The sequence below is a fragment of the Bos indicus genome, chromosome 18, assembly GCF_029378745.1.
Source record: "Bos indicus isolate NIAB-ARS_2022 breed Sahiwal x Tharparkar chromosome 18, NIAB-ARS_B.indTharparkar_mat_pri_1.0, whole genome shotgun sequence".
Lineage (NCBI taxonomy): Eukaryota > Metazoa > Chordata > Mammalia > Artiodactyla > Bovidae > Bos > Bos indicus.
In genome coordinates this window covers 59,053,225-59,112,517 of record NC_091777.1, presented here as the reverse complement: position 1 = coordinate 59,112,517, position 59,293 = coordinate 59,053,225, and the positions used below count along the sequence as shown (strand labels likewise).

Below are 59,293 nucleotides of genomic sequence, written 5' to 3'. Positions count from 1 at the left end.
CAGAAACTCTTGTGACCGGGATGGACTGAGTCGTTCTCTGTGCCACCTTGGTATCTACCAAGTATGCTGCACTGTAGCTATCAGAAGGTCAGCCAGCTTGTCCCCACTGTCACAGGTACCCGGGGCTCCTGGGGCATCATCAGAGTGTTCATCTCTTTCTACTGCAACGACAGGCTCCTGTCTGTTACTGTTTTCCTTCTCACTCCTTAGCCAAGGACAGTCTGTTTTCCAGTGCCCTCCTTACACTAAGCGTGTAGTTCCCTCCCCGGTGGTGGCTCACCTCTCCTCAGGTTACTCGTGCCCTGGGAGTCCACTGCTGCCACCAGGTAATGTGGCTTTCAGTCCTGCATCTTCTTGCTTCGTTTGCTGTTCCCTGTTGTTGAACACTTTTAAAGCAACATCTGCCAGTTGAGAAGGGGTCATTCCAAGTGGACCATCTGATTTTCCTGAGTTTCTTATGTCTAGGGAGCTTTGTCCAATAAAGGTTATGTTTACCATTCTCATTATTTTCAGAGGCCTCAGGGTTTGCATCAGAGTAGTGCCTATAAGTATGATAAACTCTTTCTAGAAACTCTGATGGATCCTCATTGGGTGTTTGGTGTATCTCTTGAATTTATCTAAGCTCTTTTGCCTGGGTACTCCTTTTCAATGTCCTGCTCAGATACACTTACTGTAATGCTCAGTTCAGTTCAGTCGCTCAGTCATGTCCAAATGTCTGAGACCCCATGAACTGCAGCATGCCAAGGCTTCCTGGTCTATCACCAACTCCAGGAGCTTACTCAAACTCATGTCTATTGAGTCAGTGATGCCATCCAACTATCTCATCCTCTGTCGTCCCCTTCTCCTCCCACCTTCAATCTTTCCCAGCATCAGGGTCTTTCCCAAGAAGTCAGTTCTTTGCATCAGGTGGCCAAAGTATTGGAGTTTCAGCTTCAGCAGCAGTCCTTCCAATGAACACCCAAGACTGATTTCCTTTAGGATGGATTGGTTGGATCTCCTTGCAGCCCAAGGGACTCTCAAGAGTCTTCTCCAACATCACAGTTCAAAAGCATCAATTCTTCAGCACTCAGCTTTCTTTATAGTCCAACTCTCACATCCATACATGACTACTGGAAAAACCATAGCCTTGACTAGATGGACCTTTGTCGGCAAAGTAATGTCTCTGGTTTTTAATATGTTGTCTAGGTTGGTCAAAGCTTTTCTTCCAAGGAGCAAGTGTCTTTTAATTTCATGGCTGCAGTCACCATCTTCAGTGATTTTGGAGCCAAAAAAATAGTGTCTCACTGTTTCCATTGTTTCCCCAACTATTTGCCATGAAGTGATGGGACAGAATGCCATGATCTTAGTTTTCTGAATGTTGATCTTTAAGCCAGCTTTTTCACTCTCCACTTTCACTTTCATCAAGAGGCTTTTGAGTTCCTCTTCACTTTCTGCCATAGGAGTGGTGTCATCTCCATATCTGAGGTTATTGATATTTCTCCTGGCAATCTTGATTCCAGCTTGTGTTTCATCCAGCCCAGCATTTTGAATGATGTACTCTGCATATAAGTTAGATAAGCGGGGTAACAATATACAGCCTTGACGTACTCCTTTTCCTATTTAGAACCAGTCTGTTGTTCCATGTCCAGTTCTAACTGTTGTTTCCTGACTTACATATAGATTTCTCAGGAGACATGTCAGGTGGTCTGGTATTCCTGTCTCTTGAAGACTTTTTCATAGTTTGTTGTGATCCACACAGTCAAAGAGTATTCAATGAAGCAGAATGGGAGGAATAGATGGGAGGAATATTCTTTTTAAGGAAGGGGCAGGGTTTCTGGGAATTGGGCCTCTGCCTACTTTTTGATCTTTTATGGTTATCCTGTGAACTATCATTGTGCCTGTGGGTGTGTCGTTTAGGTGATGTGTTAGAGTGAGAGTGTAATGAGGCTTAAGGTCAACTGGAAGTAGACTCTTCCGACATCTTGGGCCTCGTTGGGGTTCTAACTGGTTTTTGTCAGGTGCGTTATTTCTCAATGACTGTGTCATCCCGTCCCCTCACTTCTTTGAATGGTTGTGCCCTGCCCTCTTCCTTCTGTATCATTGTGATCCTTTAGAATATTGAGAATATTGTCTTCTAAGGAGTGATGTGGCTTGGTGCCAGAGGAAGAAAAATTGATTTTTATGTTTGAGCAGGTTCTTCCATCGAGGTCTGGGTAACAGAGGGCTCACAGGAGAGGAGGGAGGGGGCCAAAATGGGCAGAGGGAAAGTTTGCATTTAATTTTCCTGTCTTGCCTTAAACTGTTGAGTTTTGATTTCATCAGTGCTCTCTCACGGAGCAGACATCTTACTGCATCCCACCTACTCTGAATGTGTGGGCAAGAGGGGTCAGGAGACAGGGTGACTGAGAGGAATAGAAACGTGAGGAGAACAGAAGAGTGCATGAGATCAGAGGACAGTGTGGAGGATGGGCGTTTTGCAAAGAGATGGTAAGAATGAAAGAATAAACAGTGAAAGTAGCAGTTGGTAAAAAACAAAGTGAAAGAAAGTTGGGATCTCTTGGGACATGAAGGAGTAAAGACAGAATAGGAGAGGAGCCCCTGATCAGTATGAAAAGGGAAGGTTAGTCACTTAGTCGTGTCTGACGTTTTGTGATTCCCATGGACTGTAGTCCACTAGGCTCCTCTGTCCATGGAATTCTCCAGGCGAGAATACTGGAGTGGGTTGCCATTTCCTGCTCCAGGGCTGATCAGTATTGTGAGGGTATAAAAGGGTGGAAGACATGACCTAGGGAGAGACTTGATGCTGGGAGAAAAGTGCTGGAGTGGGGACAAAGTGAGCAGAGGAAGAGAGGATGGAAAGGTAGTTCAGCCACCAGAGGCTGGGCAGAGTGGAGATGAAGGGCATATCACGGATTCAATGGTGGTAACCTGGAGGACTGAAAGAGAGGGACACAAGGAAACAGGTCAGAAAGGTTGAGGGGGAACAATGTGCAGAGAGTCAGGACAGCAGAGGGGAACAGAGAGACAAACCAAATGAAAGGGAAACACGTAGAAGTGAGGGGGTGGAGATCTGGACACAGATGAGTGCTGAGCTGTTTGCTTATGCATGATTAAGTTGTGATGTATTTGATTCGTGGCTTTGGACTCCAAAAAATACCTTTTAAAATTATTCTGATAAGGATGAGAATTGAAAATTTCCTGTCTGTATGTGTGCATCTTCTAATTATTTGTATCACAGTAGAGCTTCCATTTGCCATCCTGTTCAGCCCAGGGGACAGTGACTTGACTCAGACAGCTGTGGGTCACCTCTTCTGTTTCCTGGTGTGGAGTAGAGAACCGGGAGACTGGTGGAGCCAGAAATGACATCTGTCACCATGCGGTGTCTGAAGGAATGTTAAAGGTGCTTTTATTCCTTCTGGTGATGGTTTTGCTTTTTGCTTTACATTGAATTGTTTTCTACAAAGAATTCTTCTGAAATGTACTTTGAAGGCTTCCTATAATCCACTCATATTCTTATGCTATATTCTAAAAGCTTTTTAAATATTTGGCTATGCTGGGTCTTAGTTGTAGCATGTGGGATCTTAACCACTGAACCACTAGGGTAGAAGGACCGTGACACCAGATTTTTTTTTTTAATTAAAAAAAACTTTATAGTTTTTTTTTTTTTTTCACTCATTTCAAGTTTAGATCAAGACTTGTATGCTTTCTCCTCTTTATGTTACATGTTGAAAAAGTTCGTTGGTAATAACTTAATAATTTTACACTTTTGATGAGTACTTGGTAAGAAGTATTACCAAGTATTAGCAAGTACTTGGACTGTAGTCTGCCAGGCTCCTCAATCCATGGGATTTCCCAGGCAAGAATACTGGAGTGGGGTACCATGCCCTCCTCCAGGAGATCTTCTGGACACAGGGATAGAACAGGGGCCTCAGAATTGCAGACAGACTCTTTACCATCTGAGCCACCAGGAAAGACCTGTAAAGAAAGTTGATGATCATTTAACAGTCTGTTTTCTTCCCTTTTTTATAATGTAAAACAGTGAGCTGTGAGGTACTAAATAGACATTCACCTAAGTCCATTCTCTGTAAATGAGAATCTGTCTCTTCACGATGAGATAAATAGACATGTCTGTTCAGCATATTTCTAACTTAACTCCATTTCAGTGTTTTCCTGAGGAGTAGCTATTTTTTTGCAACTCAGTACTTTTTTTACGTATTTTATTTAGATTTTTCTGGCAAAGAGGAATTACATGGTTGTTATCTGTGTGACTAGGGATTCCTTGCTTGCTCAGTGGTAAAGAGTCCACCTGTCATGCAGGAGGTGTGGAAAGACCCTCTAGAGAAGGAAATGGCAACTCACTCCAGTGTTCTTGCCTGGAGAATTCCATGCACAGAGGAGCCTGGCAGGCTATATAGTCCATGGGGTTGCAAAGTTGGACACTGAGCAATTAAACCACCACCAATGTGATCAGATCTTGAAAGAGAGCTTTCCTTTGTGCTCATGGACACAGAAGATGGTCCCATTGTTTTAAAGTGGGATGAACACTAAGGACAAACTGTCCACTGGCTAGCCCATCATGTGACCTCTCCAGAATTCAGTTATACCTGGTTCTTTCACTCAACTCAAGACAGTTTCAGAAATGTCTCCCTGGTGGGCTTGAGGGAGATTGAGAGACCCCTGAAGTGATTGGCTCAGTTGGGTGTGTGTCTGTGTGTTCACAGGGGTTAGGGTTAGTAGCCTACTTGTAATTCAAATTTTGAATGGATTCCAGCAAATTCTCTGGCAGTCCAGTGGTTAGGACTCAGTATTTTCACTGCCTCCGGCAGGGACTTGAGGAACTAAGATGCACAAATCGTGTGGAATGCCAGTCCTTTCAGAATGAAAAACAAAAAATGCCAGAGTGCAGGCTGGTGGAGTCATATGTCTTTCTCTGCATTAGGTTAAACGTGAAAAATTATGTGCTCCACGGGCTTCTAGTTGTCTGTCTTCTGGACATGTAGTCACAACCCCACCCTAGGCACAGACCTATTTCTCATGGTTCACTCTGCTCTGGTCACTTTCACCTTTTCTTTCTCAAAGTTGAGGTTCCTGTTCCTCTCCTTTGTCTCTCAGATCTTCAGGTCTAGGCTCAAAGATATCTTCCCATCCATCATGTACTTTTACCATGGTTTGATGGCCTCCCTATCAACAACCACATCAGAACTTCCCATCTCCTTTGATTGAGTTTTCCTTCTTTTCTCTTCATTGACAGGCACACAAGGTTTATTTTCTTCCCTGAATGCCTGCAATATGTCACTCTGGGGATGCGTGTAGGGATGTGTGTAGGGGTTGAGATTGAGTAATCCTTTGGAAAGACCAAGGGATCAGGGCAGGTCTGGATGGTTCCATCTTTGTTCTGCAAAGTTCAAGTGAACAACCAGTGTCCTTGGATTTGCAGCTTGTGTGCATTCCTGTTGTGACACCAGTGCCTGGAGGGAGGAGAGTGTGGAGCTCTAGAGGAACCCAGTGAATGGTGTGCATCGAAGGTGATTATGGGATCAAGCAGTGTGTGGAACTGCTGGATGTCTCAGGTCTGATTGGAAGCCTGAGGCTGAGTTTGTGGGTAGTTTCAGGATCAAGGAATTGGTGTGAGATGCCACAGTGGGTGGTGAAACTCAGATTTGCATGCCTGGGGTTTTAACTGGGTAATTAATAATCATATCTGGCACGGAAATGAAGGAAGTGGAATTAAGCAGAGAGAATATTATTAGAAACCAGCCTTGAGCTGAGCTCACATGTAGTGTGCTCAGTGAAGAACAGAGACTTTGGCCCTGCGGTATTTATTCTTTTTGATATGGCAGACTGGGAGTTAAGGAAAACTCCCATTTGCCTGCCATGCCTTAATTTCTCTTTCTGACTCTTAACATATAGAAAATGCAACAGATTTCTGTATGTTTAATATCCTGCAACTTTTATAAATTTGGTGGGCTATAATTTTTGTTTTGGTGATATATACTTATAATGTCCCCAAACAGTGACAGTTTCACTTGAATGCAAGCGGTATTTGGCATCTTTGCCTTAGTTTTTGATCTTAGAATGTTTTCAGCTTTTCACTCTCAACTGTGATGTAACATGTGAATTTTATGAAAAGGTCTTTTTTTGCATCTAACATTTACTTGACTGGAGTCTTTTCTTACGAATGCCACAGGTGTTACTTAGTTTCTGCAAAAATCCCACAATCAAAATGTTAATATGGTCTGGTATCACATGGATGAATTTACAATTATTGAATGTCTCCTTGTGCCCATGGGAGATCCACTTGATCATGGTGCTGATTCCATTTAACCATTTCTTTTACCAGGGTGTTTGGTGGAGGCCTTGTTGAATAAGTCTTGGAAGCATCCTTCTCTCTAATTTTTTGGAGTAGCTTGAGAAGAATCAGTGAAGTCTGATTTAGAAATCACCCTGTAAGCCAATCTGGTATTTTCTTTGTGGTTCACATTTGTCCATTTCATTGGCCTAGAGTTTTTTTTTTTTTTCTTATGTATTTTGTGGTGTTGATTGTAATTTCTTTTTCATTTTATTGATTTTGGCCCTCTTTTTTCTGGACTTCATCGATCTTTTTTATTATCTTTTAAAATTTCATTTATGTCTGTTCTGCTCTCTTTGGGTTTTCTTCTTTTTCTAGGTACAAAAATTCTTTGAGATTTTCCTTATTTCCTGAGGTAGGTGGTAGGTATCAGTTTCCCACATGTGAATTGTGTTTTCCTTTCATTTTTGTCTAGGTAGCTTTAAAAATTTATATATCTTGTCTTTGCACTTTTCCCCCTTGTAGTTTGATTCTCCCTTTCATAGCAGTCAGAGAAGATTCTTGATATGGTTTCACTTCAATTTACCGAGACTATAATGTTCTAAGTGCAGTAATGTGTAATGAGCATTTTTAAGAACACCATGTGATGACAGAAATTCTTCCCTGTTACTGACAAATCACAAAAGCCATGTATTGTTTGGCTTTTGAGAAATCGCCTGGCTAGTCAGCTGCCAGGATGGCATGACTCTTAGATTGAAGGGCCATGGGTTAAAGGATACCAGACACAGAACACGTACAGAGTTTGATAAGGACTACAAACCTCATACTGAGCATCTCAAATATAAACCTTATTCCTTGACAAATCAGATCATGTACTTGTGGAAGCTAATTTACTTGTGTAATTTTATCTAGGTGAGTGTGGTGTATAAATTATATATTTCACATTGGGGGTAAGAGAAAGATTTCTTACAGGTGCTCCCCTACCAGAAGTCTGCTATGACTTTCATTATACTAGTAGTTAAACTTTGCGGGGAAAGCAATGCCTGGAGAAAGATTAAAAGGTAATATGTCAAAGCCAGGCATTCATGTTTAGCAAACAGGTCACACATCCCTGAGGAATTCCAGCCATGGGAGGAGCCAGATTGCCGGGGTCCAGCCCCGGCTGATCCAGGGTATTCGAAGGAGAGACAGCATCGGCGACCTATTTATTTAAATATTTATCAAAGATATAAAGAGTAATAGAATGAGGATAGTTCAGTGAGGAAATTCAGTGGAGAAAAGAGGCTCAAATAAGGATAGCTCAGTAGGAAAATTCAGTAAAGAAAAGAGGCTGAATAAAATTCCAAAGCAGGGAATTTATGTCACCTACAAAGGCCGCAGGCATCCTCCCATTCTCCCGAAGGAGAGGAGACACTAAGGCCTCCCCAGTCAGATCTTAGAAGCCCAAGCAAAATTAGTAGGCTTGATGAGCTTCCCCGCCTCAGAGGAAAAATTCAGCCAGAAGGTGATAGAAAGAATGACATGGGGAGATGAAGTTTTGGTGAACAAGGCCCGCACTTTATTTTCGAAAGTAGTTTTTATACCTTAAGTTGTGCATAGAGGATAATGGGGGAAGGGGTGGAGTCATGCAAGGACAGCAGTTCCTGATCCTAATCGAAGCCAGGCTTTCAAACTTATCATATGCAAAAGTTTAGGTGATTTACACCCTCTTCTGGCCAGGAGCCCTGTTAACATTTTAAGAAACTTATTTTTCTCTAAAGGTGATTATTCTAAAGTCAGGCTCCAGCCTCCAAAAAGCACTGGATAAAGTTGCATTCCTATAGGCTGAAGGTGAGGTGGGCTCAATCAAGAAAAGAATTAACTCAAGGATCCAAGGTTACAAACATTGAGGCTACTACTTACATTTCTATACACCCATTATATCAATCAATACACTGCCAAGGACACAGTAGGTAAGGGATATGGAGACTTGGCAGCAAACATTGGCGCAATAAGTGAAAAACCCTTCACCAATACAATGTCTAATCAATCTTTTAACTGCTCAAAGGAATCTGTGTTTAGACAGTTTAGAACATCTTCTGCCTGTCACAGTTGGGAGGCTCTGACCAATCACATGTGGCCGGAAAAATCTATTCAGGCAGGCTAGAGGACTTCCAAAGGAGTTTGTAGGGTGAAACACTGTCACACCCGGGAATTATTAACTGGAGCTGTAAGCTAACTCTTTTTTCAGAGAGAGGTAGTGGGGGACAGCCCCCCATAAAGTCAGAGGTGTAGGTAAAAGCACAAAGCAGAAAGTAGGCAGACTCTGGTTTTGGGGGTAGATGCTCAAGAATTTCCAGGGGGACTCCTGAGGCTCGATCCCGCCTTTGTGTATGCCAAGCCTCCTTCCTCATGACCTTTGCCACAGGAGGAGTTCTTCACGCTGGTTCCTGCCAGTGATAGACTTCCAGTTGAGCTATTCCAGATCCTGAAAGATGATGCTGTGGAAAGTGCTGCACTCAATATGCAATATGCAATATGCACTCAATATACAATATGCCGGCTCCCGGCACCAGATGTCTTGAGTATTCCTCTTTCGGGATTAAATGAAGGACATAGAAAATGTGGAATGAGAATATGGTAGATAGATTATGTTACATATCAATTAGGTGTTCAGTTCAGTTCAGTCGCTCAGTCATGTCTGACTCTGTGCAACCCCAAGAACTGTCTCCCTGTCCATCACCAACTCCCAGAGTCCACAAAAATCCATGTCCATTGAGTCAGTGATGCCATCCAACCATCTCATCCTCTGTCATCCCCTTCTCCCCCTGCCCTCAATTTTTCTAAGCATCAGTGTATTTTCCAGTGAGTCAGCTCTTTGCATCAGGTGGCCAAAGTATTAGACTTTCAGCTTCAACATCAGTCCTTCAAATGAACACTCAGGACTGATCTCCTTTAGGATGGACTGGTTGAACCTCCTTGCAGTCCAAGGGACTCTCAAGAGTCTTCTTCAACACCACAGTTCAAAAGCGTCAATTCTTCAGCCCTTAGCTTTCTTCACAGACCAACTCTCACATCGATACATGACCACTGGAAAAACGATAGCCTTGACTAGATGAACCTTTGTTGACAAAGTAATGTCTCGGCTTCTTAATATTCTGTCCAGGTTGGTCACAACTTTCCTTTCAAGGAGTAAGCGTTTTTTAATTTCATGGCTGGAATCACCGTCTGCAGTGATTTTCAAGCCCAGAAAAATAAAGTCAGCCACTGTTTCCACTGTTTCCCCATCTCTTTGCCATGAAGTGATGGGACCGGATGCCATGATCTTCGTTTTCTGAATGTTGAGCTTTAAGCCAACTTCTTCACTCTTCTCTTTCACTTTCATCAAGAGGCTCTTTAGTTCCTCTTCACTTTCTGCCATAAGGGTGGTGTCATCTGCATATCTGAGGTTACTGATATTTCTCCCAGCAATCTTGATTTCAGCTTGTGCTTCTCCCAGCCCAGCGTTTCTCATGATGTACTCTGCACAGAACTTAAATAAGCAGGGTGACAATATACAGCCTTGAAATACTCCTTTTCCTATTTGGAACCAGTCTGTTGTTCCATGTCAGTTCTAAGTGTTGCTTCCTGACCTGCATACAGTTTTCTCAGGAGACAGGTCAGGTGGTCTGGTATTCCCATTTCTTTCAGAATTTTCCAGTTTATTGTGATCCACACAGTCAAAGGCTTTGGCATAGTCAATAAAGTAGAAATAGATGTGTTTCTGGAACTCTGTGGTTGACTTCACAAGCTAAACAGTTTTATCACTTACTGGATCTGAAAATGCACCACACCAGTGTACCACTAACTCAGAATGCAGCTTGTTTTTTGTGGCCTTTAACAAGGATGACCAAGAGGAGGTGCCCCTCGTCCAAGGTCAGGGGCAGCAGCTGAGAGGACCTACCCCACGTCCAAGGTCAGGGGCAGCAGTGGAGAGGAGCTACCCCACGTCCAAGGTCAGGGGTGGTGGCCTAGAGGAGCTATCCCATGTCCAAGGTAAGGAGCAGTGGCTGTGCTTTGCTGGAGCAGCCATGAAGAGATGCCCCATGTCCAAGGTAAGAGAAACCCAAATAAGACGGTAGACACTGAGAGAGGGTATCAGAGGGCAGACAGACTGAAACCACAATCACAGACAGCTAAGGAGTCTGATCACACAGATACAGCCTTGTCTAACTCAGTGAAACTAAGCCATGCTGTGTGGGGCCACCCAAGACGGATGGGTCATGGTGGAGAGGTCAGACAGAATGTGGTCCGCTGGAGAAGGGAATGGCAAACCACTTCAGTATTCTTGTCTTGAGAACCCCATGAACAGTATGAAAAGGCTAAAAGATAGGACACTGAAAGATGAACTCCCCAGGTCGGTAGGTGCCCAATATGCTACTGGAGATCAGTGGAGAAATAACTCCAGAAAGAATGAAAGGACGGAGCCAAAGTGAAAACAACACCCAGTTGTGGATGCGACTGGTGATAGAAGCAAGGTTCAATGCTGTAAAGAGCAATATTGCTAAGGAACCTCGAATGTCAGGTCCATGAATCAAGGCAAATTGAATGTGGTCAAACAGGAGACGGCAAAAGTGAACATTGACATTTTACGAAACAGCAAACTAAGATGGACTGGAATGGGTGAATTTAACTTTGACTATTATATCTACTACTGTGGGCAGGAATCCCTTAGAAGAAATGGAGTAGCCATCATAGTCAACAAGAGTCCAAAATGCAGTACTTGGATGCAATCTCAAAAACGACAGAATGATCTCTGTTCATTTCCAAGGCAAACCATTCAATATCACGGTAATCCAACCAGTAACACTGAAGAAGCTGAAGTTGAACAGTTTTATGAAGACCTACAAGACCTTCTAGAAGTAACACCCCAAAAAAGATGTCCTTTTCATTATAGGGAACTGGAATGCAAAAGTAGGAAGTCAAGAAACACCTGAAGTAACAGGCAAATTTGGGTTTGGAGTACAGAATGAAGCAGGGCAAAGGCTAATAGAGCTCTGTCAAGAGTTTCTTTTTTAGTCCTCCATTAATTATGATATGATTTCTAATAGATAATAAATTATTGTTACTCTAAAGGGTTTTATCTCTTCCTCATGATTCTCTTCTAAACCTCAGCAACCACAATCTTGTCCAATTACTTCAGTAGTTGGCACCAATTTAGGCTTGTTCTTGGCTAAAAGGAAATGTGTCTTCTTTATCAGAATGAACCTCTCTTGCCTAAACAAATACAACTTCACCTTGGATAATCCCTCTTCTAGGATTATACGGTAATCAGTGTACGTACATCTTATTTAAACATTCATTGGCAACACTGACTGATGAAACGTAACTAAAGACATGGTCTGGAGATATTGTGGGTTCGTTTCCGGACTACCACAACAAGGCACTTATCACTGGGTCATGGTGGCATAGTGGTAAAGAAGAGTTTGATCCCTAGGTCAGCAACATACCCTGGAGGAGAGCATGGCAATCCATCCACTCCAGTATTTTTGCCTGGAGAATCCCATGGACAGAGGAGTCTGGGGGGCTACAGTCCATAGGGTCACAAAGAGTCAGGCATGACTAAAGCGCCTTAGCACACACACATGGTGCATATAAAAGTTACATTTTCACTATTCTACAGACTATACTATGCAACAGAATTAGGTCTTAAAAAAAACAGTCTAAATACATTAATAAAATGTTTATGCCTTGTCTTTTTCTTCTGGGAGCTGGCCCACTGGACACAGATATTTACTGGATTGGCCAAACAGTTTTGTGCAGGTTTTTCTGTTAAGTTCTTCCAACAGATCTTTGTAAATACACTGAGATCATCCTAACTGACCAGCAGCATTTGATTTTTGTGGGCACAGAGCTGCTGGATGGCCCTACTCTCTTAGAATTCCTATATGCAGACCGCACCTGCACTTGGTCTGCTGCCTGAGGTGCCACCTCAGGGAGCCTCCCCTCAGCAGTTTCCCCAGAAATACAACTGGGACAAGGTGACTCGTCCCACGCTTTGTGTCTGCCTGCACCTCGGCCCTGTCAACTGCAACAAGAATTACTGTAGCCATGCCAACAACCAAGGCCTCAGTGTAGCAACATGGTGAAGAGATCTTTGAGGTGAGACAACGTGGATTCAAGCTCCGATTTAGTCACTTCCTGGGATGGGGTGCTTTTGTTCCATTCAAGTTCCTTCATATAGGAAACGAGAAACAACATCAGTACTTATTTTAGAGTTCAAATTCAAAAAGATAGCATGTATAAAGCATTAAAACAGGGATTCTCAAACTGTGATATAAAAGTGAATTTGAGTCCAATTTAACATCAGTTATCAAGGAAAGTATTTTCGGTTGGGAACAAAGAACATATCTCACTTTCTCTGCAAGATCTTCGGGCTCTAAATATGAACACAACACTGAGAAACGGGAGGATGGCTTGCAGGCATTTGGCCCTGGAGACTAGTTTCCTGTCACAAAATACAGTTGGAATCCATAGTCATTCCCTTCACTGTGTGCTTGTGCAAGTCTACTCACTTGACTTTCAAGCACCTGATCACAGCCAACTCCCAAATAAAACATTTCATTTCACCATTTTGCCATTTCAGGTTTTTTCATGGAAGTTAACCCCACCCCTAAAGAAACTCAGCTTCTTCGCTGCACCTACTTTGTTCATGTCATGGCAGTTATGAGCATATTCAGGTTACAAAAGCTTGAAAACAACCCACAGGTTCATATATACCTTGGTGTTAAGAGGACAAACAGTTTCTGGGAGCACCTGTTATTTACCAGGTGGGATGCTGACCAACCCATGAATCAATGAATAAGGCCATAGAGATCTTTATTTACTTTTGAAGACCAGTGTGCCCTGACTATAGGGGACCCACAGGAATGGGGAAAACAGAGACTTCACTCTTAACAGGTGCAGACGAAGCTTCATGCACACTGAGGCAAAGCTGAGATGAAGGGCAAAACACAATCGTTTTCTACGATCCTGGATGGTGAGACCTGCCTGCTGGTCTTGAAGGGTCTCCGGGGGGTAAGGGGTGGGCTGTGCTGTGGGGACACAGATCCTGAGGGCAGAACTATGAGAGAGCACTCCTCTGAGTGAGGTCTCCATCTTGGCCCAACACTGGCTCCACTCAGAACCTGTAGGCTACAGTAATGGGGCCACTAAGGCCAAAGGATGAAAGGGCCAGTATGCAGCCATAACCATCAGCAGACAGGCTGTCCAAAGGCTTCCTGTACACATGACTTTTGATGTAACTCTACCCACAAAAGGGTCAAGACCCAGTTCTAACCACCACTGTGCAGGCACAAGCCTCCGGACCAGCCTCACACAGCAGGGCTGTTGGTCAGCCGGTCAGTCGTGTCCGACTCTTTGCGACCCCATGGCCTGCAGCATGCCAGGCTTCCCTGTCCTTCACCATCTCCTGGAGTTTGCTCAAACTCATATCCATTGAATCGGTGATGCCATTCAACCCTCTAGTCCTCTGTCGCCCCTTTCTCCTCCTGTTCTCAATCTTTCCCAGCATCAGGGTCTTTTCCAATGAGTTGGCTCTTCACATCAGGGGGCAGACACCAAAAGCAAGAAAAGTCGAGCCCCACAGCTTGCAAACCAAGTCCACAAATACACGTAGGACACCACCCTGGGATCATATGTCCTCTGGCTCTTGGATTGGGAGAAGGATGCCTGGGATATCTTCTGTAGAGGGCCACTTCCCCAGGTCAAGAAACATAACTATGCTACCAGAGAGATTAAAATACAAAGAGAAATTTACACAAAACGAGGTGACAGAGGAATATGTCTCAGAGGGAGGAACAAGACAAAACCCTAGAAGAACTAAATAACGTGGAGATAGACAATCTACCTGAAAGAATTCAAAGTAATGATAGTAAACATGATGAAAAAACTTGGGAGAAGAATGCATGACCTGAGAAATGAGAAGAATTTAATGAAGACTTAGAAAATAAAACAACCAAGCAAACAGAACTGAAGAATATAGTAAATGAAATGAAAAACAAAACAAAACCAGAAAGTAAAATGAATCAGAACAGGCTAAATGAGGCAGAAAACACATCAGTGAGCAGAAGAAAGAGCACTGAAAATCACCACTACTGAACAGAATAAAAAAGAATAAAAGGAGGACATTTTAAGAGACCTCTGGGACAACAAGCCACTAATATTTGCCCTGTAGGGTCCCAGAAGAAGACAGGAAAGATCTTAGGAGGAGAAAACAGCTGAAACCACTCTAATCTTCGAAAGGAAACAGTCACCCAAGTCTAAGAAACACCAAGAGCCCATATCTAAATAAAAACTTCATAGTAACAACAAGCCAAAAATCTGTGATAGATAGACAATCAAAATGCACATGAAAATACCCTCAACATCCTGATTCTGTCCACTGTGTCAGGGTCCTTGGTGCACCCATTTATCAGGTTGAATTCTGCCCAATGCATCAATCATTGAATAAAGCTAATCAGGGACTTTCCCAATGTTTTCCAGAAACTGATAAGGAACAGAGAGTCTTGAGAAATGGCACACAAAGGAAGAAAATGCAACATATTGGATCCCTTAAAGTTGAATGTCCCCTGACAATTCCCCCCTTTTTTATTTTTTCATAATTGGGGGGGTGACTGTAGATACTTTTTGTGAAAAAGGCCCTGACCAATTGAGTTTGTTTAGTTTGAACAATTTTAGTTGAAAAGCATCAGTATACTACAAATATAATCACCAGGATAATTATCAGCATTATAGCTCCAGATCCAACAGTACGTGTAATTCTTTGAAACCATCCTTGAGGGTCTAGCCCAGAAAATTGATCAGCTAGCTGTTCCGCTAAGGTTTCCAAATTGTTGGAAGAGGGTAGACTCTTAGAGAAGGTTTCAAAGATTTCCTTTTGTAATAATTGTACATTTAAGGAAGCATTATCATGTATGTCTTGCAAATGAAATTTGATTTGTTCCCAATAGTAGGCACTATAGTTGAACCAAACAGGGGTAATAAAAAATTGAGTAGAATTCCAGTCACATTTTAGTGTCACTTGTTTTTGTAAATCTATTAATTGATCGCCGACCCATTGGATGGCTTTTTTTATTTCCTGTATTTCATCTTGAACTTCCTCGTTTATCTGAGCCTGAGTGCCAGAGTCCAGCCCCGGTTGGATTCCCTCAGGATTACGGTGTCAGCGATTAAGGGATAGCAAAGGCTGAGAGATTTATTAGATGCTCAATAATAACTGGTTTACACAGGAAATCAATAAAGTTCATGACACCAAACTTGCTCTGACCACGGAGGCCGCAGGCGACCTCTCGAATAGCGGAAGGTGCCCCACCTTAGGCACCTTCTCGAGTGGGTCTTAGAAGCCCAGGCAAATAAGTGGTCGCAGAGGACCCCCGCACTCCAAATTATTTTGGCATGAAGGAAAAACAGAAGAGAAAAGAAGGAAAAGGAAACAAGAAAGAATGACACGGGGAGACCAAGCTTCAGTGAGCAAGGCCCGTAGCTTTATATTCAACAGGGGCTTTTATACCATAAGTTGTATATAAAGGATAATAGGGGGCGTGAAATCATGCAAAGTCAGCAGTCTTTGATCCTTATCAAAACCAGGGTTTCTTTCCTGCAAATTTATCTTATACAAATGGTTTAGGTGATTTACATCATCTTCTGGCCAGAAGGCCTATTAACATTTTATGACTCTTGACAAAGGTTTGTCAACCTTAAGACTTATTTTCTCTAAGAGTAATTATTTTAAGGTTTGGCACCATCCTCCGAAGGTGTTAGATAAAGTTGCATTCCTATAAGGCAGAGGTGCAGTGGGTTTACAACAAAGGAAAGAATTTATTACCTAACACCAAGGCCACTACTTATTTTTCTACCTACCAACTATATTAATTAATACACATTCAAGGATACAATACAGGGGATGTGGAAACTTGGCAGCAAGCATTGGCTCATCAATGAAATCTTTTACTAGTTTTATTCTGACAGTTTCTAACTCTCTGAGAGGCTCTAAGCTATTTGAATATCTTCAGCTTCCCGTGCCTCTCGAGGCTGGGAGACTGTAAACAATCGTATGCAGAGCTGTAGGAGTCCCCGTAAACTTGTCAGGCGAGTTAGAGAACTATCTAAGGGGTTTGGATTTAAACACTCCTAATGCCCAGGAACTTTATTAACTGGAGCTGTAAGTCAACTCTTTATCAGAGAGAGCGAGATGGTGGTGGGGGACAGCCCCCGTAAAGTCAGAGGTGAGAGCACAAAGCAATAAAGTAGGCAGGCTCTGGTTTTTGGGGGTAGATGCTGGAGAATATACAGGGGGACTCCTGAGGCTCGATCCCACCTTTGCGTATGCCAAGCCTCCTTCCTCATGACCTTTGCCATGGGTGGAGCTTCTCATGCCGGCTGCTGGCACCTGAGTGGTCCACATAGTGTGAGCATCTTTGGTCCCATTTTGAATAAAGTTGTGTGTTTGAATTGAGGTTTGTAAAGCAATGCCTCAGACAGCGGCAGTAGTGCAAATGGCTATTAATCCCCAAATTCCAAGAATTAACCATCCAGTGAATCGTTTAGATCATCAAAGTAATTTAGTAAGTAACCAGGAGGCAAGTCTTGCCATGGGATCCTCTTCCCAGGGTCATTGGAGATCTACTGGCAACCATAGATTACGTCGAGATTGAAGAATCAAAAGGGATTCGTTTTTCAAAGAAACATAGGAATTAAGACAAGTATACAATTTGCAATCTATACAAGTCACAGAATATAAAGTCTTATTAAACTGCAAGTTCCCTATAGCTATAACAAAAGGAAGGGGAACAGAAGTTTGTATGAAATATGAATGATTATAACGAAAGGAATAGTTACTATGACTACAGCTGGTCCCCATGAAATATCCAGTCCAAGTTCCAAGTTCTTCGGTGCTTGCGGCAACTTTCCAGATGTCCCATTGTTCAGGCCCAATCTGTTTATTGAGCAGGATTCGAGGGTGAAGGGGTGCCATTTCACCATCAAGCCAGCCAAGAAGTCCTTTGTCATGGTAACGTTCCATCATAGTATTAGTAACCTTCTATGCTACTTGAGTGGAGAAGGAAATGGCAACCCACTCCAGTGTTCTTGCCTGGAGAATCCCAGGGATGGCGGAGCCTGGTGGGCTGCCGTCTATGGGGTCGCACAGAGTCGGACACGACTGAAGCGACTTAGCAGCAGCAGCAGCAGCATGCTACTTGAGTAGCATAGTCACATACAGTGCTATTAATATCATCTGAACAGTTAGACAACCACATACCATGGGTTCCCCAATCAACAATGGTGCAATTGGCCACAAACTTTAATTTCCCTGATTTAGCTTGACATATGTATATTCATATATATGAACAGGAGTATATTTAAAGTTCTTATATGTAAACGCTTTGCATAATGATTTTTGTCCTTTTCTTAGAGTTTCAGTAGTGTTGACATGGTTCTTATAGAAAGAAAGGGCAATAAACAGTCCAAGCAATGTCCAAAAGTTCTTCTTTGGAGGCAGAACAAAAACCCATGTTTGTCGGCCAACGTTAATGCATAATTCTGTTGGACCCATGCAGACACGAAGGACTTCATACCCTAGAGAAATATTAATTATTCTCCCTTCTTCCTCGGGATGAAAGGGCCTCTCCAAGCTCCAACGAGGAGGCATATGTACTGAGTCATTGGTGGATACGATTGGTCCTTTATCTGTCAATTCTACAACGTGCAGTAAAAGGGGGTTGGGTATATAGGCCCAGTTGCTGCTGCTGCTGCTAAGTCAGGTCAGTCGTGTCCGACTCTGTGCGGCCCCATAGATGGCAGCCCACCAGGCTCCCCCGTCCCTGGAATTCTCCAGGCAAGAACACTGGAGTGGGTTGCCATTTTCTTCTCCAATGAATGAAAGTGAAAAGTGAAAATGAAGTCGCTCAGTCATGTCCGACTCTGTGTGACCCCATGGACTGCAGCCTACTAGGCTCCTCCATCCATGGGATTTTCCAAGCAAGAGTACTGGAGTGGGTCGCCAGTGCCTTCTCCAATAGGCCCAGTAAGTATGATTAATTAATTCAGCTTGAGCAGGGGAAGCAAAAGCAAGCAAAGCAACAAAAATATTTTCTGGATTCCAAGGCATTCCCTGTTGAGAAACCAGATTCTCAGCTTGATTAGTAAGGGTTTTTATTTGTCCCCAAGTAGGGAGATCATGAGGTTGATGACATCAAGGGCAGTGCTTCTTGAAGATTTTTAGAGCCGCCATGACCTGTACTGGAATATTTTCCTCCCGCGGTTTTCTTTTTTGGTCTTCATTTTGAACACTGGACACTCCCCTGGGGCGGATCTTCCAAAGAGGAAGCCAACTGAGTTCGTTGGATACATCTGGAGAAATACAAGCATACCCCTTTACCTGTAAGATTAATTTCCCAGATTTCCATTGCTTAGTTAGCCCATCTTGATACCAAATGGGCAGAGGAGAGAGGTATCCTTTAATTCCTTGAAATGTTTTTCTGCTCGTGTCAAGATCTCTTTGTGGTAAGTTTAAAAAATTTAAAACAAATAAAGCTGTATTAACAATAGTTATAGCATTAGAGAGTATATAGTGTTGAGATCTAGTAAAATCTGCTCTGGATAAGGAAGATAGAAATGTCCCTGGGTATTCCCCCTTTTTAATTTCTTTATTTGTAGTTTCAGTGTTTGATGTGCTTGTTCAACTACGCCCTGTCCTTGTGGACTGTAAGGAATGCTTGTAATATGTTTAATAGAAAAAGGTTGTAAAAATTGTTCGAATTGCCTAGAAGTATAGGCAGGGCCATTGTCTGTCTGTTTTTATAGAGTTGGGAGTTCCCATTATTGCAAAACAATCTAATGGGTGGGTTATAACGTGCCGTGTAGCCTCACCTCGAAGAGGGGTGGCCCGTATAAAAGAATTTGTGTCGATACAGACATGTAGGAAAGAAGATGGAGAAAGTTCAGGACAATGAGTTCCATCCATTTGCCATAATTCATTGGGTTGTAATTCTCAAGGATTAACATCCTGTGCAATGGGTCGAAGATGTAGAAGTCTACAAGTAGAGCAATTATTAATGATTTCTTTAGCATGGCAGTACGGAAGTTTCTAAATTTGGTTTAAGGAGCCAGCATTATTGTACAATAGAGCATGTTGCTCCTCGGGAGTAGCAAAAGAAACAAGTTTATCGGCTTGTTCATTACCATGAGTCATAGGGCCGGGAAGGCAGGAATGTGTTCGAATATGGGTAATATAAATGCGGGAAGTTCAGTCCCTAATAACAGACTGTAGTTCGAGAAAAAGTTGAATAATAGGTGGATTGGAATTTATAATAGAGGTTATCCTAATATAAAAACTGAACATAAGGAGTCAGAAACTATATTAATAGGGTAAGGATGTAGGTGAATAACTTATATGAGAGTATATAATTCGTTTTGTTGAGCAGAATGAAATTTAGTATAAAAGACTTTATATTCTTTGACAGACCAGAATGAGGCTTTGGTGTTTTTAGTCCCATCTATATAAAAAACATAAGCTTGAGGTATAGGTTGTAATGTGACAATGCAAGAGACAATAAATTCAGTATTTTCGAAGAAATTCCAGAGTTTGTTAGAAGGATAATGAAATGAAATATCTTTAAAATATTCCAGAAAGGCTATTTGGAAATTGGTAGACATTTGTAGTGCATTCTCCAATTGAGATTTATTAATTACAATTTTATGAGGATCGGAGCCAACTAGAGTCTTAGTTCTATTTCTCCCATTGATAATTATTAGAGCGATCAAATCAAGATAGGCCATAAGTGACCTTGTCCCTCTAAAATGGGTTTAGATCCATTCTACCGGGTGTTCTTGTTGGGCAAGAAGTCCGTGGGGGAATGGAGAGAAGGGAGTATAAACAACTCGAGAGGTAATTCAAGTCTAATACGAGTCAGAAACTGTTTCTGCAATTTATTTTGTATTAAACGAGGGCTATTTAAATAGGGATCTCCTTTCAAAGTATTCAATACATTAGTCAGTTGATCATTTGCAATGCCTAAAGTGGGCCTAATCCAGTTTATATCGCCTAAAAGTTTTTGAAAATCATTCAAGGTTGATAACTTGTCAACATGAATCTGTGTTAGTTGGGGAGTAATACGTTGTCTATTAACAACAGATCCTAAGTAATGGTAAGCAGTAGAGGTTTGAATGTTTTCAGGAGCAATGCTTAATCCAGTGTCTTTCAAGCATTGTTGAGCTATGCCAAACATTTGTTGAGTTTCTAATATAGATGGAGCTGAAAACAATATATCATCCATATAATGAATAACAAGAAAGTTAGGAAATTGTTTTCTCACAGGTTCAAGGGCTTTGGCTACAAATGACACATGGTGGGAGAATTCATCATTCCTTGAAGCAATACAGTCCACTGATGTCGTTTATTAGGCCCGATATGATTAGGATAAGGAAGAGAGAAAGCAAATCTCTCTGGGTCTAGAAGGTGTAAAGGTATAGTAAAAAAAGCAATCTTGTAAATCTGTAATAATAATATGCCAGTTTTGAGGGATAGTGGCAGGTGATGGAATTCCTGGTTGCAATGCACCCATGTTTCATAGATGTATTAATTTTTCTAAGGTCTGTTTAGAGATGCCATTTGCCAGGTTTCTTTATTACGAAAATGGGAGAATGCCAAGGGGAATAAGATTCCTCAATGTGCTTTGATAACAATTGTGTATTGATAAGCTCTTTAGTAGCCTCCAATTTCTCTTTTGTGAGGGGCCATTGCTCTGTCCAAATAGGCTCATCATTCTTCCAAGTAATTTTAATAATTGCATTGATTTTTTAAGTGAGCAGTGGCCCCTAGGGAAAATGTGGAATATATATTTGAGTTTGCCGTTGCATAAGTAAATCTCTTCATATTAAAATAAAATAATATCTATCACATAAGGTCGTAATGTTGCAGGCTGGCCTTTTGGTCCCTCATATGGATATATTTGGACACTTTAATAAACCTCCTGTACTTTGGTTTGAGAAACTCCTACAATTGGGCAAGAAATTCTCCGTATAGGCCAAGATTTGGGCCATAAATGTTTAGAAATAATAGTAAAGTCGGATACAGTATCAAGAACACCAGAAAATCTTTTGCCATTAATTTTGATATTTATATTTGGTCGTGCATATTCAGATACTATTGACGTCCATAAGGATTGTTTTTGATCTGTACTGCCAAATCCACCTGTCCAGATGCCAATAGAGGAGTTAATAGACGTGTAAGGAAAAAGAAGTAGTTGGGCAACTTTGTCCCCCTTTTTGAACTGCCATAGTATTGGAGATGACATCATAATTTGAATTTCTCCCTTATCTTCTGAATCAATTATACCAGTTCAGTTCAGTCGCTCAGTCATGTCCGACTCTTTGCAACCCCATGAATCATAGCGCGCCAGGCCTCCCTGTCCATCACCAACTCTTGCAGTTCACTCAGACTCACGTCCATCGAGTCAGTGATGCCATCCAGCCATCTCATCCTCTGTCATCCCCTTCTCCTCCTGCCCCCAATCCCTCCCAGCATCAGAGTCTTTTACAATGAGTCAGCTCTTCGCATGAGGTGGCCAAAGTACTGGAGTTTCAGCTTTTGCCTCAGTCCTTCCAGATAACACCCAGGGCTGATCTCCTTCAGAATGGACTGGGTGGATCTCCTTGCAGTCCAAGGGATTCTCAAGAGTCTTCTCCAACACCACAGTTCAAAAGCATCAATTCTTTGGCACTCAGCTTGCTTCATACTCCAACTTCCACATCCATACATGACCACTGGAAAAACCATACCCTTAAAGACACGGACCTTTGTTGGCAAAGTAATGTTTCTGCTTTTCAACATGCTATCTAGGTTGGTCATAACTTTTCTTCCAAAGAGTAAGCATCTTTCAGTTTCATGGCTTCAGTCATGACCTGCAGTGGTTTTGGATCCCAGAAAAATAAAGTCTGACACTAGTTCCACTGTTTGCCCATCTCTTTGCCATGAAGTGATGGGACCACATGCCATGATCTTTGTTTTCTCAATGTTGAGCTTTAAGCCAACTTTTTCACTCTCCACTTTCACTTTCATCAAGAGGCTCTTTAGTTTCTCTTCACTTTCTGCCATAAGGGTGGTGTCATCTGCATATCTGACGTTATTGATACTTCCCCTAGCAATCTTGATTCCAGCTTCTGCTTCTTCCAGCCCAGCATTTCTCATGATGTACTCTGCATAGAAGCTAAATAAGCAGGGTGATGATATACAGCCTTGACGTACTCCTTTTCCTATTTGGAACCAGTCTGTTGTTCCGTGTCCAGTAATCACTGCTGCTTCCTGATCTGCATACAGGTTTCTCAAGAGGCAGGTCAGGTGGTCTGGTATTTTCATTTCTTTTAGAATTTTCCACAGTTTATTGTGATCCACATAGCCAAAGGCTTTGGCATAGTGAATAAAGCAGAAATAGATGTTTTTCTGGAACTTTTGCTTTTTCCATGATCCAGCAGATGTTGGCAATTTCATCTCTGGTTCCTCTGCCTGTTCTAAAACCAGCTTGAACACCTGGAAGTTCACGGTTCATGCACTGCTGAAGCCTGGCTTGGAGAATTTTGAGCATTACTTTACTAGCATGTGAGATGAGTGCAATTGTGCGGTAGTTTGAGCATTCTTTGGCATTGCCTTTCTTTGGGATTGGAATGAAAACTGACCGTTTCCAGTCTTGTGGCCACTGCTGAGTTTTCCAAATTTGCTGGCACATTGAGTGCAGCAGTTTCACAGCATCATCTTTCAGGATTGAAATACCTCAACTGGAATTCCATCACCTCCACTAGCTTTGTTCGTAGTTATGCTTTCTAAGGCCCACTTGACTTCACATTCCAGGATGTCTGGCTGTAGGTCAGTGATCACACCATTGTGATTATCTGGATCGTGTAGATCTTTTTTGTACAGTTCTTCTGTGTATTCTTGCTACCTCTTCTTGATATCTTCTGCTTCTGTTAGGTCCATACCATTTCTGTCCTTTATCGAGCCCATCATTGCATGAAATGTTCCCTTGGTATCTCTAATTTTCTTGAAGAGATCTCTAGTCTTTCCCGTTCTGTTGTTTGCCTCTATTTCTTTGCATTGATCACTGAGGAAGGCTTTCTTATTTCTTCTTGCTATTCTTTGGAACTCTGCATTCAGATGCCTGTATCTTTCCTTTTCTCCTCTGCTTTTCACTTCTATTTTCACAGCTATTTGTAAGGCCTCCTCAGACAGCCATTTTTCTTTTTTGCATTTCTTTTCCATGGGGATGGTCTTGATCCCTGTCTCCTGCACAATGTCACGAACCTCCATCCATAATTCATCAGGCATTCTATCTATCAGATCTACTCCCTTAAATGTATTTCCCACTTCCACTGTATAATCATAAGGGATTTGATTTAGGTCATAGCTGAATGGTCTAGTGGTTTTCCCTACTTTCTTCAATTTAAGTCTGAATTTGTCAATAAGGAGTTCATGATCTGGGCCACAGTCAGCTCCCGGTCTTGTTTTGTTGACTGTAAAGAGCTTGTCCATCTTTGGCTGGAAAGAATATAATCAATCTGATTTCTGTGTTGATCATCTGGTGATGTCCATGTGTAGAGTCTTCTCTTGTGTTGTTGAAAGAGGGTGTTTGCTATGACCAGTGCATTGTCTTGGTAAAACTCTATTAGTCTTTTCCCTACTTCATTCTGTATTCGAAGGCCAAATTTGCCTGTTTCCCCAGGTGTTTCTTGACTTCCTACTTTTGCATTCCAGTCCCCTATAATGAAAAGAATATCTTTTTTGGGTGTTAGTTCTAAAAGATCTTGTAGCTCTTCATAGAAACATTCAACTTCAGCTTCTTCAGCATTACTGGTTTGGGCATAGACTTGGATTACTGTGATATTGAATGTTTTGCCTTGGAAACGAAGAGAGATCATTCTGTCGTTTTTGAGATTGCATCCAAGTATTGCAGTTTGGACTCTTGTTCACCATGATGGCCACTCCATTTCTTCTAAGGGATTCCTGCCCGCAGTAGTAGATATAACGGTCATCTGAGTTAAATTAACCCATTCCAATCCATTTTAGTTTGCTGATTCCTAGAATGTCGACGTTCTCCTGTTTGACCACTTCCAATTTGCCTTGATTCATGGACCTGACATTCCAGGTTCCTTAGCAATATTGCTCTTTACAGCATCAGACCTTGCTTCTATCACCAGTCACATCCACAGCTGGGTAGTGTTTTTGCTTTGGCTCTATCCCTTCATTCTTTCTGGAGTTATTTCTCCACTGATCTTCAGTAGCATATTGGCCACCTACTGACCTGGGGAGTTCCTCTTTCAGTGTCCTATCATTTGGCTTTTCATACTGTTCATGGGGTTCTCAAGGCAAGAATACTGAAGTGGTTTGCTATTCCCTTCTCCAGCGGACCACATTCTGTCAGACCTCTCCACCTGACCCGCCTGTGATGGGTGGCCTCACACAGCATGGCTTAGTTTCACTGAGTTAGACAAGGCTGTGGTCCTAGCATGATTAGTTTGACTAGTTTTCTGTGTTTATGGTTTCAGTGTGTCTGCCCTCTTGAAACAACTGCTGTCTTACTTGGGTTTCTCTTACCTTGGGCGTGGGGTATCTCTTCATGGCTGCTCCAGCAAAGCATAGCCGCTGCTCCTTACCTTGGACGAGGGGTATCTCCTTACCACCGCCCCTCCTGACCTTGACTGTGGAAAAGCTCCTTAGGCCCTTCTTCACCCACGCACCCACCACTCCTTGGACGTGGGGTTGGTCCTCCCAGCAGCCGCCCCTGACCTTGGATGCAGGATAGCTCCTCTTGGCTGTCGACCCTAACCTTGGACGTGGGGTAGCTCCTCCCGGCCATTCCTGCGCCGTCGCAGCCTGGCATTCTCAGACGCTGCCCCTGACCTCAGACATGAGGTAACTCCTCTTGGCTGCCGACCCTTGGGCATGGGGTCCTCCCGGCCTCTGCGCCTGACCTCAGGACGTGGGGTAGCTCCTCTCGGCCACACTCTGTGTGCCGTTGCAGCTGCTGGTGCTTTGTGCGCCGTCATATTCATACTCAATTATGAAACAATAAAAAAGGGGGAACTGTCAGGGGACATTCAACTTTAAAGGATCCAACATGATATTTTCTTCTTTTGTGTGCCATTTCTCAAGGACTCTATTCCTTATCAGTTCCTGGAGAACAGGAACGAGCAGAGCTGCACGCAGTGTTCAGGACTGAGGTCATGAGAAAAAGCATCTGCTTGGATTCCCTTCAGTGACTCCCTTCAGTGACCTTTTACTTAAAGGTAATCTATTCAATTATGCCCCTCTTACTCAGGATATGGAATGCTTTCTGGCTCCTTCAAGATTATTATTTGCTTGGCTTTGTTTTTGCTCAAGTTTTTTACTGCCTAAAGCTGCCTTGTATAAAGATACATAAACATGCGTTTCTGCAAATAAAGCACCCTTGTTTCACTCGAGACTTGGGTCCCCTGCTTCCTTCTTCTCGTCGACTCCAGTCACCAGGTCCCAGTCTACAAAGACCGTGACAGCTCTGTCTTCAATTTCCACAAATAGGAGTAACTCTTCTTTAATCATATATACAACAGTTATTTCTATCCAATGGAGAACATGACCCTTTTCCTATGCATTGTTCCTAGCACACCATCAGTCCCTGGTAACTGTCCCTCTCCTACAAAAAGCCCAGTCCTTTTAACATTTTGCTTACTCTGTTCAAGGTCAGTTGGTAGAACATTATGTTTTATAACAGACTGTACTATGTACGGAAGAGCTTCCTGATCCTACTGACCATGATGGGTCATGTCCTAGTTTTACATTATTTTCTGCCCTCCCTGTTGCTAATTCACACACACTATTGAATTTTGTAATTCAGGCTGTGTGTTTTTCCAGGAAACGTGGATGTGAATGAATTGTATCTAATGAAGTCGGCCCCTTCATCTCATTGATTCCTTCCCAGAGACCATCATGAAACGTATATAGCAAATGCATTAGATCAATGTATTACCAAAGCCAAGCTCATAGAGCTCAGCACACAACAGGCCAATAAACTGAGAGACTACTTGTTGGGCAAGGAATACTGACTTTATTCAGAAAGCCAGGAGCCCAAAAAATGGTGGACTACTGTCCCAAAGAATCATCTTTGCTGAGTTAGAATTCGGGTTTCTTTTACACAAAAGATCTGTGTAGCTTCTCTTCAAATCTGGACTTACTGCAGTTGCTGAGTACCTGAACTAAAGTCATCAGAGAATACATAGAGTGAAAAAGGTAAAGGATTTGCCACAACCACTGTGTCTGGGAAGTATGGCTCCACTATGTTCCTATCTTGTGACTTCTAGGTAAGAAGATCCTTGCCGCACATATTACATTGCTGTGTGTTTTCTCTGGGATAAATACTCTGATACTACTGGTGAGATGTGAGATGTGAGGATAGGGTTTTTTTTCTTTTTTTAACATTTGTGAAATTGGTGAGGAATCGTTCTAGAATGAATTCACGTTCTAAAGACCTGATTAATCAATACATATATATCTGGCTTCTATCCAGTATGAATTTTCTCATGAAGCCTAAGATGTTGCCACACTCACGATATTTGTATGGTTTCTCAGTAGTACGAATTCTCTGACCAACAGTAGGGTGTGAATTTTGAACTTTGAATTTTGAAGACTTCTACCATATACCACATTCATATCATGTATGGATTTTCTGATGTTTAGTGAGTGCTGTGACCTGAGTAAAGGATTTTCCACACTCGAAACATTTGAAAGGTTTCTCTATATGTATTCTCCGATGTCTTTTAAGGTGTGAATTTCGACTAAAGAACTTGCCACACTCATTACATCTGAAAGGTCTCTCTCCAGTATGAATTTTGCAGTGACGTTGAAGCTGTGGTTTTTTACGGAAGACTCTTCCACACTCATCACATTTGTAAGGTTTCTCACCAGTATGAACTGCCTGATGACTTAAAACGGTTGACTTTACACGAAAGGCCTTACCACACTCGTCACATTTGTAAGGTTTCTCTCCAGTATGAATTGTCTGATGCTTTAAAAGGATTGACTTTAAACGAAAGGCCTTTCCACACTCATCACATTTGTAAGGTTTCTCTCCAGTATGAATTGTCTGATGCTTTGAAAGGGTTGACTTTATGGGAAAGGCCTTGCCACACTCATCACATTTGTACGGTTTCTCACCAGTATGAACTGTCTGATGCCTTAGAAGGGTGGACTTTACAGGAAAGGCCTTGCCACACTCATCACATTTGTAAGGTTTCTCTCCAGTATGAACTCTCTGATGACTTAAAATGGCTGACTTTGCACAAAAGGCCTTGCCACACTCATCACATTTGTAAGGTTTCTCACCAGTATGAACTGTCTGATGACTTAAAAGGTATGACTTTATACGAAAGGCCTTGCCACACTCACCACATTTGTAAAGTTTCTCTCCAGTATGAACTGTCTGATGACTTAAAAGTGATGACTTTATACGAAAGGCCTTGCCACACTCATCACATTTGTAAGGTTTCTCACCAGTATGAACTGTCTGATGACTTAAAAGGTATGACTTTATACGAAAGGCCTTGCCACACTCATCACATTTGTAAGGTTTCTCTCCAGTATGAACTCTCTGATGAACAGCAAGGTTTGAATTTCCGCTGAAGACTTTGCCACATATATCACATTTAAATAATTTCTTTCCTGTATGAATTTTCTTATGTCTCCTGAGGTGTGAGCTGTGACTAAAAGCCTTGCCACAGTCATCACATTTGTAAGGATTTTCCTTGTGTGCTTTGAGTTCTTGTGTTGTTACTGAAGGATTCATAAAACCATTCCCATATATATTAGAAACACTGGTTTGGACACAAGGAGGAATTCTTTGAAGTGGTGAAAATGAGAAACTGTTGTTGACAGACCTCTCAACTTCATTATATTCAGAAATTATCCCACCAGTTTGAAATATCTGCAGTTTATCCTGAAAGTTAAGTCCAAACCTGTTTCCAAAGGGCTTGATTCGTGCATCCTTCCTATCATGCGAATCTCTTCCATCAGGCACATTTTCATTAAGGCTTACAGGTGTTCCTTTGTAATTTCTTTTGTCTTCTCTCCCCTGACACTCAAAGTCACACATATTTTCCTGACTTTCCCAAAGATGAAAATGTTTGATTTCACAGCTTTCAGGTCTTCCCAGCATCAATGTTTGGAATGTTTCTAGTTTATCACTGTTCGCTTCCAGTTGTAAATGCTTGATCACATGTGTAGGAGAGATATCTACAAGATAAAAAGAATCATAGGTATCCTGCTCACAATAATTCAAAAATAAATGTTTCATGTTGAATATATATTATACCAAAAGTAATATTTATGCCAAGTTATGAAACACCACAATGATGACCTTAAGTTTTTAGAAACACTAAAGGTATAGAATTCTTAACTTAAGAAAGCATGGTATAAATTCACTGTTAAGGTAGCACAGTTTTAAAAACCATATGCCAAACACTCACATTGGACAATCTTATGCCAACTCTCAAAAACAGAGTATTTTTCTACCAGGACCCTAGGAAGGTATCAATCAACAGTTGTCTCAAATTGAAAAGAAAAATATTACACTATCACTGTATTCTCCATACTTACTATACATAAATAAATTCTAAACAAAATATTATATATTGTAACAGTAAATAATCCAAAACCAAGCTTATCCAATTAATAACTATTCATAAGTGGTTGTTTACAATTGAAAACAAATGAGAAAATGAAGAATATGACTAAAACAATTTTTTGGAAACAACGTAGTTTTCTAAATCTGCTATAGAACTACGTACCCAAAAAGAAAAGGCATTTTACAACATTAACAAGTAGTATGTGTCAGCTGTATTGCAGAATACACGCCTAAAGACCATCATCTGTAAATGATACATAAATTAAGATGTAAAATATTCACCGGTTTTCTTACAGCCAATAAACAAAGCAATCCCTACCTATGTTGTTGTTGTTCAGTTGCTCAGTCGTGTTTGACTGTTTGTGACCACGTGCACTGTAGCGCACTGGACTCCTCTGTCCATGGGATTTCCCAGGCAAGAATAGTGGAGTGGGTTGCCATTTCCTTCTCCACGGGATCTTCCTGACTCAGGGATCAAACCTGCATCTTCTGCATTATGCAGGTGAATTCTTTACCACCGAGCCATCAAGGAAGGCTGATCTCTAGCCATGCACTATTCTTAATTACCTAGTTTAATGGCACCATAATATAATAAATAAAGAGTGCTTTGTGTATTTATTGACTAGGGTCAGACACAATATTGCTGAAAAATGTTGCAAGTGAAAAGCATACAAGATATAATGTAGTTGAGATTTGACAGAAAACAAAATTCCGTAAAGCCATTATCCTTTGAGTAAAAAATAAATAAAAATTTAAAAAGATATAATGTAGATAAAGTCGTATCATAAAGAACATGACGGAATATAGACATTACCTTTTTTAAACAAAAATACATTTTGAGTATTTACTATAAAACATGTACTACTGATAGCACTAATTTGCTTTAACAGGCTTGAGGTAAATTAACATGTTTTTCTCTAATCAGAGCAGGAGACACACCCAATTGGTACACAAACTGGTAAGAGAACCAGGATATGAATCTGAACCTACAGACTGAGAAAACTTAATTGTAAACATGACCACCTGCCAAATGAATAGACTAGAAAATATTTAAAAAAGAAAAAAAAACATATAGGGAACTTAGAAAGAAAATGTCAAGGAAGATACAAGTCAGAAGTAGTCTGTTTAACTATTATTCAACCATCCCATCTTGAAATGGGTTGTCAGTCATCATGGATGCACAGAGTGATTTAGGTCATGTCCTGAGAAACTTGTTCAATAAATGACCAGACATTATCTTTACAGTGAGAGTATGTAGATCGTGGAGGGATGTGATAGGTATGAACAATGTTTCCATCCATATCAAGGTACTATGTGAGGAATGGTCAGGACTAAGAAAGGGCCTGCGTGGAGCATAGGGTACACAGGTTTATGTCAGATATCAGCTTGTGACTGCATGTCTTTGGGAAAATAACTGAGAGCACAAACTAATATACTGACTTTAAAAGAAAAGAACTGGTTCAGTAAGTTTATGGGCATTATACTATGGGTATGGGACAGAAACAAGAGAAATTTTAAAAGTGACTGTGATATATGGAGAAAGCAGGATAATACCTGTTATACTATTTACAATGTAATGTATCCAACTGTGAATTTTGTTAAGTTACAATGGAATGCTTATATTCAAGAAAAACATACACAATATTCCAGGATATTGTGTAAGAATCTTATCAGCAGAAATCAGAAGGAAAATCCAGGAAAAGGCTATCTAAACCTGGGTTCCTCTGTCAAGTATGATTAACCTCTCTATTGGACATTTATTTCATTTCTTCTTCCACACATGTTCATCTCAAGATTGAGGAGTATCAAAGAAAAGGAGGGACTGAAACTGACTCTGGAAGACCTTCCCAGTTACAAAAGCCTTTCTGAGGCACCCAACTCTTTTTCGTAGAAAAAGGCTTTATTCTCCTAGACCTTCCCTGAGTTCAAAAGAGCAGATTCAAACAGTTACTAATACATAAAAGGTCATAAAAGGATCATACCATGATCAAGTGGGATTTATTGCAGGGATGCAAGATTTCTCAATATCCACAAGTTAATCACTATGATACACCACATTAACAGTTGAAGACTAAAAACCATATGATCATCAATAGATGCAGAAAAGGTTCTGACAAAATTCAAGTGCCATTTATGATAAAAACCCTTTAGAAAGTCAGCACAGATGGACCCCACCTCAACATAATTAAGACTGTATATGTCAAACACACAGCTAACATCATACTCAACAGGGAAACACTGAAAGCATTCCCCTTAACAACATGAATAAGACAAGAATGTTCACTATTGCCACTTTTATTGAACATATTTTTGGAAGTCCTAGCCACAACAATCAGAAAATAAAAAGAAACAAAAGGAATTCAAGTTAAAAAAAATTAAAAAGAAGTAAAGCTGTCACTATGATGCTACAGACAGAAAATCCCGAAGATGCCACCAGATGACCTCATCAATGAGTCAACTTGCTGGATACAAAATATATAGAAAACTGCTGCATTTCTATACACTAATAATGATATATCAGAAAGTGAAATTAATCAAACAATCCCATTCACCATCTCATAGAAAAGCATAAAATTTTAAGGAATAAACCTACCTAAGAAGTCAAAAGAACTGTACTCATAAAACTATAAGATGCTGATGACTGATACCAAAGATGACACAAACAGATGGCACAAACATATACCATGTTCTTGGATTGAAAGAAGTAACACCGTCAAAATGACCATACTATCCAAGGCAATCGACATATTCAATGCAACCCTTATCAAATTAACAATGACATATTTCATAAAACAAAGAAAAACTTAATTTGTACCAAAATACAAAAGACTCTGATATCTAAAATGATCTTGACAAAGAACAGAGCTGGAGGAATCATGTTCCCTGAGTTCAGACTACACTACAAACTGACAGTCAACAAAGTGAAAGTGAAGTGGCTCAGTCGTGTCCAACTCTTTGTGATCCCATCGACTATAGCCTACCAGGTTCCTCTGTCCATGGGATTCTCCAGGTAAGAATACTGAAGTTGGTTGCCATTTCCTTCTCCAGCAGATCTTCCTCACCCAGGGACTGAACTTGGACCTGGGTCTCCTGCATTGTAGGCAGATGGCTTTACCGTCTGAGCCACCAGGGAAGTGGTATGATGATGGCACAAAACAGAAATACAGATCGGTAGAACAGGATAGAAAACCCAGAAATAAACCAGTTTACTTAGAGTCAATTATTCTATAACAAAGGAGGAAAGAATATAGAATGAAGAAGTCTCTTCAATAAGTGATGCTGGGATAAATGCATAGTTATATGAAAAAGAATGAAATTACAACATTCTCTAACACCACATACAAAAATAAACTCAAAATGTGTTAAACATCTAAATGCAAGGCCAGATACTATATAATTCATAGTGGAAAACAAATGCAAAACACTGACATAAATGTCAGCAAATTTTTTTTGGATCTATCTCTTAGAGTCATGGTAATAAAAGCAAAATCAAACAAATGAGACCTAATTAAATTTAAAACCTTTTTGCAAAGCAAAGGAAACCAAAAAAAGAACAAAAATTCAACTTTTGGACTAGGAGACTATATATGCAAATGATGATACCTATAGGGGATTTATTTCTAAAATATACAAACAGTTCATACAGCTTAATATCAAAACAAACAAACTACCCAATCAAAAACTGGGCAGAAGATCAAAACAGATATTTCTCCAAAGGAGACAAACAGATGGCCACCAGTCACCTGAAAAGATGTTTGACATCTCTATTTATGAGAGAAATGCAAATCAAAACCACAAAACTATCACCTCACACTGGTCAGAATGACCACCATCAAAAAGTCTAGAAACAATAAATGCTTGAGAGGGTGTGGAGAAAAGAGAATGCTCCTACATTGTTGGAAGGAACATAAATTGGTACTGCCACTTTGGAGAATAGCATGGAGGCTCCATAAAGAACTAAAAATAGAGCTATCACATGAACCAGCAATTCCAATCCTGGCCATATATCCAGTAAGGATGAAAACTAATTCAAAATGACACATGCACCCCAATGTTTTAGCAGCACTATTTATACCCGCCAAAACATGGCGGCAACCTAAATGTTCACTGACAGACAAAGGGATAAAGAATACGTGGTACATATATACAAGGGAATATTGTGAAGTGCAAGTAGCTCAGCCGTGTCCAACTCTTTAAGACCCCATGGCCTGCAGCCTGCCAGACTCCCCTGTCCATGAAATTCTCCAGGCAAGAACACTGAAGTGGGTTGCCACCTCCACCGCATAAAACACAATAAAGGTAATGCCTTTTGCAGCAATATAGACAGACTTAGAGATTATTCTATGGGAAATCAGACAGAGAAAGACAAATATCATAGGATATTATATGTTGAACTGAAATAAATGATACAAATGAACTTATTCACAAAATAAACTCACCAGCATAAAAAACAAAGTTATGGTTACCAAAGGGGATAGTACAGGATGGTGATGGGGGCAGGAAAGGGAGAGATAAATTAGGAGTCTAAATATATACAAACTAATATATATACAAAATAGATAAGCAACAAGAACCTACGATATAATGGCTCAGGGAACTATACTGAGTATCTTGTAAACTGCTATATACCTGAAACACAACATTGTAAATTAACTATACTTAAAAAGTGGAGAAGGAAATGGCAACCCACTCCAGTACGCTTGCCTGGAGAATCCCAGGGACAGAGGAGCCTGGTGGGCTGCCATCTATGGGGTCGCACAGAGTTGGACATGGCTGAAGTGACTTGGTGTACATGCACGCATGCATTGGAGAAGGAAGTGGCAACCCACGCCAGTGTTTTTGCGTGGAGAATCCCAGGGACAGAGGCGCCTGGTGGGCTGCCGTCTGTCAGGTCGCACAGAGTCACACACGACTGACACGACTTAGCAGCAGCAGCAGCATCATACCTAAAAAGAATGGTTAAAACAAAAACAAAAACACCTCTTGTGCAAATGTTCAAAAGATGTTTCACAAGGGTGTAAAAACTACTAAATGGGGGAAGCAGTCTATGAAACAAGACATGTTGACAAAAATGAATACCCACCAGCAAAAGAATTTACTTGGAACATTATCTTACACTATAGACAAAAATGAACTCAAAATGGTTCAAAGACCTAAACCTAAGTCCCAAATGTATAAAACTCCTAGAAGTAAACATGCAGGAAATGTTTCTGGAAATTGGACCCACAAATGATTTACCAGATGTAACACCAAAAGCACAGGCCACAAAATAAAACCAGATATCAATAAATTGAACTATATCAAAATTATAAACTACTGTGCATTAAAGTGCAGTGAGTTTGAAAAGACAATCAACAGTAAAAGAGAAAATATGTGGAAATCATACATCTGATAAGTAAATGAGTACAAAGAATATATCAAGAATTTTAAGAGGGACTGATCACCAGTTCCACCATAGGGACCATTTCCCAATCAACCATCCAACGCATTGCAAATACAAAACAGAAACATTAAGAGTAACACAGAAATTTGAACTCAGTGATAAAATAAAAAATACCTACAATGCCCAGAACAACAGTGCAGCCAATAGCCTCATAGATATGAGAATGTGAACTTGGACAAAGTTGTCCTGGGATAAATTCCCATACCATTTACAGAAGGTAAAATATATGGTCCTTGATACACATGAAAAACACTGTCACAGTGCCCTTGACAGAGTCTTCAAAGCCAGAAAATAACCTGGAAAGATGTATCGGGCTCTCGTGATACTTTCTCTCTCATAATCCTAGAACATACTGACCACTCTACTGGATAGCTTCAAGTGGTGACTTTGTACAGAGCAAGAAAATAACATTAGGGATAGTGTCTCCATCACAGTTTTCTGTTACCTAGTAAATCCACTCCACAGAGACTACCCAGAGGCTGCCAATTAAACATAGGTGGATTATCACAGCAAGGAAACCAGATAAAATTTCAGACCCTCAGGAATATATTTCAAAGAAATTTAAGAGGTAAAAGGATACAAAGTAAGGAGAATGTAACATCAGGAACAGTTCACATTCCTAGACTGGGTAGGGCAGTACAAGAGTAAAAATAATACAACATGAACGTCAGACATCACAGCATCTTGAGATGTGACCATGCTCTCAACCTACAGATGGCAAGCTAAGAGCCTGCGAGATTCACATATGCTCCCCTCGCAGGATCTAGGATCAAAAAGACAATCTCTCTACCTACTCTCCTTACATTTTCCTAAGTAACAACCACAGAGGATCCAATCCACCAACTTGTTCCACTCCTAAACAGAAAAAAACAGCCCTTTTGAGATACGCGTTTTTCTTTATACATTGTATTTTTGGCTACTTTTACATCACTCCCCACTGTCCAGAGCTTTTTCTCATGCTCCAATGTGGAGATACTATTCAGATCAGAAACAGAAATTCTGGGACTCCCCTGGTGATCCAGCAGTTAAGACTCTGCATTTCCAATGCAGGGGGTGCAGGTTTCATCCTTCGTCAGGGAACTAAGATCCCACATGCAGAATGGCGCAGCAAAAAAAAAGTAAACAAGCAAGCAAAAACAAACAGATATTCAGCGTTATCAGAAGAGAGAAATCTAAAGTGCTGTGGATTTTTTAAAACACTGAGCCAAAAGTCAAAAGGTAGAAAATAGGAAATCGGGTTTTTTGGTTTTTTTTTTAGCATTTGCCAGTGAGCTTTGTACATGATTAAGCTCTGGGACAACCTCAGATATGACATGAAACAGACACAGCGTCTGAAGAGGGTCAGTTTAACCTTGTGAAGCTGTGTCATGCCCCAGTCACCAGAACTCTCAGATGAAAGACATTAGGGCCTCCCAAGGGAAAATGCAGATACCCAAGGGCAGCTCCGGAAGGAAGTCATCCTCACCCAGGGAGACCAGGTTCCTGTAGGTCTCCAGCATCACGTCCCTGTACAAGGCCCTCTGAGCAGGGTCAAGGAATACCCACTCCTCATGAGTGAATTCGATGGCCACATCCTCACAGGTCAGTCGTTCCTGAAATGAAACCACATGTCACCAAAAGGGCCATGAAAAGTTCTCATTTTCATGCAAAAGAGAAAGGGTAGTAAGGGGTAAGGATTGACTTGGTTCAAGTATGTGTTCTAACAGATCCATGCAGGGGTATCTGGAGAAATTATGGATCTCTAATTTTAATTTCTTATGCTTTGCCCTAAGACCTTATGAGATCCTCCAATTAATATGGATTTTTCATCATTGTTCAAAATCCATGAAATAAATAAAGCTCAAAACTCTTGTGGCTATACAGAAGTGTCAGATATTATGTTCTACCCAGTGAGTGCAATTCATTATCTAGATGAGGTACAACATGAGTGGCATCTTCAGAGATGACGAAATCCACGGCCCTTTCAATGGAAAGGTCAAAACTTGCAGTTATGATGTTGATAACAGCAGCAAGGACCAAAAGCATCTGAAGGCTTCCTGTTGCTCTAAATTACTATAGTATTACTCTAAACATTAAATAAGTACTGTACAGGCAAGAACCTGTCATCAATGTAATAGCTCATTAAAGAACGATCTTTTCCCACCTTAGAGAAGACAACCTGTGTCACAGACACTCTGAGAAACTCGACTCAGATCAAGAAGGTAAGAAATGTTACATGAAGCACTTGAACTCAGAAGCTAGGGCTCAGCAACTGAAGGTTAAGCATCTAACAGTTAAGTAGTACAGAGAACATTAAAAGTCCTTTGACAGAGGGCTTCTAAAGAAAACTTGAAAGAAGTCCAAGGTGAGCCTCCTCCCTGCCCCTCTGTCTTCTCTGCAGGGGGACCAGCTCTCGAGCCTTGGGCCTTCATCCCTTGAAAATGGACACCTGTGCCAAATTAGTCTCTACCCCCTCCCTGATTGGGAGAACCTCCTCCCTGTTGAGTGATCACTGTCCACAGTGGTGGTGAAGGACTGGAGACACTGACCGATGAGAGCCAGAGCAGCTTGGCAGCCCCAGGTCCCTGGACCATCTCACTTATTCCTAGCCACAGCTTCCAAACCAGTGCCATTTCAAAGGACTTTGATACAGCAGCGAAGTTCCCTGGAGCTGGAGCTGCCACAGCAGGGGTGGCTGGCTCCAGGGCTGGAAGTGGGCTTGTGTTCGGGAGCTTCATCATTTTTATGCCAGGAACCCTTCTCTGAAACAGTAGCTCTTCTACACCATGGGCTTGGCCCTCTCAAAGGCCATGGGGCTCTTTTGCCTGATGGTGGTCTAGTTCATATTCTTCACAATATGAAGGAGCTCTTTCCACCTCCCATAATTCTTTCTCCTGTGTCTGCCCTGTATGTTCCCTTTCCTGTAACTCCCCAAGCAGCCTGGGGAAAGTGGTGGGCTCAGGGTTTGACAGAACGAAAATAAATAAATATTGTATTAATATGAAGAAAAAAAAAAAAGTCCCAGGTGAACAATGTGGAATGGCATGAAAGGTCATTATAGACGTGGATACGGAAACACAACTGTTAGTAATTTACTACTTAAAACACTAACAGGATTGTTTGGAAAATTCCAAGGCCACAGATTATACTGATAACATAATTTCAACTGAAAAAAAAAGTTGATATGTAGTTTTTAAATCATAATGTCTTCTATCTAAACCACAGACTTGCACATGCATGCTTGCTTATCTATAAAAAATTAACTGACACGAGAGGATTCGTCTTTTGACAGACTTTTTGGACACTTTTATATCATCCTTTTATTCACATGTATTTCAGCATCTTTCAGATGATAAAAATGTATCCTTTGTACTCAGCTGAGTTTGTCAACAGGATTCTATACTAGGCTACCAAAAGAAAACTGGTAAAAACATTAAAAAAAAAAAGAATACTTGAACTCAATTCATAATAAAATTACCATATACAAAGATACAAATAAAATTTTGTCCATTTAAATTTACATAGCAAGGCATTAACAGAAACCAAAGACTTTCTTTGCTTTTTTCCATTAATAAAACAGTGATTTGAAATTAGAAGAGTCATTAGATTATGACCAAAAAAAAAAAAAAATTATCACAATAGCAAAGTAAAAAAACTTCTTGGAGAATTAAAAATCATGGCAAAAAGAATATGGAAAAAAATATAGTTATTAAGCAAGACTATCTCAAGAAACATCATGATAGGAAGGTAACATTCAATGCATTCCTTCTGAAATTACAGTGGCATGAAAGGAGCTGTCCAGGAGGCCTGTCTTTCACCACAATACGATGCACATGAGCAGGGGCCACCAGAAGTAACAGGAGGAAAATCCCAGGGCAAGAGACACAGAGTTTGTCAGAGAGGTGAAACAGGTAGTACTCACGTTTGTGAGGACATGGAAAGGTGAAAAGTGAAAGGATGGAAAAAGACAGTCCATCCTAAAGAGAGCAGGGGAGACTGTTATATCAGACAAAATAAACTGGAAAAGAAAAAAAAAAAACTGCAATGAGATAACTATTGTATAATGACAAAATGGTCAATTTATCAAAAAGCTGTAACAAATAAAAATATATATACATCTAACATTAGATATCTCAGAAAAATGAAGCAAACATTGAACAGGCATGTACAGACCACATGGCCCAACAAAAGCATAAAACACATGTATCTCAAGGACACATAAAGCATTCTCTATCAGAGACCACATGTTAGGCCAAAATTAACCATCTTAAGAGACTGATAACAGGAACGTATCTTCCCTGACAACAACGAAATAAACACAAGAAAAAAAGAAAATTCCTCAAATGTGGACATTGAGCAGCTCACTCTTACACCACAAATGGGTCTGAAAACAGATCACATGGAAATTTTTAAATACATGGATGAAAACGAAAAGAAAACATTACAAAATTTATAACACACAGAGAGCACTGTACTAAAAGGAAAGTCTGAACTGTTAAGTGCTTAAGTAAAAAAGAGAAAAGATCTTAAATCTGAAATCTATTTTTAGATCTCTAGGAAACAGAAAATGGAAAACAAACTAAACTTGTTTAGCAGAAGGAAAAAGGTAAATAAGAAACCAGAGATACAATAGAAAGTAGAAAAATATAAAAATCAACAAACCAAGAGTTGATGTTTTGAAAAAACTGTATAGGAAAACCCCCACCTAGACCAAGGAAAAGAGAAAAAAAGATTCAAAGAACTAAAAACAGATATGAAACAGGAGTGATTACAACTGAGGTCAAAGAAAGTTTCTAAAGATAAGGAAGTACTATGACCAATAATGCCTATAATGACAGAATATAGGAGATACTGGCAAATTCTCAGAAACATACAAACTATTTTACTTATTAAGAAATTAAAAAAGTGAGAAGTGTTGAAAGTGAAACTGTTAGCCACTCAGTCGTATCTGACTCTTTGTGACCTTATGGACTGTAGCCCACAAGGCTCCTCTGTCCATGGAATTTCTCCAGACAAGAATACTGGACTAGAGAGCCTCTCCTTTCTCCAGGCAATCTTCCGACCCAAGGATAGAACCTGGGTCTCCCGCACTGCAGGCAGATTCTTTATGATTTGAGTCACCAGGGAAGCCCATTATAACTAGAGAGATTTAAGAAGTATCCAGAAACCTCTAAGAAAAATACAGGACCAAATTCTCCCAAACATTTACAAAAGAATTACCACTAATCCTGCTAATTCTATGGAGCAAGCATGATTCTAATAGTTTGCTGATTTCCCAAAGACACAAGAAAGGAAAACTAGAAACCAATGCCCCTAACGAATACTGATACAAAATTAAAATACTTACAAACCAATTTCAACACATATTAAAAAGATCTGGAAAATGGAAACAGAACAGATGGGGGTGGGGAGGGGAGGAAGGAGAGGGTCAGATGTATGGAGAGAGTAACATGGAAACTTACATTACCATATATAAAGTAGAGAGCCAATGCGAATTTGCTGACTGACTCAGGGAACTCAAACAGGGGCTCTTTCACAACCTACAGGGGTGGGATAGGGAGGAAGATGAGAGGGAGGGCACATATGTATACCTATGGCTGATTCATGTTGGTATTTGGCAGAAAACAACAACTTCTGTAAAGCAATTATCCTTCAATTAAAATAATATAAGTAAATAAATAAAAAGATCTGACACCATAACCAAACGGATTTTAGTCATATAAGGCAAGGAGAAGTCAACATACAAAAATCAATTAATATGACACACTACATTATCAGATTAAAGGGGAAAAAAAACAGGATCATCTCGATGCAGGAAAAAACCATTTGACAAAAATTTGACAATCTTTCAAGATGGAACACTCAACAAACTACAAACAATAAATTATACCAACATCAACATAATAAATGCCATTATGAAAAGAGCACAGCAATGGGGAAAGAATGAAAGCTTTTCCTCTGAGGTCAAGAAGAAGGCAAGGATGCACACTCTACACTACAGTTCAACAAAGCACTGAAACCCTTAGAGCAATTAGATGAGAAAAAGAAATCAAAGGTCCCCAAATTGAAAAAGAAGTAAATTTATCTTCTTGCCCACATGACAAAGTTTCATCAGTAAAAATCATAAAGATTACAAAAGAAACGTACTATATGAAAAAAGATTCTTTAATAACCACACAAAGGATCAATCAACCAATTAACTCATTATCAAAACTGCCATGACAATCTTTGTAGAAGCAGAATAAAACATGGTGAATGTCATAGAACTATTCAAAGAGCAAACAGCAAAACTCTTGAAGAAGGAAGATGGAGGTCTTTCTATTTCAACACTTATTACAAGGTAATCAAGGTGATGTGGTACTGGTATAAAAACAGATAAATAAACCCACTGAACAGAACACAGTACACAGACATAATTCTTTGTGTATATGTAAGATATATTTACAAGGATGTCAAGATACACAAAAGGGATAGGACAGGTTCCATTGATCTGATTCCCAGATTTGACCAGCTATTGTGCATACTAACACCTGACATCCACATGCAGTTTCCTTACCCTGGTTGACAGCAGACGGCGCATCCAGATAGGCCCTAAGCAATCCCTGCTGCCCAACAGCACTGAGACCCCGTCTCCAAACTGTGGGTGAGAAGCCCTTCCCAGGATGGTGCCCAGGGGAGCCTCCTCACAAGGGCCAGGTCACCAGGTCATGGGGAGACGGGATATAAGTACAGACGACAGGGCCTGGGTGAGTGTGCATGTACAGGAGTCACACAGGACACTCCAGAGTCAGACACGATTAGCGAGTCCAGAGAAGGGCATTTCAGGAAGGACAGACTAAATATGACCTTACCTGAGAAACAAGCATGCCTCACTCCTTTTTGTTCCTCTTCCTTAACTTCAGGGCTTCCTCAGGCAACACAAATCTTCAGAGGTCTATCATCAAAGTTGAAAACATACTGTTTAATGCTTAGAGTCAACACATCCCCTTCCTGAGCCCCAACCACACACACAGTGAAGCCCTCACCATGAGGAACAGACAGTCCCCTGTGGCCACTGTCTCAGGAGGGACTCAGGACAGTCAACTCCCGCTGAGAGACCACCATGGGACTTTCTCACACTTTCCCTCAGATCACACTCCCCTCCTGGTGAGGCCTCATGTACACAGCAGCAGGAGGCACCTCTGCTGACCAGGCAATCCTTCAGGTCACAGAGCAGGCCCTGATCCATCCCCACTCAGAATAGAGCATCCCCTCCTCAGCCCAGATCTCAGCCCTCAGAACTGGGAGGACTCAGAGTCCTGATGCTCAGTGAGGGATCCAGACTGGAATCAACTGGGGCATCTTAAACACTCTCGAGCTGTGGACCAACACAAACTACCTGAAGGGGAATCTCTGGTCAGAGGGTACAAAACGTGTGTCGGGAGCCGCGTTAGGCATCACTGACAAAATGGAGGCACGGCCTCAAACCCCTCTACTTGTCCCGCAGGCATGGACCCGGGATGAAGGAGTTAGGTCTTGTGATTCTGACCTGTTTTTTCATTTTCTCGGTTGAGTTGACTGAAAAGAATGTTAAGGTGCTTATCGTCCTTCAGAGGAGCATGAGAAGGCACAAAGCCTTCTGCAGTTGTGCCCAGAGAAGAATCCATAAAGTTAACCATTGACATTTGTTCAAGGATCTTTACAAAGAGTGTTCCAGGATGAGCACGTAGGCCGCAGCTTGAGGCCATGGGAAGGATTGTCATCTGAGACCTATTTGTGAAGGAAATGTTTATGGCAAAGGAAGTTTGCTGAATTTAGGGTTTAGGAATAATTAAGAATAGTTAGAAGCTAAAAATTTAAGGAATGTTGTAGTGCTAGCATATTTTACTATAGCTTATAGAGATTAAGAATTTCAGAGATATTAATACCTAGAAGCCATTTCAGGAGATAGTGAGCTTAGGATGCTAGGGGCAAACAGGATTTAGAAAGATAAGAAATAAACTGAGGAATGTGGTATGCAGCCCAGACATAAGCATGAATTACAATGTAATCACAAGTTAAACAGGATTCTGAGAGAATCGCTGAAGCAGAAACTCTGTTTGAAGGGCAACAATGTTTTATGGAGAGAATAAATCTGGGTGAGGGGAACTGAAAATGCCAAACTTCTGCCTAATGCTTTTGTCAAAGTATAAAAGAGAACCTGAAGCTTGAAATAAACATGCAGTCCCGTACCTTGAGTCAGGGGCTGCATCATTCTCTGCTGACACCGCTCATCTCTTCAGGCTGATTCCCTGGCTGCTAGAGCTGGACTCCGGCACATGTGTATGCAAAATGCATCATCAATGAAACATGAAGCCTGGACTGAGCACCATTCAGAGGAGAAAAGCACCCCCCACCTCTCTTTTTCTTTCCCAGCCTTACTAAGGTGTAACTAACAAAAATGGTATAAATGTACTGTGTACAAAGTGATCATGTCATAGACTCATACACTGAATAATTATTATACTCGAGTAAGTTACACGTCCCCCTATGAGTACACTGTATTATTTCTCTCTGGGCGAATTTCAAGGATATAGAAACACTACAGGCAGCATGCAGTACCTCAGATCCCCAGAACTTACTTATTTTATAACTGAAAATCTCTACTCTTTGACTACCAGTGCCCCGTTCTCCTCCCACCCAGCTCCTGGTAACAGCCTTATTACTCGATGGCTCTATGAGTTTGACAATTCTAGTTTCTACATAGTGTCTGTCCTCCTTTGTGAGGCTTATTTAACTTGGTATAATGTTCCCTAGATTCATTCATTCTGGCATAAATGCAGGATCCTTGATTTTTATATTTATATACAGAGAAAAAATAGTTCATGAATATACAGTATATAATAAATATTTCTATACCACACTTTTGTAACCTATTCTTTTGTCAAGAGACATCTGGGCTGTGTCTATGCCTTGGCTACTGCAAATCCAGTCACACTCATGGGACTGTGGACATATTCCTGAAAAACTGATTGCTTTTCCTTTGGATATCTGTCAGAAATGGGTTTGACAGACTGTAGGCCTGTTCTATATTAATTTGTTAAGGAACTTCCATTTTATTTTCCCACATAGCAGTACCATTTACATTACCACCAACAGTGCAGTTAAGATTCTGTGTTTTCTGTACTGTGCCTGTATGTGTTCTTATTTGGGGAGGGACGGGAGTGGATAACAGAGAATGCAGCCTGGCAGCAAGACAGTTGCAGCTGCATCTTCTAGAGGACAAACCTCCAGATTGCAGATCACTGTGGCATCGCTGACCTCCGATTTTTTGGAGCCATCCTCCCCTACATCACAGGACTTTATGACTCTACTCAGGTTGGGCCCAGAGATCCCTACCGAGCAGGACCACCTCATAACAAGCATTCTGTGATCTTAACCTTAGTACTTCTATTTTCCCAGCGGGACTCAAACAAACTTACAAACTTTCATGGTGTCCAACAGAGTGTCCACAGAGCCCACAATGAGCCTCAGACCCTCTTATACAAACACAAAGCATTCCAAGCCCTGATAACTCATGCATGAGGCAAAATACAAAAGAGGACACCCAAGGATCCACAGACACAAGACACCATATTTTCATTTACAGTGAGTGATCCAGGTCAAACACTGAAATCTCCACAAAGACTATGAAAAAGAGGGATCATTCCAGTGATGTACATGGACCACTGACACCTCAGCATCTTCCAAGGAAACACTCCAGATTCTCTTGGTATCTTCCCAAATGCACATGAAGCTTTCTTCACCAGCAACCCCAAGTACACAATGATACCAAAGTTGATGCAAAAAATGACCTGAGATTTTCCCCATTACTCTATGGTGCCTGCCTGCTAAAAGAGCCAACAAAAGCCAGGGAGTGGAGTGGATGCTGGGGGCACCTGCTAGAACCAGCCCCTCAAGCCCAAGGCTCCCATCCTCCTGCACACACAGGTGCCTGCAGGCTCAGTCCCGGCCACAGTTCTAACAGTGGAAAAGGCTTCTCTTGGCTGAATTCCACGTCCTTCATTGCAGCTCACGTGTGGTCACGAGTTGTCAAATCCAACCTCTGCAGGCAAGTGTCAGCCTCAGCACTGCTGTCCCAGGAACACGAGCTAAGGCATTGGAACCTCAAACCATTCCATGCAGGCTCTCCAACAAACCCAATCCCAGGTTCTCCAACCTGAACTGAGACATTCTTTTCCAGCAGATCCACACCTGCCTTGTCCCTGCAACTACACTTGGGATGGGCGCACGCTCCATTCACTGGGCTCACCTTGATTCCCCCAAGTACTGCCACAAGCCTCCTGCAGACCCCAGCAGGCTCTGTCCACTTTCCCCATTTGTCTACCTCTCCTCCCTGCATGACTGAACTAAGCAAGACTAAAGTGCACCAGGGTTTCTTGGCAAAGGGGATCACAAGAGGAGTGTCCACGAGCTACCACCCAAAGGACACTGCACGTGCAGTATGGAAACCAAGAGACTGGCCCTCCTGGGAAAGTCTGCCACCACCTGGGGACACTATGGAGTCCACGTACAAAGGCATTTGTGATGAGGACGTCTCAAAGCAAGGGGCTCCAGGTCTCACTATCTCCTGTTTTCTCCACCCACACCTACTTGAAAAATATTCTACCTCTTGGGGGGTGCGGGGGGCAGCGTCTCCTTCTTGCCCCATTAGGTTTTGGATTTCTGCTCATCCTCAGTGCACTGAAATCACAATCACTGACAAGAGTACATGAACTCCTAGATGGCAAAGCTGCTGTCCATGATGGTGACTGGTCCTGGATGGACAGAGCTTAGATCTGGGGGCTGCAGAGGATGAAACACAGCAGACTAAACATGGGGACATCTTAGCTCACTGCTTGAGGACACCACCTCTGTAGGGCTTTTCAGGACTTCCTATATTTCTTGACCCTTCTTTTGAGTAATTAAGTAATCACATGGGGTAAAGATCAATTACAGCTGAAATGTCCAGAACATGGGAAACATCTTCATCACCTGCCCTGTTCTCTTGGTCTTCCCTGAGGATTATTCAGCCCAACCCATAGTCCGGTCATCTAAAGATATTTCCAGTATCAGATACTGCAGCCACGCTGGGAAGAAGAGGAACACTATCAGCCCTAAAAAGAGGGGAACGAGGAAGGACTCAAAATAACCCTTGAAGAAGGGCATTAATTTCTCCTGATGGCAACTGATACGGAGGCAATAAACCTGGGTAACATGAGAGAGACTGTTAGGAGGGGATGGGGAGACCTCTATGAGCCTAGACTTGAAGGGTGACAAAGGGCCTGAGCCAGGGTGACCTGAAGGTGAGAAAAGGAACTACAATGTCAGACAGAAATGGTTTTGGTATTTAGAAACAGAGAAAAGGTAAATGAGACCAGGACAGGCTGAACCATGAGCAAAGGGTCAGCTCCCAGGATGAGGCTGGAGACACTGACAGGGCCCTGAGCTTGACAGAGGGCTGTGGAGCCACAGCGAGGAGTCAAGCTTTTGTCCCAAGAACACATGAAAGCCAGTGGAGGTCTGAACGTCAGGACATAAAAAAAAATCTCTCTTCAGATTTAGCCTTATTAATAGAAGTCATCAAATTCTGAGCCTGTGATCCTGCCTCCATCCTACAGTTTTCCTTTTTGTTTTTCATTCAGGGAGGACTGGGATCTATTTAAAATTCGAATTACCACCAGAAACTCCCTCCAAACCAAAACTGCCACACACAGACACACAGCCAATTTGGCTAATCATTTCAGGGGTCAGTGTTGCTCAGGCTCAGAGTTTCCGGTCTAGTCTTTCATCTGCATGTTACAAGTGGGCTCCCTCAGGCCCAGAGAGAAGCCGTTTATGAGAAGGTCTGAGCTGAGTGAAGACAACCGGGTATAACTGAATAATGAAATGGGAGGCTGAAGGGCAAGGGGGCCAAGTTTGTCCTTACTGCCCATCCCATTTAAGACCAGGAACATCTGTCATGTATCTGAGCAAAAGAAACTTTTCTTTCAAGATTGGGTCAAAGTGATGATACCAAGCAGGTAGTTCTTTATTATAAGATTGCAGTAAAATATTTTAAAAATACAGAATTGCAAATATATATCCACTGGTACAAAAAAAGAGTGTAACGGGTCAGCTTAGAAATAGGATCTGAGCAATCTTTTTCATTATGAATAGAGAGGCTCTGTTGGAAGGTTCCAGGTCAAGCCAGTCCATCCTTCCTCATTTGCACAGAAAAGTCAAAAGGGGACCTGAGGGAAACATCTTCATATCACCACACAGCTCACTTTTTTTTTCACTGATCATAGAAAATGGAGAAAACAAACCACTAGAGTAACCAGTTAAACTAGGTGTTTTTTTTTCTTTTTTTTGAAAAGAAAGAATGAAGCATGTTGGGAGCCGCGTTAGGCATTACTGACAAAATGGAGGCACGGCCCCAACCCCTTCTCTTTGTCCCGCAGGCACGGAACTGGGATGAAGAGGTTAGGCTTTGTGATTCTGACTTGCTTTTTCCTTTCCTCGGCTGAGTTGACAGAAAAGAATATTAAGGTGCTTACTGTTCTTGAGAGGAGCATTCTAATGCTAAGTCGCTTCAGTCGTGTCAGACTCTCTGCGACCCCATAGATGGCAGCCCACCAGGCTCCGCAGTCCTTGGTATTTTCTAGGCAAGAATACTGGAGTGGGTTGCCATTTCCTTCTCCAATACATGAAAGAGAAAAGTGAAAGTGAAGTAACTCAGTCGTGTCCAACTCTTATCGATCCCATGGGCTGCAGCCTACCAGGCTCCTCTATCCATGGATTTTCCAGGCAAGAGTACTGCATGAGAAGGCACCAAGCCTTCTGCAGCTGTGCTCAGTGAATAATTCATAAAGTTAATCATTGACATTTGTTCAAGGACTTTTACAAAATAGTGTTCCAGGGTGAGCACACAGGCTGCAGCTTGAGACCATGGGAGGAATTGCTATCTGAAGCCTATTTGTAAGGAAAGTGTTTTTGGCAAAGGAGTTTGCTGAATTTAGGGCTTAGGAATATTTAAAATAGTTAGAAGCTAAAGATTTAAGGAATGTTGTAATCTTAGCATATTCTATTATAGCTTATAGAGATTAGGGACTTTAGACATATTAATAGTTAGAAGCCCTTTCTAAGAAATAGTGAGCCAGGATACTAGGGGCAAACAGGACTTAAAAAGATAAGAAATAAACTGAGGAATGTGGTATGGAGCCCAGACATTAGCATGAGTTACTACGTATTCACAAGGACACAAGAGAAGAAGTAAATAAGAGAATCTCTGAGGCAAGAACTCCTTTTGAGGGGCAACAATGATTTATGGAGACAACAAATCTGGGTCAGGGGGAACTGAAAATGTCAAATCCCTGACCTAATGTTTTTGTAAAAGTATAAAAGAGAATCATAAGCTTGAAATAAACAGGCAGTCCAAGAAAACTGAGAGGCTGTCTCGTTTCGCGCCGACACCGCTCACCCCTTCAGGTTGAATCCCTGGCTGCTGGAGCTGGACTCCGGTAGAAACATTTTATTTTGTTGGTTTTATCATGTTAAATGTTCTTTTATCTTCCCATTTCTCAAAGACATGCCTTTAATTTCATAAGATCTAATGTCATACCTCCATTATTCTCTGGTAAAGAGCTGAAACCAGAAATATCCATTTGTCTGTGCACACATAACAACATACACACAATTCATGTCTTTGGTAAAACCACAGTTGAAACTATGTCTGTTTTATTACACGATGTTGAGAGGGTAACAGGCAGGAAGGCCAGGGGGTCTCCAAATGGAGGAAATAGGCTGCAAGTGTCAGACATTTTTATCTCTCTCAAGCGGCAGGAGGAAACAAACTAGCAATATTTTTTTCCTTCTCTATACAAACTTAAAAGGAGGTTTCTCTTAAAATACTGTGTTGTCATAATTATACCTGGGGTCACACTCTCAAGACAATCAGGACTGAAGGTGCCCAGGGGTCCCCACACAAGCTCCCATCCTAATTACACCTGAGGAACCCCAAGTATTAATAACTGTGGGGGGGCCAATCTGTTGATTTCCTTTTAGATACTGGGGCAACTTACTCCGTGCTTACTGAATCCCCTGGCCCACTTCCTTCCCAATCTGCTTCCATAATGGGACTGTCTGGATGAGCCAAAGGGTATTATTTCAGTTACTCTTTATGCTGTAACTGAGATTCTGTGCTATTTTCAAACGAGTTTCTGATTGTGCCAGAGTCTCCATCACCCCTTTTGGGGAGGAATATAGTGATCAGTTTTCATTCCGATTCATTCAAGCTGGTTTTAGAAAAGGCAGAGGAACCAGATATCAAATAGCCAACGTCCACTGGATCATCAAAAAAGCAAGAGAGTTCCAGAAAAACATCTATTCCTGCTTTATTGACTCTGCCAAAGCCTTTGACTGTGTGCATCACAATAAATTGTGGAAAATTCTGAAAGAGATGGGAATACCAGACCACCTGATCTGCCTCTTGAGAAATCTGTATGCAGGTCAGGAAGCAACAGTTAGAACTGGACATGGAACAACAGACTGGTTCCAAATAGGAAAAGGAGTACGTCAAGGCTGTATATTGTCACCTTGCTTATTTAACTTCTATGCAGAGTACATCATGAGAAACGCTGGGCTGGAAGAAGCACAAGCTGGGATCAAGATTGCTGGCAGAAGTATCAATAACCTCAGATATGCAGATGACATCACCCTTATGGCAGAAAGTGAAGAGGAACTAAAAAGCCTCTTGATGAAAGTGAAAGAGGAGAGTGAAAAACTTGGCTTAAAGCTCAACATTCAGAAAACGAAGATCATGGCATCTGGTCCCATCACTTCATGGGAAATAGATGGGGAAACAGTGGAAACAGTGTCGGACTTTAGTTTTTTGGGCTCCAAAATCACTGCAGATGGTAATTGCAGCCATGAAATTAAAAGACGCTTACTCCTTGGAAGGAAAGTTATGACCAACCTAGACAGCATATTCAAAAGCAGAGACATTACTTTGCCAACAAAGGTCCATCTAGTCAAGGCTATGGTTTTTCCTGTGGTCATGTATGGGTGTGAGAGTTGGACTATGAAGAAGGGTGAGCGCCGAAGAATTGATGCTTTTGAACTATGGTGTTGGAGAAGACTCTTGAGAGTCCCTTGGACTACAAGGAGATCCAACCAGTCCATTCTGAAGGAGATCAGCCCTGGGATTTCTTTGGAAGGAATGATGCTAAAGCTGAAACTCCAGTACTTTGGCCACCTCATGCGAAGAGTTGACTCATTGGAAAAGACTGATGCTGGGAGGGATTGGGGGCAGAAGGAGAAGAGGACGACAGGATGAGATGACTGGATGTCATCACTGACTCGATAGACATGAGTCTGAGCGAGCTCTGGGAGTTGGTGATGGACAGGGAGGCCTGGTGTGCTGCGATTCATGGGGTCGCAAAGAGTCGGACATGACTAAGCAACTGAACTGAACTGATGCTGAACAAGGTCCATGCCTCTGTTTTCATAAATATGGAGCCCTCCCTTTCCCTCCCTTTAGTTGAACAAAATATAAATCCTAGAGTATGGGCTGAGGGAAAATCTGTGGGTCGAGCACAAAATGCTATTCCTGTAGTTGTCAAGCTCAAAGACCCACACTTACTTCCACATAAGAAGCAGTATCCATTGAAACCTGAGGTTAAGAAAGGGTTAAAACCCATCATCGAAAATTTAAAGGTGTGGGGACTATTAGTTTCCTGTAACACTCCATGCAACACTCCTATTTTGGGTATAAAGAAATCAAATGGAAAATGGAGACTAGTTCAAGATTTATGAATGATAAATAAGGCTGTAGTTCCTTTACACCCCATGGTGCCTGATCCTTATACTCTATTGTCTGAAATTCCTGAGTGAGCCAAATATTTCTCAGTAGTTGATTTGAAAAATGCTTTCTATGCTGTGCCTTTGGCGGAAGAAAGTCAATTTCTATTTGCCTTTGAAGACCCTACGCAGCCAGCTTCTCAGTTAACCTGGACAGTTTTGCCCCAGGGATTTTGTGACAGTCCTCACTTATTTGGACAAAGTTTGTGACAGGATCTACAAAACTTTAATAGCTCCGAAGTGGTGGTGTTACAATATGTTGATGATATTTTGCTCTGTGCTGAGACAGAAGAAGCTTGTTTAGGAGCCTCAGAAGATTTCTTAAACTTTCTGGCAGGCTGCAGTTATAAGGCATCAAGAGAAAAGGCTCAGCTTTGTCAACAATCGCTTACATATCTGGGCCTAATCATATCAGAAGGGACTAGGGCCATAGGCCCTGAGAAAATTAAACCCATACTAAATCATCCCCTACCTATGACTTTAAGACAATTGTGAAGATTTCTGGGAATCACAGACTACTCTCATATTTGGATTCCAGGTTATGGGGAACTTGCCCGACCTTTATATAAACTTAGAGCTGAAACTCAGCAGGCCCCAAAAGACAAACTGGTTTGGTCTCCAGATACTCAAAAGGCTTTTAAGGTTCTTCAGACTGCCCTCCTGCAAGTTTCCGCTTTGAGCTTACCCACAGGGTCAGGATTTAATTTGTCACTGAAAAAAAAGGTATGGCCTTGGGAATTTTGACACAAGCCCGAGGCCCACACCAGCAACCTATTGCTTATCTAAGCAGAAAACCAGATGTAAGTTTATGTGGGTCGCCCCACTGCCTAAGAGTAATTGGAGCAGCGCCTTTATTAGCACCTGAAGCTTTAAAAATAATTAATGGACAAAATCTTACTGTCCTAACTTCTCATGATGTGAGTGCATCTTAAATTCTAAGGTTAATATTTGGATGACAGACAGTGGACTTCTTAAATATCAGTCATTGTTGTTAGAAGGACCAGTAACTAAGCTGAAAGTTTGTGGAAATTTAAATCCTGCCACTTTCCCTCCTGAGAAGGAAAATGAAACACCTGATCACGATTGTTCCCAATTTCTAACTTTAAACTATGCAGCTTGGGAGGATCTAATGGATACCTCATCAGACAATCCTGACATGGAAATATTTACAGATGGCAGCTCTTTTGTTTGGGATGGAAAGCATAAAGCAAGTTACACCTTGGTGACTGCTGAATAGGTTTCAGAAACAAAATCTCTCCCCCAGGGAACCAGTGCTCAGTTAGCAGAGCTTGTGGTTCTGACCCGAGCTGCAGAGTTAAGCAAAGGGCAGCTAGTAAATATCTACATGGATTTTAAGTGTGCTTCTTTGACTTTACATGCTCATTCTGCAATATGGAAGGAAAGTTTAAAACAGCAACAGGAGAACCTATTATGCATTTCAGAGAGATCCAGAGACTTCTAACTGCTATATATTGCCCTAAAGAAGAAGCTGTTATGCATTGCAAAGGGCACGGCAGGGATGGGAGGAAAGCAGCTGAAGGTAATCAGCTGGCTGACTGTCAAGCCAGAAAAGCAGCACTTTAGGAAACCCCTTCACTGCAGAGGCCTTTGATCTGGACAGGTCCTGTGGAACAGGAGAAACCACAATATACTGAGGAAGAATTAGAAAGATATGAGAAAAGAGGAAGTAAGATTACAGATAACGGATGGTTACAGTCCGAGGATGGACGATTAATAATTCCTGAAAATGCTCAATGGAAAATTCTTAAGAGTTTACACCAGAGTTTTCATTTGGGTGCACAGAGTACTTACCAAATGGCTTCACGTTTGTTTGAAAGTAAAAACATAATGAAAACTTTAAAGAACGTATCAAAATATGTGAGGTTTGTCAGAAAAATAACCCGAAGACTGAGAAGCTAGCAATATCTGGATTACAACGAAGTGGTAAGTATCCTGGAGAGGCCTGGGAAATTGATTTTACTCATATGCCAAAAGCTATTTGATATTCTTGCTTACACGTTTGGGTAGATACTTTTACTGGGTGGATTGAGGCTTTTCCCTGTCGTAGTAAGCAGGCTAAGGAAGTTCTAAAGATTTTAACCCATGAAATTATCCCCAGGTTTGGGCTGCCACGGAGCCTTCAGAGTGACAATGGCTCCACATGTAAAGCTGCTGTAACTCAGGGGGTATCTAAAGCTCTAGAAATAGAATATCACTTACACTGATAAATGAAGATTGGGAGACCCCAATCTTCAGGAAAGGTTGAAAAAGCTAATTACATTATTAAAAGACGTCTGTCCAAATTAACTCAAGAGATTCAGGACAATTGGATTAAAGTCCTACCCATAGCTTTAGTGAGGGCTCGAACTGCCCCCAAAAGGAGGGACTGTCCCCCTTTGAATCTATTTATGAAAGAAAGGCACAAAAAGGCCTTTCTTGTGCACAGACATCATTATAGACCCTGAAGCCTTGGAATTAACTAGTTATGTAACTCAGCTCTCAGCTTTTCAACAGGCATTAACAGAACTCTGGGAGACAACTCCTGACCCAGCCTCTGAGTCAAGCAAACCTCTATTTGAGCCAGGAACCGAGGTCCTCATAAAAACATTGGGATCTGGGGGCCCATTCCTCGAGCCCCTCTGGGAAGGCCCTTACCAGGTTATTCTTTCTTCTCCCACAGCTGTCAAAGTGCCAGGAATTGATTCGTGGTGCATCACACTTGAGTTAAGAGGTGGCACCCTGACCAGAACTAAGTGACTTCATTTTATGTCTTTACTTTCTATGCTCTGACTTTGTACTTTTCAGATAGGCCTGTAATCTATGTGAGCCTACTTCTACTGACTCCAAAAATCCTGAGTGTGCTGTTTGATCCTCAAGACAATGCCTTCCTGTCTTGGGCTCACCCCTACGCTGCATTCCACAACTGGTCTAACTGCTGGGTCTGCGGAGCGCTCCCCTCTTCATCAGTGAAAGGCTTCCTGTGGTGGACATCTCACTTCAAGAAAAAGACTTTCTCCAAGTCTGCGAATACCTTTGACAACAATCATATGTGATGCCTCTTCTTCATCTGATGACATCTACCAGCCCTAAAATGGACTGGTGCAACACTTTGTACTTTAACTATGGACATAACGTGACTTTTAATTTTGATTATACATTGTCTCGGTTTAATGACTATTGCACTACACATAATGCAAATGGGTCTGGATCTCATGGTTTTTTATCTGAAGTTTATCAAATATGGGATGAGGTTATATGGCTAACTCCTGAAAAAGGACGTCAAGTATCTACTGCCCCTATATGCTGGGAACAAACAGAGCCATCCCCAAAAGTTAGCTAACAACTTAATTACAATGATTGGAAACAATTGGGATTTTTGCCTCAGGGAATATGCACCATAATCATTCCCCTGTTTTCCAACCCCAATTCAGGTCCTCCCTTTGTCTGGCCAGGCACTAATTGGGACTGGATATCTCAGTCAGGTGGCTTGCTCCAAAAGGGACCTATGGATATGTGGCTCTTACCTATGGGCATGGCTTCCCCTTGGTCGGATAGGGAGATGCACCCTGGGTCTAGCCTTTACTCATGGCTTTGTATTTTCAGAGCTTCCAGAAAAGCCTGCTAATTTACACCACCTTAAAACTCGGTGGGCAAGGTCTGTATTTCACTGGTATGATTATTTGGCTGAAGTCTTTGTTCCCTCTTTGGGAACTACAGATGTTATGCTACGAGTGGATGCTTTGACTAACTTTACTCAACAGGCATTACAAGATTCTCAAAAAGCTATTTCAGCTCTTAATGCTGAACAAGCACTAATTAGAAAGGTAGTTTTACAGAACAGATTGGCTTTAGATATTCTGACAGCTGCACAAGGAGGAACTTGTGCCATTATTCATACCCAATGCTGTACATATATACCTGATAGGAGCACTAATGTTACTCATTTTACTAAACACATGAACAAGATGACTGGGGCTATGGATATTCCTGAAGCCTCAATTGCCTCATTTTGGGAGATGTTAACTAGTGCCCCATGGTGGAAAACTATCTGAATTACAATAATTCTGATTGTTTTGTTTTTGCTGTTTGCTCCCTGCATCTGTAACTGTGTAACTGGATTTGTTTCTAGTTGCATGAAAGCTTTTAAGTGACAAATGGTTGTGTTAGGGGAAGCACACTGATTGAAACCGCCCACCCTGGCCAGGCACCATAGTAACCATTTGCATGAGTTGTTTTATGACAGGAGATCCTGATAAGGAATATGGAACTAATGAGCCACCACCAACCTGAAGAGTTCGGGAAAGGTTGAAAGGAGACACGGAGTGTCTGTCCACTTCCCAGAATCCCTCTTGCTAGCATCCATCTTGGCTGAGCGATGCATGTGCCACCAGGAAAGACTCTGAATTAGAATGATTGGCTAAAGAGCACCCGGAAACTAATCTCATCACCGTAAAACCCGAGACTCGGAGCCACGTGGCAGAACAGTTCTCCTGGGTTCCCTTTCCCTACTGCTCTACACGCGGGTGCCCTCTCCCAATAAAATCTCTTGCTTTGTCAGCACACGTGTCTCCTCGGACAATTCATTTCCGAGTGTTAGACAAGAGCCCAGTTTCGGGCCCTGGCAGGGGTCCCCCTTCCTGCAATAGTTGCTCAAACTCCTGCTACTGCTGCAGCTTCTTCCAACTATTATTTGGGGCCCCTGGATCAGACATCTTCGGTATGAGGGTTAGGAGAATATGTTGCCTCACCAATTTAGGGACAATGCCCCTTGTCAGCTCGAAAGCAGTTATGGAACGAGAACGATGCCCCTTTTCCCTAGGCAACATAATTCTTCTAAAAGAAAAGGGGGCAATGAGACGGTAACAGGCAGGAAGGCCAGGGGTCTCCAAATGGAGGAAATAGGCTGCAAGTGTCAGACATTTTTATCTCTCTTAAGTGGCAGGAGGAAACAAACTAGCGGTATTTTTTCCTTCTCTATACAAATTTAAAAGGAGGTTTCTCTTAAAATACTCTGTTGCCATAATGACACCTGGTTTCACCTGAAGTTAACTATTCTCAAACCTTGAGTTAACCAATGCATTTTTCTTATGGAAATGTTTGTCTTAAGCTATGTTAATAGACTATGCATTTACCCCAGACTCTGTCTTCAAGTTGGTTCTGCCTAATGGCTCGTAACCTACTTCACAAACCAGTATGTTGTACTCAGATACTGTTCCCCTAATCTATGTAAACAAAACTATTTGTATGGTAATCTGGCCTTCTACAAGATTCAAGTTAATCATTTTATGGCCTGGGATGAATCATCTGGTGCCAAGATTATTCCAAAATGCATCTTATGGATGAGGGGCCTGGTGCCATTCTGAGTTTTAAAACATTCCTTTCCTTCATTAACAGACTGCTACTGACTATAATGGCACCCCACTCCAGTACTCTTGCCTGGAAATCCCATGGATGGTGGAGCCTGGTAGGCTGCTGTCCATGGGGTCACTAAGAGTCTAAGAGTCGGACATGACTGAGAGACTTCACTTTCCCTTTTCACGTTCATGCATTGGAGAAGGAAACGGCAACCCACTCCAGTATTCTTGCCTGGAGAATCCCAGGGTCAGAGGAGCCTATTGGGCTGCCGTCTATGGGGTCGCACAGAGTCGGACACGACTGACACGACTTAGCAGCAGTAGCAGCAGCCCCCCCATTCTGAACCCTTTGCCACCTCCCTCCTCACCAGATCTCTCTGGGTTGTTCCAGAGCACTGGTTTTTGGGTGCCCTGCTTCGTGCATCGAACTTGCACTGATTATTCTATTTTACATATGGTAATTTACATGTTTCAATGCTATTCTCTCAAATCATCCCACCCTCACCTTCTCCCACTGAGTCCAAAAGTCTGTTCTTTACATCTGTGTCTCCCTTTGTTGCCCTGCATGTAGGGTCACTGGTACCATCTTTCTAAATTCCATATATATGCATTAATATACAGTATTTCTCTTTCTCTTTCTGACTTATTTCACTCTGTATAATAGGCTCTAGGTTCATCTACCTCATTAGAACTGATAAACGAGGTGACATTTTTGCTAAGTATGCCACAAAATAGTCTAAGATGATTTACTACTTACCAAAGAAAATTTCAAATGTATGAGATAAAGGGAAGAAAGCACTCAGGCAAGGAATGAATCTGAAAAAAATTTGAAACAAAAAACTGAATTATTTTTAATCTAAAAATCTGGTCAAAGTTTAAAAAAATGTGGAGAATAATCATATTTAGAAAAGGATGATACGAGTAGAATACTGGAAACTAACAAAACTTATTTCTAAAGTTAAAAATGATTACAGAAACTAAATGAATGAAGACCTATTCCAAACTACAAAAAGCACCATACATAAAGAAAGGAGAAAATGTGAATCCGTTTAAAAAAAAAAAAAAGTGTTACTTTAAAAACGCTACCCAACAATGATACAGTGGATAAGAATCTGCCTGACAATACAGGGGACATGGGTTCTATCCCTGGTTCAGGAAGATCCCACAAGTACAAGCAACTAAGCCTGTGCACAACTACTGAGCCTGTGCTTTAGAACCTGGGAGCCACAACTCCTGAGCCCAGGGCACAGAACCGAAGACACACAGCCAAGAAATTAATTTAAAAAAAAAAAAAAAAAAAAAAGCTACCACAGGGTGACACTCTAGAGTCAGTCATTTCTTGCCCCAGGTCTCTTCTTCCTTGACCTCTATCTTATGATAGGACAAGGGAAGGGGGTCACTCACAACTCAGTGAATCAAGCCACTGCCCCAGGCTCAACAGGGTTTGCAAATGAAAGTCATCGTCTGCCACAAGTAATAAAAAAAGACACAAGCCTTATAGACAGGAGTTTTGAAATTCTCAGCCTCTTCTGTATAACTAAAAAAATCATCTGTAACCAAACAACTGGCCACACCTGGATCGAGCTTATCCCTCTGTTCACCAGTCTCCTTATTTAATCTGGGTCTCGGTGTCTCTTTTTCTCCCCCTCTGCTCTCCTGCTGTTCCTGTCCTATTTCCTGCCTCTCACGTGTCCTGTCCCAGGCTGCTGCAATTCGTTCCCCCTAGAAACGCTCTCTCTCTCTCCAACCATCCTGAGCTTTTCAAAAATCCATACCTATGTCTGCCTCTTTCTTCCCCCATTTCGGCTCCCTCTCTGCGCTCCAGATTACTTCCCTTCTCTCGCCGTGACTCTCCCTTCCTCCCCACTCTCTGGTAGGCCATGTGGCTATGCTTCCTTCCAGCCCCTTTCTTCCTCTGCTCCTTACCTCTTTCTCTGCCAGCACTATGAAACCGGCCACCTCGGATTGAGACTCGAACCCTTGTGGCAGGACTCCAACCGGGTGAAAACACAACTCGGGACTGTAACCCAAGAGGCCTGGACTCAAACCCGGCCAAAACCCAGTTAGGGACTCTCCACGTCTGATGTCCCTCATCGCCCTTCGCCTCCCTGCTCCCATCACTGATACAGGGCAGTTCTCCCTATGCTGTTTTCCAATCCCTGGAGATCTGGCTTTCTAATTTATTAATACTTCTCTATTTTACTCACTTGGCTATTTTCAAGGCTTAACCTCTTTGACATGACTATCCCTTTGCAAATCCCTCAGCCATTCTCACGGAGAAGGCAATGGCAACCCACTTCAGTACTCTTGCCTGGAAAATCCCATGGACAGAGGAGCCTGGTAGGCTACAGTCCATGGCTAAGATTCGGACACGACTGAGCGACTTCACTTTCCCTTTTCACTTCCATGCATTGGAGAAGGAAATGGCAACCCATTCCAGTGTTCTTGCCTGGAGAATCCCAGGGATCGGGGAGCCTGGTGGGCTGCCGACTATGGGGTCGCACAGGGTCGGACAGTACTGAAGCGACTTAGCAGGATCAGCAGCAGCCATTCTCAGTTTTCCTATTGGTTCTCCCTGATGCTTTTCTCCTCAGTTTCAGTTATTTCTCTCAGTCCTTCTGACTCTGCTTCTCCTGATCCTCCTGCCTCCTGAATTTACTGAGTGGGCCACAGAACGAGACGCCCCCGGACCGGAAGATCACCTTTTCCGACCGAGCTCAATTGGGCATGGAACAGCACTGGCTGTCACATGGCTGGCCCAGGTCACCTACCCTATACGGGGTGAGGGGACGGGCTGACAGGAAAGGGGCCTGCTGCGGGGCAGAAGGACCGGCCTCAGGAGACGCGAGGACAGATGGCCTGGGAGGGAGGGGCCTCAGGAGCGGGGCGGGCTCTCCGGAATCCCGGGACCCGGGAGAGGGCGCGCGGCATATCTGGGCTCTGCCTCCAGCAGTGGAGAAGGCGACGCGGCGGGCGCGACTCCAATTCGCGAGAGAGGGCTTTACTTGGCGAGGCCAGAGGTTAAAAAAGGGATTTAAGCAGGAAAATGTCGCCTGAGGCGGTGTCTACGGGGACCGAGGGCCGAAACCGCCTCAGCAACACTTAAAACCCAAACGAAAAGATAACTGGGCCGCAATGGCAGCGGTAGCGTTTTTTCGGTGCCGAGCACCGGGTGCCAGGGTTTTCAGGTCGCTGGCAATTCCCACACCATGAGGACGAGTGAGGGGGGCGGAGGTGGGGATTGGCGGGGTGGCGGGCTCTGCAGACTTACTCTAGAAGGAAGCTTAGGCGCCGCTTCGGGACCTCGTCTCCGCGCTCTCCAACTTCCGGCTCTGGGTGAAAGGGCTTTTGGTATTAGAGCCGCGGCTTCCGACCAGGGGCGGGGCGAGCACCAGCTGTGCTCAGAATTAGTGGGAGGGGCGGGCCGCGGAGCGGGGTGGGGCCTGTTACCTGGACAGCATTAAGTTACCTTCTGTAACACTGCTCAGGTAAAAGCTTCAAGTTGTGTCGGAAGCCAAGATACTTCCTCTTAAGACTAAAAGGGCTTATTCTCAATAAAAAGCTGTTTTCCACAGCATGTTGTGCTCAGATCCTGCTAGTGAGGCTGAAGCAATTCAGGGATCTGGGAACTTGGGCAGTTTTAACAAACAAGAATGGGACTAGTCTCTATATTACAAATACAAAACTCTGCCTGGGTAGAAATGGGCTATTCCCTACTCACACCCTACAAAACAGCAAACAGCATAGT

The 59,293-nt window shown here is 42.0% G+C and overlaps 1 protein-coding gene and 1 pseudogene across 5 annotated transcripts; one reads left to right on the top strand and one right to left on the bottom strand.

Moving 5' to 3' along the window:
• Positions 1-15,749: 15,749 nt before the first annotated feature.
• Positions 15,750-58,945, bottom strand: LOC109572285 (zinc finger protein 160-like). 5 transcript variants are annotated; one of them, XR_011561800.1, is made up of 7 exons: positions 58,817-58,943; positions 56,303-56,361; positions 42,566-42,637; positions 41,206-41,288; positions 35,841-35,967; positions 25,105-28,541; positions 15,750-18,637 (listed from the first exon to the last, which is right to left on the bottom strand). XR_011561800.1 is itself a non-coding variant. In XM_070772258.1 (6 exons), the coding sequence occupies exons 4-6, from the start codon at positions 41,218-41,220 to the stop codon at positions 18,480-18,482; spliced, it is 300 nt and encodes a 99-aa protein (XP_070628359.1). In that variant the 5' UTR covers positions 41,221-41,288; positions 42,566-42,637; positions 56,303-56,361; positions 58,817-58,945; the 3' UTR covers positions 15,750-18,479. The 5 variants fall into 5 exon arrangements, 4 of the variants coding, with proteins under 4 accessions (XP_070628359.1, XP_070628355.1, XP_070628357.1 ...); XM_070772258.1 differs by lacking the exon at positions 25,105-28,541 and having other exon boundaries at positions 58,817-58,945; XM_070772254.1 differs by having other exon boundaries at positions 15,750-28,541.
• On the top strand, positions 36,796-37,194 carry LOC139177255 (ATP synthase F(0) complex subunit C2, mitochondrial pseudogene; annotated as a pseudogene).
• Positions 58,946-59,293: the final 348 nt, after the last annotated feature.

Excerpts from the sequence above, each read along its gene's own strand:
- LOC109572285 (XM_070772254.1), bottom strand. Across the intron at positions 28,542-35,840 it reads CAGGAACCTGGTCTCCCTGG|ATATCTCTCCTACACATGTG; the intron begins GTGAGGATGACT and ends TTTATCTTGTAG.